This window comes from Scyliorhinus torazame, chromosome 2 (genome assembly GCF_047496885.1).
Source record: "Scyliorhinus torazame isolate Kashiwa2021f chromosome 2, sScyTor2.1, whole genome shotgun sequence".
Classification (NCBI taxonomy): domain Eukaryota; kingdom Metazoa; phylum Chordata; class Chondrichthyes; order Carcharhiniformes; family Scyliorhinidae; genus Scyliorhinus; species Scyliorhinus torazame.
Window position 1 is genome coordinate 382358421 of NC_092708.1, and position 53963 is coordinate 382412383.

Sequence of the window (53963 nt, forward strand, 5' to 3'; positions counted from 1 at the left end):
TTCATCTGTTACTTTCTAAGCTCCTCATCCTCAAAAACCTTCCCTTTTAAAATGACTTATAGAATCAGCTTCCAGCACCTTTTCAGATAGTGTCCCGGATCGCAACAATGAGAAAGGAGTGAAGACCGTTCTCATCATCTACACCCCCCTCCCCTTCCCCCAGGTCATCTATCAATGCCTTGGGGCTGGTTTAGCACAGTGGGCTAAATAGCTAGTTTGTAATGCAGAGCAAATGCCAGTAGCGCAGGTTCAATTCCCGTACCGGTCTCCTCGAACATGCGCCGGAATGTGGCGACTAGGGGCTTTTCACAGTAACTTCATTGAAGCCTACTTGTGACAATAAGCGATTATTATTATTAAATCGATGATTTCTCACAGGCTAACCTCAGCTTCCTGCCTTGTTATGACACCCCTCACCAATTTCTCCTTCTGATATTTGTGCTGTCTCCTTCATTCATTAGTGACAGACATAGAGCTACAGAGAACATGTCAGTTAACCCAGCCAGCCCATCTCAAATTTCATGCTTCATTCAAACTCTTCCGATCGAACTCAATCAGTATGTTCAGTGCGCTGATTTCCCCCCACAGTCCAAAGATGTGCCCGTTATGTGGATTGCCCCTTAATGTCCAGAAGCATAGGTTGGGTTATGGGGATAGGGTAGAGACGTGGGCCTAGATAGGGTGCTCTTTGAGAGGGACAATACAGACTCAATGGGCCGAATGGCCTCCTTCTGCACTGTAATGATTCTATGAACCTCAATTCCCTTATTTACTTTACTTGCCTTCCCTTAAATCCATCTATTGTTTTCTCTTCAACCACTTCCTGTGGTAACGAGTTCCACATTCTCACTAGTCTCTCTCGGTAAAGAGATTTCTTCTGAATTTTCTGTTGGATTTCTTGGCGTCTGTCTTACTTTGACGGCCTTTGGTTTTGCTGTTGTCCACATTGGAAACATTCTGTAATTCAATCTATCGGAACTTTTCAGAATTTTAAAGACCTCTGTTAGGCCATCTCTCTCAGCCTTTTCTGTTCCATTGAACGGAGACACAGACGATTCATCCTTTCCTGAGTTTTATGACCTTGTCATTGTGGCATCAACTGTGCAAATTTCCTCAGTTCTATTCCTTTAGAAATAAACTCCAATGCATGGTTTACTTTTATTGTGGCTTTATTCATCTGCAATGCGGTTTTTAGCGATTCTTGTAATTGAACTATTAGATTCATTTGCTCCACTACCTCATTTGGGCCAGGAATTTCCACCCCACTCCCCCACGGCATGTTTTCCAGCATTGGAGGTGGCTTGCCATTGGCCACCGGAGGGATCTTCCGGTTTCGCCGAAGTCTATGCCATTTTGTATGGCTCACGCGCCCCATCACCGAGAAATCCGCCATGGGGAGGAGGGGTCGTCTTCTGCTGGACTGGAAGATCCGGCTTGTTGGACCAGCTGGAAAAATCACACCAATTATATTCTTAAAATGAGACCCCTTATTTTTTCTTACCAAAATGTAATATTTCACACTTAACTAAGTTGTAATTCATTTGCCAATCATGTACCCAATCTACATGTTTGTTAATGCTGTCTCCATTTGAGTTGCTATTTTTTCAAATGCCATGAAAAATGCCTCTCGATCATTTTCCTCAAATTTGGTTCTGGTGTCCTGGGGGGTGGGGGTGGGGGGGGAGGTGCAGCATGGGTCAAGTCGGGTCAGATCACCCCCATACTTGGGGGAAGGGGGGGCCACCCAAGCAATCTGGGGAGGGGGAGCTGCTTTCCAGCCAGGGTCTCTGCGGTGGTGCCAAGGCTTGTCTAAAGTGGTTACAACAATGCCTATGTGTAGGAGAAATGTTTTCAGGAAAGGGCAGATCAGGAGTAACATTGACTGGTTTGGCACCTACTCCCTTTTCATTTCTTGTAGTCCGTAGCATGGTGTACCACAATTTCCCAGGATGTTTCACGGAACGATGCAGCAAGATCAGTGATTCTTCACTTCCCTACCCACTGTTGAGGGTCGCTGCCTTTGATGTCACAGTCAGCACCAAGTTTGCCATTGAGATGGGGAAAAGACCCAGGTCTCCCACTCTCTCCCCAGGTCACCAAGGCTGATGATAGTGCCTCGATGACTGAAGTCACTATCGTAGCACGGAATCGGGGATTGAATTTGGGATTCTTCTGGTCTGCTCGGCTCTATTCATTAGTGCATTCGCTACATGAACCATCAGGTCATCAGGGCTTCAAAGCTCGTTTCAGTTCCCTGGTATCTTACCTGGCTCAGTGGGTAGCAACCCCACCTTATAATCGGAAAGTTGTGGGTTCCGGGCAGCATGGCGGCGCAGCGGTTAGCACTGCTGCCTCACGGGGCCGAGGTCCCAGGTTCGATCCCGGCTCTGGGTCACTGTCCGTGTGGAGTTTGCACATTCTCCCCGTGTTTGTGTGGGTTTCGCCCCCACAACCCAAAGATGTGCAGGGTAGGTGGATTGGCCACGCTAAATTGCCCCTTAATTGGGAAAAAAATGAATTGGGTACTCTACATTTAAAAAAAACAGAAAGTTGTGGGTTTAAGTTTCACTCCCGAGACTTAACCACAAAACCAAGGCCACTACTCCAATGACGAACAGAGGGGGAGCTGTACTTTTAAAAAAAAAGTCATGGGATGTGGGATTCGCTGGCGAGGCCCAGCATTCATTGCCCATCCCTCATTGTCCTTGTGAGGGTGGCGGTGAGCTGCCATCTTGAACCGCTGCAGTCCCTGTGTTGGAGGTGCACCCACGGTGCTGTCAGAAATGCTGTTGTTTGGTTGAGGTAATAAACCAACACCCTCAGGTTGAGGTGAGCAGGGAAACCCTCCTGCTGGCGTGGCCAAAATTTATCCGTCGATGGACATCACTTGAAGAGGGCGTCAGGTTATTACCTCGCTGCTGTTTGTCGAACCTTGCTCATTTTTTTTTTGAAAATTGATGCCTCCATTGGAACAGCGAGGAACAGCCCAAGAGAAATCCAGCGACGTTGTGGGAGGCACTACGGGAATGCAAGTCTTTTCTTTATTAAACTAGAATTGTAAATCTCCCACTCAATTTCCTGAAGTGCTTCACCTGCAAAGATAGATAGCGCAAAGCTACGGTCTAGCTGGTTGCTGGCTGACCTTCTTTCAAAAAATATATTTTGACCTTCACTCTTTTGTACCAGAAATAGTAAATCTGTTGCCGGATGATTAAAAGGCGATTTAGATGCAGCCCTGCATTCCGAGACTGATTGACTGAAGTACAGGGTAAAATAGGAGAAAAGGTCAAATCACTGTGACACCCGGGCAGACGGCAGCATTTTCTTGTCAGTCCTTTGCTCCCGTTAACCTGACGTGCGTACAGCTCCCAAGGGTTTGCAGGAATCATATCTGTGCACATGCCGTTGATAGTTAGCATAATTGAACACAACGCCGCCAGTCTCTCAAAGAGGAATTTCTAAATCCCAGTACAGTCTGCTCGGGAAATTGGAACGGTTAAAAAATATATTTTTTCCCCCCCTCTATCCTCTCATCCCTGGGATGTGGCTGTCGCTGGGCTGGACCAGCATTTGTTGCCCATCCCCCATTGCCCTTGAACTGAGTGCCGTGCTCGGTCATTTCAGAGGGGGCAGCTAAGAGCCAACTACGTTCCTGTGGGTCTGGAGTCCACACGTAGACCAGACCAGGTGAGAGCGGCAGATTTCCTTCCCTAAAGGACACCGGTGAACCAGGTGGGTTTTTGCGACAACTGATGATAGTTTCATGGTCTGAGGCTAGCTTTCAAATCCGGATTTATTATTTTTTTTAATAAACATTTTATTGAGGTATTTGTGGTATGGTGACAACAAAAAAAGAAACAATATGCATGAAACCATAAACATAGTGCCAAAGCCTGTCGCACAGGTCCCACCCACCCTTATTAACCCCCTACTCCCCAGCCCCCCCCCCCCCCCCCCCCCCCGCGCCCCCCGCAGACGATTAATTTTCCGCAAAGAAGTCGACGAACGGTTGCCACCTTAGGACGAATCCTAACAGTGACCCTCTCAAGGCGAACTTGATTTTCTCCAAACAGAGAAAGCTAGCCATGCCCGATAGCCAGGGCTCCGACTTCAGGGGCTTTGAGTCCCTCCATGCTAATAGTATCCGTCTCCGGGCTACCAGGGAAGCAAAGGCCAGAACACCTGCCTCGTTCTCCTCCTGGATTCTTGGGTCTTTTGACACCCCGAAAATCGCCACCCCTGGACTCAGCGCCACACTTGTTTTTAACACCGTGGATATAACATCTGCAAACCCCTGCCAAAATCCCCTAAGCTTCGGACATGCCCAGAACATGTGGACATGATTCGCCGGTCCTCCTGCACATTTTGTGCACCTGTCCTCCAGCCCCTCTGCTCATCCGGGCCACTGTCATGTGAGCCCGGTGAATGACCTTGAATTGTATCAGGCTGAGCCTGGCACATGTTGCAGATGCGTTGACTCTACTCAGTGTGTCTGCCCATAGATCATCCTCTATCTCACCTCCCAGCTCCTCCTCCCACTTTTGCTTCAGCTCCTCGGTCTGCGTCTCCTCCGACCCCATAAGCTCCTTATAAATGTCCGAGACGCTCCCTTCTCCTACCCACCCTCTGGAAACTACCCTGTCCTGAATCCCCCTTAGCGGTAGGAGCGGGAAGGTTGACACCTGTTTACGAAGGAAGTCCCGCACCTGCAGATACCTGAATTTGTTTCCCCTCGCCAACCCAAACTTTTCCTCCAACGCCCTCATACTCAGAAAGCTCCCCTCTATGAACATATCCCCCATCCTCTCAATCACCGCTCTCCGCCATAACCGGAACCCCCTGTCCATACTCCCCGGGGCAAACCGGTGATTAGCACAGATTGGGGCCCAAACCGATGCTCCCACTGCTCCCACATGCCGCCTCCACTGGCCCCAAACTCTCAGGGCCGCCACCACCACTGGACTGGTGGAGTACCGTGCTGGCGGGAACGGCAGAGGCGCAGTTACCAACGCCCCCAGACTGGTGCCCTTATATGAAGCCGCCTCCAGACGCACCCCTCCTCCACCACCCACTTCCTGATCATGGCTATATTCGCCGCCCAGTAATAGTTACTATAATTTGGCAGCACCAGCCCGCCCTCTACCCGGCTCCGCTCAAGCATTACCTTCATTACCCGCGGGGTCTTGCCTGCCCAGACGAAGCCCGTGATCACTCTGTTGACCCGCTTAAAAAAGGACCGCGGAATAAAGATGGGGAGGCACTGAAATATAAATAGGAATCTCGGGGGGACCGTCATCTTCACTGTTTGCACCCTCCCAGCCAGAGACAACGAAAGCGTATTCCATCTCCGAAATCGTCCTTCATTTGGTCCACCAGCCGGGCCAGATTCAATTTATGGAGCCAGTCGCATTCCCACGCCATTTGGATGCCTAGGTACCTAAAGCTTCCCTTTACTAATCTAAACGGCAGCTCTCCCAGTCGCCTCTCCTATCCCCTCGCCTGAACCACAAACATCTCAATCTTTCCCATATTAAGCTTATACCCTGAAAACCGGCCAAATTCTCCGAGAGAGCTCATGATTTCTTCCATTCCCTCTATTGGGTCCGAAACGTACAGAAGCAGGTCACCCGCATAGAGCGAAACCCTGTGCCCCCGCCCCCCCCACCCAAAATTCCACCCAAGCAATCTCCACATTTTTGACTGGGGGTAAGATGTTGGTGAGATGGTGAGTGATAGTAATCTAGCTGCTATGTTGAGAGCAGTCATTAAGCCCAGGCGGGCGAAGACACTGATTTGATGTCAGTGGACCGGTTCATCCAGCCAGGCTCCTTGAATCATCATGTGATTTCAAATGTGTTAGTCAACGCAGCTTTGTAAAAGGAGAGTGCGGGCCTCAAAGCTGTTCGGAGACCATGGGCGGGATTCTCCAATAATGGGGCTATGTCCTCATGTCGGCGTGAAAAGCGGCGCCAACCACTCCGGCGTCAACGGTCCCCGATAATGGGGAATGCTCCCCTTCCTAGGGGGCCAGGTCGGCTGCGGAGTGGTCCCCGCAGCTCCAGCCGGCGCAGAACGGCCCGCGTGATTTCGCTCATGCACGTAACGGTCGTCGTATTTCCGCGCCTACGCGCTACGGCCGGCATATTTCCACGCATGCGCGGGGGGGCTCCCTTCTCGGCGCCCGTCCCCGGGCAATATGGCGAACCCTACAGGGGCCTGCCGCAGAGTAAAATAGGCCCCCACGGAACCAGCCCACATGGCGATCGGTAGGCCCCGATTGCGGGCCAGGCCACCATGGCACCCCCCCGAGGTCGGATCCTCCCACTCCCCCCTCCAGGACGGCCTCCGCAGTCTCACCTTCCAGGTCCCGTGTGGGACCTGAGTAACCCACGCCGGTGGACTCGGCCAAACTCGTCGGCCACTCGGCCCATCGGGGCCCAGAGAATCACCGGGGGGGGCACCGCTGTCAATGGCCCCCCGACCGGCACAGCGGGAACCCCGCGGGCGCCCGAGAATCGGAGAATGGGAAGCCGGCGTGGGGAAGCGATTCTCGCGTCCCCCCCGGGGATTCTCCGACCCGGCCCTTGTTGGATTGAGGGAATTGATCTGCGAGGTTCATTTTCTTTGATCCACTAGTTTAAGGTTAGGTTACAGGTACAACTCTCATTTTCGTTTTTAACTATGGCCCAATAGTAACATCAGGGTACAAATAATTCTGGACCTGTTTCTGTTTTCTTATGTTGTTCATGGGATGTGGGTGTTACTGACGAGGCCAGCATTAATTGCCCATCCCCGATTGTCCTTGAGAAGGTGCTGGTGAGTTGCCTTCCTGAACCACCGCAGGCTGTGTGGTGTAGGCACATCAGAAACCTGGGGCGAAATTCTCCCCCAACGGCGGGATGTCTGCCGACTGGCACCAAAGTCAGCGCCAATCAGATGGGCATCGCGCCGGCCCAAAGGTGCGGAATGCTCCCCATCTTTGGCGGCCTAGCCCCAACATTGAGGGGCTAGGCTGACGCCGGAGGGATTTCCGCCCCGCCAGCTGGCGCGGAAATGCGGCGCATGCGCGGGAGCGTCAGCGGCCGCTGTCAGTTCCCCGCGCATGTGCAGTGGGGAGAGTCTCTTCCGCCTCCGCCATGGTGGAGGCTGTGGCGGAGGCGGAAGGGAAGAGTGACCCACGGCACAGGCCCGCCCGTGGATCGGTGGGCCCCGATCGCGGGCCAGGCCACCGTGGGGGCACCCCCCGGGGTCAGATCGCCCCGCGCCCCCCCCCCAGTACCCCGGAGCCCGCCCACGCCGCCTGGTCCCGTCGGTAAATACCAGGTTTGATTTACGCCGGTGGGCAGGCAATTTCTGGGCGGGACTTCGGGCCCATCCGGGCCGGAGAATCCAGCGGGGGGTCCCGCCAACCGGCGCGGCCCGATTCCCGCCCCCGCCCAATCTCCGGTACCGGAGACTTCGGCGGGGGCGGGGGCGGGATTCACGGCGGCCAACGGCCATTCTCCGACCCGGCGGGGGGTCGGAGAATGACGCCCCTTTTCAGTACGCGATGTTGCCGGAGAGCGGATTCCAGGATTTTGATCCAGCAGCAATGAAGGAAAGGTGATATATTTCCAAGTCGGGATGGTGAGTGGCTTGGTGGGGAATCTGCAGTTGGTGGTGTTCCCAAACACCCCCTGCCACTTGTCCTTGTAGGTGGTCGAGGATGTGTATTTGAAAGGTGCTGTCGAAGGAACCTTGCTGAGTTGCTGCAGTGTAACTTGTATGTGGTACGCATGGCTGCCGCGGCACGCCTGGGGTGGAGAGAGTGAGCGTTGAAGGTGGTGGACGGGCCGCCAATCAAGCAGACCGCTTTATCCTGGATTTTGGTTTTGTCTGGCTTTTTGAGTGTTGTTTGAGCAGATATATATTAATGAGCTAAACTGTGGCCTTAAGAACATTTCAGAACTTGCAGACGAAATGAAGAATGGAAATGCCAACTGTGGCGAGGATAGTTTTGAACTTCAAAAGGACGTAGACATGTTAGTGGATTGGGCAGACAAGTGACAGATGAAGTTCAATGCAGAGAAGTGTGAGGTGATTCATTTTTGCAGGAAGACTATAGAGAGACAGGATAAAATAAAGGAAGAAATTCTAAAGGGGGTACAGGAACAGAGAGATCTCTGTGTATATTACATAAGTAATTGAAGATGGCAGGGCATGTTACTAAAAAATATAGTATCTTAGGCGTGATTAATAAGCGTATTGAGTACAAGAGGAAAGTGTTCATATTGAGGTTTTGTAAGACGATAGTTCACCCTCATCTGGAGCACTGCGTCCATCGATCACAGTTCATAGGATTTACAGTGCAGAAGGAGACCATTCTGCCCATCGAGTCTGCACCGGCCCTCTGAAGGAGCACCCCACCCAGGCCCATGTCCTATCCCCACAACCCCACCTAACCTTTTTTGGACACTAAGGGGCAATTTAGCATGGCCAATCCACCTAACCTGCACACCTTTGGACTGTGGAGGAAACCGGAGCACCCGGAGGAAACCCACGCACACACGGGGAGAACGTGCAGACTCCGCGCAGACAGTGACCCAAGCCGGGAAATGAACCTGGGACCATGGAGCTGTGAATGAACTGTGCTAACCACTGTGCTACCGTGCCGCCCTGGCATTGGAGAGAGTACAGAGGAGATTCACAAAAAATGATTCGAGGGACAAAGAACTGTAGCCATGAGGATGGATTGGAGAGATTGGGGCCGTTCCCCTTGGAGCAGAGAAGACCGGGAAGACATGCTGGAGCTTTTCAAGATCCTGAGGGGATATAGAGAGCATCAAGAACTGGAGGGCACAGGGATTCAAAGTAATGGGCGAAAGGAGTCAGAGTGACATAAGAAAAAGGTTTTTCACCCACAAGGTGGTTGGAGTCTGGGAAGAGCTTCCCGAGAGGGTGGTGTGGCATGAGTGTTATTTGCTACACACCAGCTCAAACCAGATCGTGGCCCACATGTGAACACCTTCTGCATCAGTGTCTGAAAAGCTGCGCATGCCGATGGCAAAAGAATCTGGGACGAATTGGAGAGTTCTTTCAAAAAGCCAGCAGCTGTGCGATGGCCCGACTGGCTTCTTCCTGTTCTGTACCATTCCATGATTCGAGATATTCAAAAGGGTATTGGATTTCTGTCCGAAAGGTAAGTGTCATGATATCCAGATCAGCATATCATGGTGCAATCACACGCTCACTGATGGACAGGCATTTGGACCAACCAGCACACACACAACATCACAGCCAATCACTAGTAAGAGCACACGCACTATAAAAGGGGGAACACGAGAGTCCCCGCTCATTCTGGTAGGAGACAGCTCGGGACACAGAGCTTGCACCGTGACACTCAGACATAGACCGTGTGCTGAGTGCCTCACCAACATTAGTGATAGGGCCAGAGGTTAGCTGGTAGCGAACGTATCCAAGTCTATAGTTAGTTGCATCTGTTAGTTAACATAATAAAATCAAGTTGTACCATCTACAGCCGTGTTGGCTCATTTGTGTATCAGGACCCCCAACACGACAGTAAGAACGTGCAAGGTTGTGGCGTATAAGGCAAGGGAGTGGGACTCGGTACGGTGCTCATTCAGGGGCCTGGTGCAGATTCGTTGGGCCGAATGGCCCTCCTTCCGCACTGTAAAGATCCCGCAATTCTGTGTATTGTCAGCGCTGCGATTTAGAAAACGCGTCTGCCAATTTGCACAGCAGGGTAGCAATTTGATTGCAACCAGATTCTTTTATTTCCTCAGTGGCATTGGGGAAAACTAGCGACGCAATCTGGCCAAGTGGATTCAAAAATCCTGCATGGCTCGCGGAGCACCTGTTGCAAAGATGGCAGGATTCATAATCACTCAAGATGTCTTACTGCGCCGGAAGAGATCGGCTGGGCGGCACGTTGCAGGTCACTCGTTGTGCGGATCCCACCGTGTTAAGTGGCAATCAGCGTCTCCTCTGGTCTCGGATCCTGATTCCACTGCTCCAGCATAATTAAGAGGCACTGTAAAGGCTACAAGACTGACAGATGCAAACTGTGGGGAGTCTCATCGGCTGAGGTTTTAGACAGGCTGCTCTGTCAGCGAAGAAAAGCTGAATTTCTGCTCTTTGCAGGGAAGAAATGATAAAATAACCTTTGTCATGTGATGTGTGCAGGGAAAATGCTTGAGATGTTTTCATTAACGGGAAACCCATCGAGAGATCAAAGTCCGCACCGAAGTTGGAAAAAGCAGGAATATTGGGTGAATCAAGGAACAGTGGGGGATGGAGACTTGCATTTTAACACCTTGCCTTTCATGACCTAACAACAACCCAAAGCACTTTAAACCCCATTGAAGTACTTTTTTGAAATGTCATTGAAAATATAGCAGCCAATCACACAGCAAGAAGATAATCATTGGATAATTGGGCTTCAGGTGACATTTAAGGGCTAGATAGACCAGTAGCACAGTGGTTAGCACTGTTGCTTCACAGCTCCTGGGTCCCAGGTTCGATTCCTGGCTTGGGTCACTGTCTGTGTTCCCCGTGTCTGCGTGTGTTTCCTCCGGGCGCTCCAGTTTCCTCCCACAAGTCCAGAAAGACGTGCTAGTGAGGTGAATTGGACATTCTGAATTCTCCCTCTGTGTACCCGAACAGGGGCTGGAGTGTGGCGACTAGGGGCTTTTCACAGTCACTTCATTGCAGTGTTAGTGTAAGCCTACGTGTGACACTAATAAAGATTATTATGATCACTGACCAGGGAACCGTGGAGAATTCCGTGGCCATCTTGGAATACACGGCAGGGTTCTCCGTCTATTCATGGTAACGGGATTCCCCAGGCCCGTTGCAGTGAATGGGAGATTTGGCTGAGCGCGAAGTTCGCCATCCTCCCTTGTAGTGGTAGTGGGGCGGACTCGTAATGAAGAACCCCGGCCTGATTCTTCAGCTCAATCTGAAAGGGGGTGGGGGTGGGGGGGGGGGTGGGGTGGGGGGGGGGGGGGGGGGGGGACTCGTTTCATCTGAAAGATTGTGCTGGGTAGAAAAGACTGGTGGGGGTAAGAAGTTTCACTGTCCTGACATTTTGGAAAAGGATGCATTAGAATAAGTGAATTACGGAGACTGTTTTTGACTTCAGCGATGTAGAGGAAGGGCTTGCACGCTTGAATCTTTGGAGAAAACAATGAGAAAGGTTGAAGTGAGAGTTGTTGTCAGTGGTGGGAGGGTGTGTCACCAGAGGACACAGATTTAAGATGATCGGCCAAAGAACCAGAGGCGGCGGCATGAGGCAAAGGGTTTCTGCGCAGTGAGTGGTTCTGATCTTGAATGCACTGCCTGAAAGAGTGATGGAATTTTATTCAACAATAGACCTCTGAAGGAAATCCGACAAATACCTGAAAGAGAAAATATTTCAGGGGGTTTTTCTTCATTCATGATAGTATGGTTGGAAAAGTAGCACCTGCTCCTCATCTCTCGACTCACTGCGAACTAGGTGCATTTTTGGGAAGGAGTGTTTTGACCCCTTTTCGTGCCGTGACATGAAAGAACACGCGCAAACAGGCTTTTTTGTAATTTTATGATAAAAAGGAAGGGTAAACATTTACTGTCAAAACACCTGAAATGTAAACAGAACAAATACCCCATCCCCAAGCAAACAAACAAAAGAAGAGATGACTTCCAGAGATGTAGTGGGCGATTCTCCAAAATGGAGACTAAGTGTTCGCGCCATCGCGAACGCCGTCGCGTTTCACGACGGCGCAAAACGGGCGCAGGGACGACCCACAGATGGCCAGCACGGCGCTGGAGCGGTTTGCGCCGCTCCAGCCTCCCTCCCCGGTGCCAAATGGGTGCCGCGCCAACCCGCGCATGCGCGGGGGACTTCTTCAACGCTCTGGCCCCGACGCCAGGGGGCGGCCTGTGGGGCGGGGAGTAGTTCTCCTTCACCGGAGGCCGGCCTACTGATCGGCGAGCCCCGATAGCGGGCCAGACCCTATCGGAGCCCCCCCCCCCCCCCCCCCCCCCCGGTGAAGGAGAACTACTCCCCGCTCCACAGGCTGCCCCCAGCCCTTCGCGCAGAGTTCCCGCCGGCAGCGACCAGGGGTGAACGCCGCCGCCGGGACTCTGCCGTTTCCGCGCTGCCGCTCGGCCCATCCGGGCTGGAGAATCGCGCCCGTAACATGCACTCAGATTATTCACGGTGTGACAAGAAACAACTCACTATTTATAACCAGTACTTTAAGTTGGAGGTTGAAAAGCGTTGTGGACCTGAATAATTATATCTCGGCTCCTTGCAGACAAGTGGAAGTTGGAGGTTTCTGGCGGTTCCAGGCAAACCTGTTGTCAATCTCCTGCTGTAAAAATAATAATGTTGCAGGTAAAATTAATCTTTCAGGTAAAATTAATTAGCCCCCTTTTTCGTTGCCTGAGATGACGATACCTGTATCTTAGAGTCAGGGGGCTGGATTGTCCGTTCCTCAGGTTAAGTGTTGACGACGTGGCAGATTTTGTGGACTTACCCGACAGTAAAACTGGCGTCGAACCTGGACTGATACAGCGACTGTGGAAGGGCTGGCACCAGTGCCACGTGGGACACAATTGATTCCAATGAAAAATGGTGCGGGATCCGCCGGGTTCGTGATTGACACTCGGGAGGCTGACAGCCACACATACACATTACACTCCCACACACACTCATCCCAGCCAACAAGATGGCACTGGTTGTGCTGGAGCGCGCCCATACAGCTGATGGGTTGGTTGGAGCCAGCGGGCAACTGGGGGGGGGTCACCTGGGGGGGACACCTATACGATCCGTGGCCCTAAGTTCACAGTGGGCTGTTAGCGGTGTGCGCAGCTGCACGGCTGCCTTTCCGGCTGCGGCAATGGTGTTCCATGCCCGTCCACCCCGACCCCACAGCCCATCTCCTGGCCATCCCCTGCTACTTCCCTCTGGCCCTGGCAGATGCCCCCCCGGTCAGCAGCACAATCATTACCAAACTATGGCGATGTTGGACACCTTCTGTAACCCCTCTCTCTCCCTCAGCAGCCATGAATCCAGCTTCAGAATTTTTAAAAGCACAAGTGAACCGCGCCGTGGGGAACTCGGCCCGGTGGAGGCGGAGCATCGCGGCGGCCTGGAGAATACCGGGTCGGGCTCGCTAATGACGTGCAAACGGTGTTTACTGTATGTGCGTACTGGACCGCATTGGCGCTGCTGTCGAGGTGACGGAGAATTGCGAGTTGGCATCAAATCGGCGCCCGGTGCAATTCTGGCGTTGGAATCTATTCTCCGCCCAATCGCGTTTCACGATTTCGGTCAGCGAACGGAGAATCCTGCCCCAGGTTCTTCTCTTCTTTGCTGGCTGTTATCCCTCCGTGCTGCTGGTCCCACATTGCTTCGTTAAGTTTCCACGCCTCCAGTTAGTTTGATACCTCAGTATTGAGGTGTCCCATAACTCTTAGAATTGGTTGGAACTGGTGTGATTAGAACACAAAGTGGGGTTACTGATATCCTATTAACATTCCAGTTTAACTATCCTCATTGAGCAGCTTCATGGGGCTGACATGTCTATTTGACATTGTCCTTAAATCTCTTCTATTTTAATGGTGAAGAGACGCCAATTAGCACCTGAGAAACCAATTTCCATTTTTAAAGTAACTTCCCAGAAATATTTTGTCTCTGTTGTCCAGAACCCATGGGCTGAATTCGCGTTCGGCGATGGGGCGGAGAATCCAGTTTCACGCATAAAACCGGGACCATCGCCGGTTCCGTGATTCTCGGCCCCCCGAAAAGCCGCTGGAAGCCTCCGCCGTGCGCATGCGCGACCTCTGACCCGGAAGTGCGGGGGGCCCGTATCTGCAGCTCGAGCTGCAAGCTTCACGACGGAGCCCTGCTAGCCCCCTGCAGGGCTGACAATCTGTGGCCTTTTGATGCCAGTTTCTCTGGCGTAAAGGACCACAGTTTTCACGATGGAGTGGGGACATAGTCCCACAAATCCCGGAATTTCCAGAATCAGGGGCTAGATTCTCCGTTTCAGGCACTATGTCCCCACCCTGTCGTGAAAACTGTGGCCTTTCAACTGGTGTCAAAAGGCCACAGATTCACAGCCCTGCAGGGGGCTAGCAGGGCTCCGTCGTGAAGCTCACAGCTCCAGCTGCAGATACGTGCCCCCGCACTTCCGGGTCAGAGGTCGCGCATGCGCACGGCAGACTAAGACCGCGGAGCTGGACCGCGTAAATAGTGTCTCCGATTGGCCGCACGCCCGACCCGGAACGCCCGCTAAAAAATACCCTGGTCCTGTTTGAGGCCCCCTTGCCCTCCGATCGGCCCACCTCTGCAATAAGCGGGCTGCTCCTTTGAAAAACTGCGGCAGCACTGCCCAGCGCGTGTTGGCTGGGACCATATTAGATCCACGCCATCAGGAATTCGGTGGCCAGGGGCGGAGAATAGCGGGGCAGGCCTCTGGCAGTGGCCGCAGGGGGGGGATAGGTGGCGCGGCGTACTTCCCGGGGACGCTACTTTTCGGGGGCCGGAGAATTGGGGAACTGGCGTCGGTCCCGATTCCATGCATGGAAATGGATTCTCCGCCCCAGCGCCGGATGCGATTTTGGCGTTGTGGTGCGAAGAATCCAGCCCCAGTTTTGCACAGTGCCCGTTTTTCCACATTGCTCTCTTTTTAAAATTAAAGTATCCACTGCCCAGTTACCTTTACAGGCGAGATGTGGTCAAGTACCATGAGACCATAAGACATAGGAGCAGAATTAGGCCTCTTGGCCCATCGAGTCTGCTCCGCTGGACTGGATGGATGTGGCTTTCGCTGGCTATGTCAGCATTTATTGGTCATCACGAACTAGCATGGAGAAGGTGGTGTTGAGCAACCTTATCGAACCGCTGCAGTCCACGAGGTGTAGGTACACCCACTGTGCTGTTAGGAAGGGGGTTCCAAGACTTTGACCCAGTGACAGTGAAGGACCAGCGATATGGTTCCAAACCAGGTGGTGTGTGGCTTGGAGGTAAACCTTCGGGTGGTGGGGTTACCATGCACCTGCTGCCCGTATTTTTCTAGGTGGCAGGGGTCGTGGGTTTGGAAGGCAGTTTTGAAGGAGCCTTGGGAAATTGCTGCAGTGCATATTGTGTGCGTTACACCCAGCTGCCATTGTGTATCTCTGGCGAAGAAGTGAGTGGATGTTGAGTGTGATGGACGGGGCGCCAATCAAGCGAGTTGCTTTGTTCTGGATGATGTTGAGTTTCTTCAGTCTCGTTGGAGCTCCAGGCAAGTGGAGAGTGTTCCATCACAATCCCGACTTGTACTTTGTAGGACACGCCTTGCAGAGTCCGGGGGTGAGTTACTTTCCATGGAATTCCCAGCCTCTGACCTATTCTTGTAGCCACAATATTTGTATGGCGGGTCCAGTTCAGTATCTGGTCAATAATAACCCCCATCTGGAAGTGGGACTAATTGGAGAATTCTTCCAAAAAACCAGCCACAGTGGGAAGGCCCAAATGGCTTCTTTCTGTGCTGTACCATTCCATGATTCGCGGAGCATTGACTGCGGCGGTATTAAATCTGCTACATTTATCCTATTTATTATTACATTCCATAATTCAATGCCTTTTTAATCAAATTGCTAATGATCATGTGCCCTCTGGGAATAAAGAGTGACTGTCATCAGTCGCAATGTATATATTAAAAGTAGCAAATTTATCTTTCCAGCACTTTGAAGCTGCAGTAAGGGTGATTCTAATAAATGAGCCGCTGCTGCTGATAATGATTCCCGTTGCTCGATGCTGCTGAAGCATGGCTGCCATTGGTTAATGGATATGAAAGGGCGATCTCCCTGTTTTGTTCTCATGGACCCCTAGTGCCCATTTACGTTGCATATTGACGGGACTTCGGACACACAATGCTTGCCGACCTCCAGAGATACTGGGTGGACCGTTCCCATCCTGCCCAGCCGCAGGCAAAAAGTCGTAAACCCGCTGAAGTAGACGTTGGGCTGGATTCTCCGGTCCCCCAGCCGCGTGTGTCCCGGCGGAGGGTCGTTCACCGGCGGCGGGATTCTCTATTCCCGCCGGGAAACCCGTGGGTGTGCTGCTGGCAGGAACGCGGTATCCCAATGTGGAAAACCACTGTTACACCTTTATTAGGTGATGTAAGGTAGGACCTGTACTACAGGTTCGCCGGTAGTCCCTGCCTGCTGGCTCCGCCCAGTAGGCGGAGTATAAATATGCGTGTCCTCCATTCAGCAGCCATTTTGCCAGCTGCTGTGGGAGGCCACACATCTTAGAGCAATAAAGCCTCAGTTGTATCCAACTCTAGTCTTTGTTCAATTGATCGTGCATCACTCAACAGCCGGCCGTGGGCCTGCGATTCTGCCGACGGCGGGTTAACGGTGGGTCAGCTATCCCGCTGCCGAGTGACGCGAAAGCCATTGGCATTCATCGCCATCTCATGAATTCTCAATGAAACAGCTTCTGGCCAGAATCTCATGATGCCTTCCAATCATGTATCAATCCCACCAGCGGGAAAATATGCCAGCCTAAAAACCCATTCGAAAATGTGTGGTGTGCACACACCGGACCTCAGCTCACTTGTGGACTTTGAGGTGAGTGATGTACGCGTAGACCAGCCGGCACAGCTCTGAGCCAGTCTTATTGCGATGGCGACCACAATGATGGGTCTGTAGGGTTGGTCTACTTCCGCTCTTTGTCGATGTTGGCCAGAAGGACACCACTGTTCTGCGGTAGTCATGGAGGCCTCCACATTCAGACCCTGACCAGCACTGTGGCTGGGGTCGAGGAGTGCAGGCCGTTGTGTATTTATTACATTTCCAGTGATTCCTTACCAGCAGATCCCTTTAACAGAACGTTTATGCCACGTCAAGGCTTGCACCTTAAAGAAAACACAGAAGAGAACAAATTTCATGAAAATAATCGCCGCGCAAAGAATTGCCAACGAGGGAGTCGAACAACGTTCGCAATCACCCAGAGGAAAGAACAATCACAAACTCAGAATAAACTCGCTGGCCATGAGTAACAATTACTCTGCTGCAACAAATCTAGAGCTGGGGCTGTTTTCAAACATGGAAAACAGGCTGAAGTTCGGGAGGTACCTTGTTTAAAGAGAGCAAAAGTAAGGTAGTGCTAAGAATTAGTGGCACACTGTGCACATGCAAGCACTTCCATAGAGAGAAAATGGTGGGGGTTTTGGCACCATTTGATGAGATGACAAAGCAATGTTGCGTCATAGAACATAGAACAGTACAGCACAGTACAGACCCTTAAGCCCACGATGTTGTGCCGACCATTTATCCTAATCTAAGATCAACCTAACCTACACCCCTTCAATTTACTGCTGTCCATGTGCCTGTCTAAGAGTCGCTTAAATGTCCCTAATGACTCTGACTCCACCACCTCTGCTGGCAGTGCACTCCACACACCCACCACTCACTGTGTAAAGAACCTACCTCTGACATCTCTCCTATACCCTCCTCCAATCACCTTAAAATTATGTCCCCTCGTGACAGCCATTTCCACCCTGGGGAAAATCTGCCTTCTTCGCTCCAGTGAGAAAAGCCCTAGCTCCCTCAACCTTTCTTCATAAGACACGCCCTCCAGTCCAGGCAGGCATCCTGGTAAATCTCCTCTGCACCCTCTCCAAAGCATCCACATCCTTCCTATAATGAGGCGACCAGAACTGGACACAATATTCCAAGCGTGGTCTAATATAGAATTTTATAAAGCTGCAGCAAAACCTCGCAGCTCTTAAACTCAATCCCCCTGTTAATGAAAGCCAACACACCATACGCCTTCTTAACAACCCTATCAACCTGGGTGGCAATTTTGAGGGATCTATGTACGTGGACCCCATGATCCCTCTGTTCCAACACACTTCCAAGAATCCTGCCTTTAACCCTGTATTCAGCATTCAAATTCGACCTTCCAAAATGAATCACTTCACATTTATCAATGCGTGCCCCCTCAGCACAGACCAGGAGGCCAGCGGGGCAGACAGATTACTCCTGACATCAGCGCGCTGACCCAGGAGCTGAGTTTTTTTAAAAATCGCTGGAATCTTCCAGCCTGGAGCGACGGCAGAGGGCAGGTCACACGCCCTGTACACTGACGTCACGTGTTCGTGGCGCGAGAGAGATTCCTCCATTTTGCAGCTGCCAGCAGTGCTGGTGTGAACTCCAGAGCCTCTGGGGAACAACCCAGGAAGAAGAAGCTGTAAACAGGAACCAAGCAGCATACAGATAAATACTTGAGGTCTGGGTTTATTAATTGTGCCACTGAAAATCAGGATTCAGTTAATCTGCGTTGTATGCAGGGAAGCACTGGCAAATGAAACTTTAAAACCCTCAAAACGTCAAAGATATTTGAAGGCTAAGCATGGCGAATTCGAGGACAAACCTCTTGATTTTTTCAAGGGATGCAATGAGGTCTTTATTCATCAGCTGAAGTCGTTATCAGAAATGTGACATCGGATAACAAAACGAGTGAGATCGTGAGGACCAAGCAGGCTCACCTGTCACATTAAAGGTAAGTGAAAATGGTGGGTCATGAAGTTCGTGAGGCATGGGTTGCGAAGGTTGGCTGGCATGGGTTGAAAAGGTCGGCTGGCATGGGTCGTGAAGATCGTCTGGAGTGGGTTGTGAAGATCAGCTGGTGTGGGTCATGTAGATCGGCCGGCAGGGGCCGCAAAGGTCCGCCAGCGTATGTCCTGAAGGGTGGCGGCTCGATAAAAATGGGTCCCAGGCAAAATAGTTTGAAAAGCGTTGGCTTGTGGGGATGGGCCTAGGTAGGGTGCTCTTTCAGAGGGTTGGTGCAGACCTGATGGGCCAAATGGCCTCTTTTTGCACTGTAGGAATTCTATGGTTCTAACAGTAAAGTTAAGTGAGGGCACATGGTCACATCTCCTCTAGCCTTCAATACCATCCTCTTTCATCTCAGAGGGTGGCTAACCACTCGCAGCAATGACGAGTCCTGCAGTCAGACTTGCACATTCTGGCCTCCTGAAAGGCCAGGCCTTGACCTCAGCTTCGGTCCACAGTGCCCTGTGAATGGCTCACTCTGGGAGCAGAGAATCCTGAGGAACAAGAGCAATGTGAGAGACGACTTGAAGCTTTCACCGCCAGACAATGATGGAAACGCTGTGGCCACTGAGATGAGGACAGGGGAGGGATCTCCTCCTCCCATGCGTACAAACTTACAAAATAGGAGCAGGAGTAGGCCATTGGGCCCACCGAGCCTGCTCACCATTGAGTAAGATCTTGCTGTCACTGCCTCCGACTGCTATGGGGACGTGCCAATGAGGGGTTCTCCAGTTAGTGACCCTAAGCCTACTCTTTGCCCCATTGAGGTGTGTGTCTCTGTACGGATAGAGGGTGCAGGTGAGTGCAGTGGTCGTTTCTTCCAGCGCTTCCTCTTTGGACGTGGTCTGGGGGCTCGGACATATGGTGGTCTGCCCCGTGGGCCTCGATCTGCTGCTGCCTGGAAGATGGCCAATTCTATCTGTTTATTCCCTTCGGTTGATGAGCATGAGTAATATAATTCTGGATATGACTCACTGTGATTGTCAGGATGTGGTGAAGTAATGGAGTTGTGATCCATTCGAGGTTGGTGGAAGAGGCCATCCTGACCCTTCCCCGTCCCCTCAGGAGTTGATCCCTGTCCTCCGCAGCTAGCTCAGCAATCGCCCCCTCGAACTCAGAGGGGGCAATGATGTCAGCCACCCCTGCCCCGATCTGTTCTCTTTCCCACCTGTTGCAGCCCCGTTTGCCCTGAATGAAGATGAAGGCAAGGCATGAGATGGGAGAAGGGATGGAGCAGAGGTTGGGTGAGGGGCATGTCCCCTGTGTGTGGTGACCCCCCCCCCCGGCCAGATGGTGATCTCTGGGCGACACGAGTGTTGATCTGTGTGCCCTGATGGTTGTTTGAGATCCCTGGAGAGAGTAACCATTTGAGTACATGATGCCACCATGAGAGTGTGACATGTGGCGGGAATTGAAGGATGACTTACTCTGGCGGAGAAGATGAGATCATTCATCCTCTCCCTGCACTGGATGGCGCTCCGCATGGTTATCAGTCTGGCTGACCTGGTCTGCCGCGGCCTCCCAGGTTGGATACATGAGGTTGGTGTGCTTCCGGGAGCCATCCCTGGGATACAGAACATGCCGGTGCCCCTCTGATAAAGGCTTCCTCTTGAGGTTTACAGCCTTATTCTTGTGGGTGGAAGACATCGATGATGATCTATTGGAATCAGGTGGAGAGAGTGAGGTGTATCAGTGTGACTGGTTTAAATATGGTGTCTGGACCTTTGACCCTGTCAACTCCCGATCTGCTGGATGATTTGGTCCAATACGCACCTGTGCGTAATTAATAAGCTTCCATGCATGGAATAGGGCACAAGTTCCCATCTTTCCGAACAGTGGGGTAGGCACTGCTGACCACTGCACATGGCCACATAAATGGACAGTTCCGCCCACCATCTTTAAACAAAAGCGGATGCTGAATATCTGAAATAAAAACAGAAAGGGCTGGAAAATGTCAACATCTCCCGCAGAATCTGCAGAGAAAGGAACAGCATTAATGTTCTGAGACTATATGAATCTTCTTCAGAACTTCTTGTTCAGAGGAGCTCTATCTTTCAAGACTTTTGACATTGATTTCAATCGGAGCTGATGAAATAATTTAAAACTCCTGAAATATACCTGAACCGTTCTCTCAAAGCGTCTCCTGCCTCCACGCACCCCAATACCTTGTCGAATTTGATTTTGTTTCTCACAAATTCTGCGTACCATTCAGTTCCACCACAGCTTTCTGCCTTCGCTTTCTGCTCCCACTCCCCAGACTTTTAGCTTTCTTTCACTTTTGTCACACCCAGTGAGTTGAGAGATGTAACACTCTGTGTTGTGAACGGAGGGGGTGAGCTCAGTGGCTATCTTGTCATGTGGAATGTTCCAGCAACGTCTCTTCAGAAGTACAGTCAGTCCCTGTTCTTCAGAAACATTACATTCGCTCGTAAGGAGCTCAACGTGCCATTTTTATTTTCATCGTGTTTCGGCCACGGCCCGGTCGGCAGCACACTTGCCTTTGAATCACGAGGTTGTGGGTTCCGCTCCTGCTCCGAAGGGCTTGAGCACAAAGATCAGGCGTTGTGCATTGCAGTGAGTGACACACTCAACTGCGGACAGCCACTATTGAACCACTTTATTTACACTACCTCCGGACAGAGAGGGCAGCATAACAAAATGCTTGGCATATGGCAACATGCTACACATTGCTGGCACTCCAGTGCAACACTGAAGAGGTGCTGCATTGGCAGAGGGGCGGTCTTTCAGATGAGATGTTGAACCAAGGTTTCTGTGTTGCACGTGGTGTCTAATGCCTACATATCTCAATGCATCTCTCAGTCCCATTTCTCTTTATTAAAATATGTGGAATTTGCAAGATTGGCAGGCCATTCAACTCAGTACTTTCTGTCAGCAATCACCTCCATGAGAGCGTATCATAATAATCACATCAGCAGACTGGGTTTTCCACAATTCAGAATGACCCCGAAGGCCGTTAAAGGTGGTGGACGGATGCCGGTTGCCGGAATTTCTGATCCAGATCACGGGCTGTCTGATTTTCAGGAACTCCTTTAAAGGGTGCAGGCTGATTCCTGTCATGAGCTCGCACCCAGTACTCTCGACCTGGGCGGCTCTTTTGCGGAGACAGGCATGTCCTACTCCCCCCCACATTTCATGGAGTCAGGCCAGATTTTTAAAGAGTCGCGGTTCAAGGCTCCTCATGCACCTCAGAGTCTACGTGAAGGGACCTTTTACAATGAGGCTTGCCTGAGAGCTGAGACCCATTACTCTTATTGAAACAGTTGCACCGCAGAGAAAACATTGTTTGTTGGACTGCTCAGTCTCTCTGGTATCTGTTCTCAATTTCACAATATTTATTTACTCACGTTTAAGCGGTTTCAAGGGCTTGTGGTTACTGTTCTTAATACTTCAGAGGATCTGGATATTTGACACTTTTATTATCTTCTAGTGAAATCACTTTTTTCAACATAGTAGAAAGTTTTGAATGAACTACTTTTTTTAAAGCTTTTTTTTTAACACATCCTTTTATCACTCTAGTTTCATTGGACCGAAGGGCCTGTACTGCGCTGTAATGTTCTATGTTCTATAGTGTAGATGGGCTTTAGAGTGGTTTCACAGGTCGGCGCAACATCGAGGGCCGAAGGGCCTGTACTGCGCTGTAATGTTCTATGTTCTATTGGTTCTATCTGGTGTATAATGGATCAGTGGGCATGGATGTGCCATATTTGGGTGTGGAAGTATGGGGGTTGCGGGGAGGGACATGGGGTGGACTGGATGGGACATGGGTAGTTTGTGGGTGGTGAGGGGGTTTGAGTGATGAAGGCCTTTTTGCATTTGCGACGAAGTCCCATCGCACTGAGACGGGCCTTTGGGCAGCCTGCCTCGTCACCCTACAGCCCCTGTGGTTGCTTCTGACTTAATTCCTGGTCGGTTGGCCTGACTCCAGCCAACACCCACACCTGCGCCCGCCTGTGTAACATTGAAGACCCACCTTTGCAGGCACTTTTTCCCGAGGCCCGTGCGCCAAATCAGGAGTTTTCTCAACTCTCGCTATCTGCCTGAAGGATGAAAATGCAGGCCCACTTACATCTATTTATTTCCTTTATCTTTAATTCTCTAATCCACTCAGGTTCTGAACATTGACGTAGGGCGGCATGCCCACGTGGCATGCTTCGTGGCGTCGGATGTGCCGTTATTGACTAGCGGCGAAATCTTCTGATCCCGCTGCGGTCAACAGGGTTACCCGTTCCACGCCCCCACCCCCACCACCCCCACCCCCCACCCCCGCTGCCGGGAAACTCACAGCAGAGGTTCATCATCAGTGGGACTTGAAGATCCCGCCGGGGAGAACGTCTGGGAAATACCGGCCATTGTTTCTGTCTCAGGCATTTCCCCTGGAAATGAATTCCACAACCTCACCTCCCTCTGTTTGGAAAAGTTTTCTCCTGATCTCTGCTCGAAATACTCTTACATTTAAATCTGTGCCTCCTACTTCGAGACTTCTCCTCAACGGCTCTTACCCACTCTTTCACAATTTTAAACACCGACACCTTGAAATCTGCATTGCTCTCGCAAGGTCAGATCCAATTTTTCAAGGTTTGCTTTGTATTATCTTTTCCGAATACCAGGCTGCATCCCAATGAAATAACAAACAACTGAGCGTGCTGAAAAAAACTCCACAGGTCTGGCAGCATCCGTGGTGAGAGAAACAGAGTGACTGGCCCGCAACTTGCTGTAGGATTCGAGACTTAAGTCGCTGGTGCGCGCACATGTGTGCATGACGACACATGGGTGCGGGCGTAATGGCATGCTCGCTGGGCGCGCGCGACATTTAAACTCTTGGACGGATTTTTTTTCCCCCTCCCTGAAGCCCTGCGATGCGCTGGAGCTGCTGAATCGAAAATGCGCCAACTTGCTCGGATTTTCGGTAAGTTTTTACAAACTTTTATTTTTCGATCTAGCAGAGGCAGGAGACAACGGTGGACTATTTTTGGTAGGTTAACGTTTCATATAATTAGTGGTTACCATTTAGAAATATGTTTAACATGCAAATAAAATAAAATAAAGACTTTTTTAAAACTTTGGTTTGTCATGAGGCTGCTATTTCCATTAAAATAGTACTTTAGTGTATAAAGTAAGTTTGGAGTCATAAAAAGTGAAATAATTACTTATCTTTAACATAGTTTGGCATGAGGATGTTAATTCCATTAAAGGGACTATAATGAATAGAATGTGGTGATCACTCGGTATGATTGTCTACCTAAGATTCTCCACGTTACTGGCCACGGGTTCTGTGGGTCCTTGCGTCGCTGATGAACCCGATCCTAGTGCCGAATCTTCTATCACTCAATCGGCAGGAGTTTCCTCAAGGTGGAATCGGTCCTTGAACTCTAGGTCATGGGTATTCCTTTCTCAGCCTCCTTTTCCGGATGTCCTCTTGCAGTCGGGTGTTCGCGAAGAATTGTGTCCCTTCAATCAGGAGGCTTCTCCAAGTAGGTCTCTTCTGAGCAAAGGCCTCCCAGGCATTGATGTCTATGTTCCATTTCTTGAGGTAAGCCTTTGAAGAACTTTCTTTGTCCTCCTCTTGTTCGGGATCCTTCCTTGAGATGGGTGAAGAAGAATTGCTATGGCAGTCAGGACTCTGACATCCTGAGCATTTGGGCGGTGTAGCGCACAAAGACTTATGAGAGACGAATAGAGATGAAGTCGATGAGGCTTTATTAAGCGTGACTTGTTCCCCGCAGTTCAGCAACAGACTGGAGCTGCGGGGGGAACTCCTAGTTCTTATACTCCGCCTTCAGGGCGGAGCTAGAGATCAACAGCCAACCAGGACCCGGGATCTGTCAGCCAATGACATCACGGCTTCACAGTCCCACATGACCCCTAATGCATACTACCACATTCACCCCTTGTTAAAAATGAACCCAGCGGGGTGGTGCTTCGCATGGTGGTAGGGGTTTACAAGGCTGGTCCTGGGAGGGAAAAAAATTTTTTTTTTTTTTTTTTGCATGTCATTACAGTGCCCTACACTGGGCTATGTACAGGGTTTGTGAACTATTTACAATATTCGTAAGAGGAACAGAACATTCTCGTTATAGTCCCACATCATTCTTGTGTTATACCGATGCCACGAGTCGAGCGGGCGGTCTGGTCTTCCTTGTCGATCGCCTCAGCCCCGGTGGTGGTGCAGGTGCTTGTTCCAGCGTTGTCGTCTCCGGGAGCTTTTCGAGTCTGCTTCTCTTTCACTCCTGGTCGGTCATGGGAGGAGGACCGATCCTCCCGGGAAGGGGGCGGTCGCGGGGTGCGCCGGTGGCAGGGAGGGGGTGATCGGTGTCGGGGGGGTGTGCGTGTTGCCGGCGGGCACCAGGTCTCGCAGGGAGACCGTGTCCTGTCGGCCGTCGGGGTACGCCACGTAGGCTTCCTGCGGGTTCGCGTGGAGGAGGTGAACCCTCTCGACCAACGGGTCCGACTTGTGCGCCCGCACATGTTTCCGGAGCAAGATGGGTCCTGGGGCCGCCAGCCAGGTCGGCAGCGACGTTCCGGAGGAGGACTTCCTGGGGAAGACAAGGAGGCGCTCATGAGGCGTTTGGTTAGTGGTGGTACACAGCAGCGACCGGATGGAGTGGAGAGCGTCCGGGAGGACCTCCTGCCACCGTGAAACTGGGAGATCCCTGGACCGTAGGGCCAGTAGGACGGTCTTCCAGACCGTGCCGTTCTCCCTCTCTACTTGCCCGTTCCCCCGGGGGTTGTAGCTGGTCGTCCTGCTCGAGGCTATACCCTTGCTGAGCAGGAACTGGCGCAGCTCGTCACTCATGAAGGAGGACCCCCTGTCGCTATGGATCTATGCGGGGCAACCGAACAGTGTGAATATGGTGCTAAGGGCTTTAATAACTGTGGCCGCTGTCATGTCGGGGCAGGGGATGGCGAAGGGGAAACGGGAGTACTCGTCCACCACGTTCAGGAAGTATGTGTTGCGGTCGGTGGAGGGGAGGGGCCCTTTGAAATCCAGACTGAGGCGTTCAAAGGGGCGGGAAGCCTTGATCAGGTGCGCTCTATCCGGCCTGAAAAAGTGCGGTTTGCACTCTGCGCAGATGTGGCAGTTCCTGGTGACTGTACGGACCTCCTCCACGGAGTAAGGGAGGTTGCGGGACTTTATAAAATGGTAGAACTGAGTGACCCCCGGGTGGCAGAGGTCCTCATGGAGGGTTTGGAGATGGTCTATTTGTGCGTTGGCACATGTGCCGCGGGATAGGGCATCGGACGGCTCGTTCAGCTTTCCGGGACGGTACAAGATCTCGTAGTTGAAGGTGGAGAGCTCGATCCTCCACCTTAAGATCTTGTCATTTTTAATTTTGCCCCGCTGTGCATTATCGAACATGAAAGCTACCAACCGTTGGTCAGTGAGGAGAGTGAATCTCCTGCCGGCCACGTAATGCCTCCAATGTCGCACAGCTTCCACTATGGCTTGGGCTTCCTTTTCGACTGAGGAGTGGCGGATTTCTGAGGCGTGGAGGGTTCGGGAGAAAAAGGCCACGGGTCTGCCCGCTTGGTTAAGGGTGGCCGCCAGAGCTACGTCGGAGGCGTCGCTCTCGATTTGGAAGGGGAGGGACTCGTCGATGGCGCGCATCGTGGCCTTTGCGATATCCGCTTTGATGCGGCTGAAGGCCTGGCGAGCCTCTGTCGACAGGGGGAAGGTAGTGGTCTGTATTAGGGGGCGGGCCTTGTCTGCGTACTGGGGGACCCACTGGGCGTAATATGAAAAGAACCCCAGGCAGCGTTTCAGGGCTTTGGAGCAGTGGGGAAGGGGAAATTCCATGAGGGGCACATGCGTTCGGGGTCGGGGCCTATTATCCCATTGCGCACTACATATCCCAAGATGGCTAGCCGGTCTGTGCTAAACACGCACTTGTCCTCGTTGTATGTGAGGTTCAAGGCGTTAGCGGTCTGGAGGAATTTTTGGAGGTTGGCGTCGTGGTCCTGCTGATCGTGGCCGCAGATGGTTACGTTGTCGAGATACGGGAACGTGGCCTGCAACCCGTGTTGATCAACCATTCGGTCCATCTCCCGTTGGAAGACCGAGACCCCGTTTGTGATGCCAAATGGGACCCTTAGGAAGTGGTATAGTCGCCCGTCTGCCTTGAAGGCTGTGTACTTGCGGTCACTTGGGCGGATGGGGAGCTGGTGGTAGGCGGACTTGAGGTCCACGGTGGAGAAGACCTTATATTGGGCAATCCGATTGACCATGTCGGATATGCGGGGGAGAGGGTACGCATCTAGCTGTGTGTACCTGTTGATGGTCTGGCTATAGTCTATGACCATCCTTTGCTTCTCCCCTGTCTTTACTACTACCACCTGTGCTCTCCAGGGACTATTGCTGGCCTGGATGATGCCTTCCTTCAGCAACCGCTGGACTTCGGACCGAATAAATGTCCGGTCCTGGGCGCTGTACTGTCTGCTCCTAGTGGCGACGGGTTTGCAATCCGGGGTGAGGTTTGCAAACAAGGATGGGGGTTCAACTTTGAGGGTTGCGAGGCTGCAGATAGTGAGCGGGGATATTGGGCCGCCGAATTGGAATGTTAAGCTCTGCAGGTTGCACTGGAAGTCTAATCCCAGTAATGTGGGTGCGCAGAGTTGGGGAAGGACGTAGAGCCTGTAGTTTTTAAACTCCCTCCCTTGCACCATTAGGGTCACTACGCAGAACCCTTTGATCTGTACGGAGTGGGATCCTGCAGCTAGGGAAATCTTTTGCATGCTTGGGCGGATGGTCAAGAAACAGCGTCTTACCGTGTTGGGGTGGATGAAACTTTCGGTGCTCCTGGAGTCGATCAGGCATGGTGTCTCGTGTCCGTTGATCAGCACCGTTGTTGTCGTCGTCTGGAGCGTCTGGGGCCGTGCTTGGTCCAGCGTCACCGAGGCCAGATGTGGTCGCAGTGTCTCAGCGTCTTCTTCGAACCCCGTGGAGCCGTCGATGCTGGGGTCCTTTGTTGTCATCCAAGATGGCGGTGGGGGTGGACAAAATGGCCACCCCCATGCATCGCACATGGCTGGCGGGTCCCAAGATGGTGGCGGGGGTGGAGAAAATGGCCGCCCCCATGCATCGCACATGGCTGGGGGGGTCACAAGATGGCGGCGCCCCTCCTCCCCTCGTGGTGGCCGGGACCCAAAATGGCGGCGCCTGCGGGTTGCACATGGGGCGCTGGGGGGGGGTTGGGGAGCGTTTGGGATACGCTGGACTCTTTCTTCTCCGGGGACAGCGGCGGCCCCCCGGGACCGGCACACAGCCGCGAAATGGCCCTTTTCCCCGCAGCTCTTGCAAGTTGCTGCGCGGGCCGGGCAGCGCTGCCGGGGGTGTTTCGCCTGGCCGCAGAAATAGCAGCGGGCCCCCCCGGGATGACCTGGTGTCTGAACCGCGCAAGCCTGTGGGGGGGGGGGTTTGTCGCGACGGGGGTCCACGGAGCCCAAGGGGCTGCCACGCGGTCGGGGCCGTACGCGCGGGCGTTTTGCGCGGCCACATCTAGGGAAGCTGCAAGGACCCGTGCCTCTGAGAGTCCTAGCGACTCTTTTTCTAATAGTCTTTGGCGGATTTGGGGAGAGTTCATACCTGCCACAAACGCATAGCGAATTAACATGTCCGTGTGTTCAGCCGTGTTTACCGGCGGGCAGCTGCAGGCCCTTCCCAAAATTAGCAGCGCGGCGTAGAATTCGTCTAGCGATTCTCCGGGACTTTGCCGTCTCGTTGCGAGTTGGTAGCGTGCGTAGACCTGGTTCACTGGGCGAACGTAGACGCTCTTTAGTGCTGCGAACGCCGTCTGGAAATCCTCTGCGTCTTCTATGAGAGGGTAAATTTCCGGGCTTACCCTCGAATGCAGGACCTGCAGTTTCTGGTCTTCTGTGATCCGGCCGGGGGCCGTTCGGAGGTAGCCTTCGAAACAAGCTTGCCAGTGTTTAAAAACTGCAGCTGAGTTCACTGCGTGGGGGCTGATCCTCAGGCATTCCGGGGCGATCCTGAGCTCCATAGTCCTTTAAGCACGCTTAATAAATTGTAGCGCACAAAGACTTACGAGAGACGAATAGAGAAGAAGTCGATGAGGCTTTATTAAGCGTGACTTGTTCCCTGCAGTTCAGCCACAGACTGGAGCTGCGGGGAGAACTCCTGGTTCTTATACTCCGCCTTCAGGGCGGAGCTAGAGATCAACAGCCAACCAGGACCCGGGATCTGTCAGCCAATTACATCACGGCTTCACAGTCCTACATGACCCCTAATGCATACTACCACAGGCGGCCCAGCGGTGTTGGTTTCGGATGATCATGGCCTCGATACTGGTGTGATTAACTCCTTCAAGGACACTAATGTTAGCACCCCTGTCCTCCCAGCTGATCCAGAGCTAAAGAACATTTGTATTTTGCAATATATTTTAAGCTGCGTTGTTTAAGAGTCTCCCCTGACACCATGTTCATCCTTCCAAGCCTCAGTGATGACATCAAATGCTTTAACAAAGTTTAATGCCTTAGCTAACATCTGCAAGTCTCCTATAAGCTAATATGAACTATCTCTCTGACAGGTATTGCAACAAGTCAATCACCCGCCTCTTAGAGTACTGCTGAAGGATATCCCAAAATGATGTCAAAGGAGATGTGTGACAGGACACGGTGCTTCAGCGGTTGAGATTGTCACATCAACAATTAATATGTCAAAACCCTCCCCTCTTCCCTCCCCTTCTTTGCAAATGGAACCGTTGTGTTTATGTGGAAAAATATATTTTATTGACCGTTGTGTTTAAGGGAGAAAACATATTTTATTGCAAGAAATTTGTAAAAGTTGAGGTAGTTTTTATGTCATGATTCAGCTGATGAAGTTCAACTTTAAGTTAAATGTTAACTGGTTTCAAAGTTTCATACGTCTAAAATTATTTTTGTTAATAAACGTTTTACACTAAGCGTTACAAGCTTCTAAAGATGTCTAAATGAAACATCAAAACACATTTAATTATGAGATAATTATAAATGAATAAGATAATTGAAGTAAACAAGGCGGAAGCATAACAACATGGATAAAAAGGTGGCACACTGGTTAACAGTGCTGCCTCACAACACCAGGGACAATTTGGGCCTTGGGTGACTGTGTGGTGTTTGCACATTCTCGCCAGGCCTGCATGGGTTTCCTAGAACAACGGAAGCAAACCATAGAATTCCTACAGTACAGAAGGTGGTCATTCAGCTCATCAAGTCTGCACTGACCCTCTGAAAGAGCACCCTATCTCGGTCAACTCCCCTGCCCTATCATCAGAACCTAACCTCTACATCCCTGCACACTAAGGGGTAACTTAGCATGGCCAATCCACCTAACTTGCACATCTTTGGACTGTGGGAGGAAACCAGAGCACCCGGAGGAAGCCCACGCAGACAAAGGCAGAACATACAAAGCCCACACATACAGTCACCCAAGGCCAGAATGGGACCCGGGTCCCTGACACTGAGAGGCAGCAGTGCTAACCACTGTGCACCAAATCTATGTTCACTTATAAATATCACCTTGAACCATAACTAAAAATTACTTTATAATAATATAATCTTTATTATTGTCACAAGTAGGCTTACATTAACACTGCAATGAAGCTACTGTGAAAAGCCCCTAGTCGCCACACTCCGACGCCGATTCAGGTACACAGATGGAGAATTCAGAATGTCCAATTCACCTTTCGGGACTTGTGGGAGGAAACCGGAGCACCCGGAGGAAATCCACGCAGACAAGGGGAGAACGTGCAGACTCCGCACAGCCAGTGACCCAAGCCGGGAATCGAACCCGGGACCCTGGCGATGTGAAGCAACAGGGCTAACCACTGTACTACCATGCCGCCGATAAGAATCAATCACAACAGTAATCCCTGATTAAAAGAAAGAGAAAAAAAAATTACAAAAACTTCTACATATCTTTCAAACACTTGTTAAAATAGTTGCCTGTTGTCTTCTATCTAAATCCATTGTTTCAATGCCTGCCCCCAATGGGCGTTCTCAAGCTGGCCGCATCCTAAGGGGGCGGGGCTGCACTCCACCTGCGCCGTGTTGGAGTCTGCGCAGATTCGGGGACTGGAGGCCCGAGGCTGCCACAGGGAAGATAAGGTTGGACGCATCATCCGAGCGCAGCAAAGTGCAGTTTTCTCAGTAAAATCGGTGGCCCGTGGCGTCCCGCCGGTAGCCGAAAGTGACGGGCCAATGTTTCGAGTCCAAAGAAGAGTCACATTGGACTCAAAACATTAACTCTGAGTGGAATTTTCCGACCCCATGGGGTGTGTTTTCCTGCCACTCGCCATTGGCCGCCGGTGAGATCTTCCGTTCCCGCCAACGTCTACGACACTCTGCGTGGCCCGCTCGTCCTGGTGCCGGGGAACCCTCCGCGGTGGTGGTGGGGCGGGATTCACCCTCAGCGGGATGGGGAAAATCCCACCCTTTAACTCTGCTTTGCTCTTCACAGCCGCTTCCAGACCCGCTGGGGTTTTCCAGCACTCTCTGTTTTTATTTCAGCTTGCCAGCGTCCACAACATTTAGCTTTTATGTTTGTGCATCCTCGCGAATCTCTTGAATCGCTCCGATGTTCCAGCATCCTTATTGTAGCGTGGAGTCCAATAAAGGGCTCCAAACTCTCGCTGAGGTCTTATTAAGGTCTGATGTACAGGCTTTTAATTATTAGGCTCCCACTTTTTATATCCTGTATCTCCTGTGATCAAATTCCATTAGCTTTGTTTAATCACTTTATCAACCTGAGTTGCTGCCTTAAATGTCCTGTAAACCTTTACCTCTTCCACATTATTGTTCAGAGTATAATTGCTTCAATGACTATAGTTAGGTCTTTTGAACCACAATGTACCACCTGTCACTTACCGACATTGAATTTCAGTTTTTACTCTCATTCCCCATCTTATTAACCCACTGTACAGCTTCTCAAGATTTAATTATATTTCCTATTTTGGTATCAGCTGCAAATTTCATTACCACTCGCTTTAGACAATATCCAACCATTGATGGACACAGTGGACGGAGATAGATCCTGGGGGATACCATTAACCACTCCTCACCATTCTAGGAATCTGTCTCAAATGCTTCCTCTCTTTTTTTCTCGTCCTAACCATTTTGCGATCCCATTTGTTATCTTTCCCATGGAGGGATGGGGGAGACGTTAGCAAAGTGGAAACGTCACTGGCCCAATAATCCAGTGAGCCAGGCTAATGATCTGGGGATTACCGGTTCAAATGGAATTGAAAAGTGATCATGGGACCTTTCTCTTTTGTTTGCAAAAGCCCATCTGGTCCATTGGCGCCCTTTAGGGAAGGAACCCCTTACACGGCCTGGTCTACACCAGGCATTGTCAAACTAGGGTCGCGGGCGGGTGTCGGGAGGCTCGCAGAGCCGTCCGTTGCGGCGCTCCCGATCGCATAAATCCGCGCGCAACAACCGCAGCAGCCGGTTTTTAATAACGGTGGTTGCAAGCGGCCTACAAAACGGCCACAAACATATCAAAAAAATTCAGCCGCACTGCGCATGCGTGCCAGATCATCGGTGCGCATGTGCAAAACTATTCGCATGTGCACCGATGATTGGGCACACATGCGCAGTGCGGCCGCATTTTGTTTATACGGTCGCAGCCTTTTTTTTACAAGTTCGGGGGGCCAAAGGGAACAAAGGGACAAAGGAGCAGGGGCAGCACGGTAGCATTGTGGATAGCACAATTGCTTCACAGCTCCAGGGTCCCAGGTTCAATTCCGGCTTGGGTCACTGTCTGTGCGGAGTCTGCACATCCTCCCCGTGTGTGCGTGGGTTTCCTCCGGGTGCTCCGGTTTCCTCCCACAGTCCAAAGATGTGCAGGTTAGGTGGATTGGCCATGATAAATTGCCCTTAGTGTCCAAAATTGCCCATAGTGTTGGGTGGGGTTACTGGGTTATGGGGATAGGGTGGAGGTGTTGACCTTGGGTAGGGTGCTCTTTCCAAGAGCCGGTGCAGACTCGATGGGCTGAATGGCCTCCTTCTGCACTGTAAATTCTATGATAATCTATGAACCATTGGGGCCAAAGAGACCCAAATCCATTTCCTCCATTTTTGTCAGCAACAAACAAGGTGGATCGCGCAGGTCAGCCAGCGTGGGCCGCGAAGATCGGCCGGCATGGGCCGCAAAAGTCAGCCGGCGTGGGCCTCGAAGGTCGGCCGGTGTGGGCCGCAAAGGTCGGCCGGCGTGGGTCGTGAAGGTCGGCCGGCGTGGGTCGCGAAGGTCAGCCGGGTTGGGTCCCGAAGGTTGCCCGGTTGGTAAAAATGGGTCCCTGGAAAAAAGTTTGAAAAACACTGGTCTACACGACAATGGGGTTGATTCATAACTGCCCTCTAAAATGGTGTGGCAAACCACTCAGTTCAAGGGCAACGAGGGGTGGGCAGCAAATGTTGGCCTTGCCAATGATGCTCACATCCCATGAAATTATTTCATCAATACTTCTTACCCACTAATCTCCCAAAGGCTTTCCTAAAGTCCATATACACTGCATCCACTCTACAATGCTTTGGAATATGTGGTCCGTGCAGATCTATTCAGTTGGACACGGGCCTTCCTGTAGCCTAAGAAAACTAACTAAAAGTCTTATTTTATCCATTGGAATGTGACTCACCTCATGTTGATCATCTCGGGGTTCACCTCCCCTCTGGTATCCTTCTCCTTTGAAGGTGTCAGCTGTTCTGTAAAGGCCAACAGCCTTGACTCCGAGTTGGAAAGCTGTGGATTGAAATCCCATTCTAAAAACTTGAGCACAAAATCAACCTCGGTAAATACTCCCAGAGCAGTACTGAGGAAGGGCTGCGCTGCCGGAGGTGCAGTCTTTTAGGCCGAGACCCAGTCAAGTGGATGGAGTAGATCCTGCAGCACTATTTTGGAGGTGAGCAGGGAATTCCCCTCAGTGCCCTGGCCAATATTCATTGTTCGACTACGATTGCTGAGCGAGAGCTAATCCAGCCGCCATCGGCTCGCCATTTGTGGGATCTTGCTGTGCGCAATTTGCCTGCCCCGTTTCCTACATTACAACAGTCACCACACTTCAAACGAAAGAGAAAATGCTGGAAAATGTCAGCAGGTCTGGCAGCATCTGTAGGGAGAGAAAAGAGCTAACGTTTCGAGTCTGATGGCTCTTTGTCAAAGCTAACAGACAGAGAAAGTGGGAAATATTTGTACTGCGGAGTGAGAATGAGAGATGAGTCATAGCCACAGAAACCCAGGGAAACCGGGTGCTAATGGCCACAGAAACCAAGGGGAAAGAGTGCTAATGGCAGTCCCCAGAGGGAACAAAAGACGTGAGAGGCCAAACAGCAGAGAAACTTACATCAGAGGGTGAACTGTAGATGTAGGGGGAGGGGAAGGGGGAAGCAAAGAGTTCTTGTTAAGGCGTCGAATGATGCGAAGGATGAAATGAAACTGAGGACAGGGACAGCTTTGAGAGAGAGTAAGACGGGGCTGCTGGAGAGAGATGTCGAGTGTCTTCATGTGGCGGCGTATGGCACTGAGAGTGTCTTTCAGGATGCGGCGAGAGCAGCAGTTCGAAGCATGCTGTATATCCTGGAGGTACCTGTAATCCTGGAGGTTACATGCAGGGTGGAATTTAAGGTGAAATCCCCGTGGGGTAAGTCGGAAACGAAGACAGTCACTGAGGTAGGAAATATGGTTGTGGAAGCGACTCTTGGTAAATACCTTGTCCAACATTAAGAGAGAAATGGAAAGCAGTGAAGGTGGAGAGTCGGGGAGGGACATACGGAAATCCTGTCGGAGAGAAGAGCAGTACTTCTTCATGGTAGGCATTCCCGGAAGAGAGGTGGCAGTGAGTTAAACACTGGATAAAAGCAAATTACTGTAATTTGCTATTACTACACTTCAAAAGTACTTCATTGACTGCAAAGTCCTTCAGGATGACCTGAAAGGTGCTACGCGAATGCAAGTCTTTCCTTTCTCTACTGTCCACTGAAAGATTGACGCAAAGTACTTAATAAATAGCTCTGCCACTTTTTAATCATTATCTACAAAATGACAATTCTCCTATCTCAGGGGTCTCATCCCATTTTAATAAGCCTCTTTTGACTAATACTCTTGTAAAATACCTTTGCCGATTTAAACGCATTATTTTCTTTTACGAGGAGATTGATGTTGGTATACATGCTGACCAGAGAATTCTTACCCCCGACACGAGATGCTAATTCGAAAGCATTGGAGCAGCCTGCTGTGGCATTATTTACATGACTTCAGTGAGAAAAATCAGCAGCCGAAACAAATCAGCAAACTCGACATAAATTGAAATTCGGGAGCAGTCATAGTGATGACTGTAATTCTTAGTTGCTCCAGCGATGTCACTACACCATACCTCCATCTGGGCAGGGGCAGGGGCCCCATTTCTCAGACTGACTGTTAGTCCGACAATGAGACGTTCAGTAGCGCCTCTCCCCACTGAGATTTACTTGCAGCTGCCAGTTCACACAAGCTACCTTCTAACCATTAGCCTCAAGGGTCTGCCTATTTAGATCAGCTTCCCCACTTTGAGTATTTGAGCCATTTAAAAAATAACATTCCTTCTGGGGGAAGAGGGTGATAAGGTTGACATTTATTGCCGACCCCTACTGGCCCTTGAGAAGGTGGGGGTGAGCCGCATTCATGAACTGTGATGATACGGGGGGGGGGGGGGGGATCTTACAGAAACATAAAATTATGAAGGGAATAGATAGGATGGATGCGGGGAGGTTGTTTCCACTGGCGGGTGAAAGCAGAACTAGGGGGCATAGCCTCAAAATAAGGGGAAGTAGATTTAGGACTGAGCTCAGGAGGAACTTCTTCACCCAAGTGGTTGTGAATCTACGTAATTCCCTGCCCATTGAAGCAGTTGAGGCTCCTTCATTGAATGATTTCAAGATGAAGTTAGATAGCTTTTTGAAGAATAAAGGAATAAAGGGTTATGGTGTTCGGGCAGGAAAGTGGAGCTGAGTCCACAAAACATCAGCCATGATCTCAATGAATGGCGGAGCAGACTTGAAGGGCCAGATCGCCTACTCCTGATCCTAGTTCTTATGTTCTTATGATACGGGACTGCATGCGTTACATTGTACAGGTGCTCAGCAGACAAAGTGTTAACCTGAGGCTGGAGAGTGCCACAGTGTGATCTATGTAATCACATAGAATCATAGAATTTACGGTGCAGAAGGAGGCCATTCAGCCCATCGAGTCTGCACCGGCTCTTGAAAAGAGCCACCTACTTAAGCCCATGCTTCCACCCTATCCCCGTAACCCAGTAACCCCACCTCACCTTTTTGGACACTAAGAGCAATTTATCATGGCCAATCCACCTAACCTGCACATCTTTGGACTGTGGGAGGAAACCGGAGCACCCAGAGGAAACCCACGCTGACACGGGGAGAACGTGCAGACTCCGCACAAGACAGTGACCCAAGCCGGGAATCGAATCTGGGTCGATGGAGCTGTGAAGCAACTATGCTAACCACTGTGCTACCGTGCTCCGAGAGCAGGCTGGAAGCTACACTCTGTAAGCAGCTAGCCTGCATGGCGGGAGCAACCATCCATAGTTAAAGCCGACCGGTAGAGGTGTTTATGTTTCAACACACAAGCCTCACGATCCAATGAGTGGGACACAACCACAGCGTCATAACAAACCCACATTACGACATGAAGCACTGCAGTCCGTGTGAGAAATGTACCCCTACAGTGCTGCTGGGGAGGGACCTTGACCCAGTGATGGTGAATTAGGCCGGTGTGGGTCCATGTCAGATGGGAAGTTTTTTAAATTTATTCTTTCGTGGGATTTGGGTGTAGCTGACCAGGCCAACATTTGTTGCCTATCTCTAATTGCCCTTGAGAAGCTGGTGGTGAGTTGTCTTCTTGAACTGCTGAAGTCCACGTGGTGTAGGTACATCTACAGTGCTGTCAAGAAGGGAGTTCCAGGATTTTGATCTTGCCTGTGACTTGGAGGGTAACTTGGACGAGATGTTTTTCCAATGGGCCTACTGCCTGTGGTGATAGGCATCACTGTAGACACAAAGGGTTAATATAGATACACTAGGACTGAGTAAACACTAGAGGGAGCACCAGAGACATATGACATGCAGACAGACAGCTAATGAACACATAGAATAGGACACAACCAATGGGCAGTCAAGACACCCAGAGGTGACACTACCACAAGGGGGCAACCCATATAAAAGGACAGGGCACACATGTTCTTTCTCTTTTCCACAGGCGACACTCAGAGAGACAGGGGCAGATCAGGAAGCATCACACCCACCGCATGGATTAGAGCAGACTGGTTAGTTAGACTGAGTTACTATAGCAAGATTAGCAGGAGAGCCGAACTCAAGTAGGAGAATTGTTAACTGTTCAATAAATGTGTTAAACCTATCTCAAAGTCTGAACCTTCCTTTGTCAGAGTATACATCAAGGAAGCAGCTTATGCTACATGAAGAAGCATAACGCAACACTGCCCTTGTCCTTACATTGTCCTGCTGCGCGTATCCTTTGAATTGCAAGCCTTAAAGGGACAGGCCAAGTTAAGCATAACTCCATTTTATCAGCTGAATGTTAAAGGGTTGCATCAGAATATCGATATCTGAGGGCAGGACAGGTCTGTCAGACCAGATATACTGCTGCGCAGCAAACCCATTGAACAGCGTGTACCTTGCATTCATGTGTAACTTCCATTGCCCTCTCATTTTAAATGGTCCCTCCTTGACAAATGGAAGAAATATTGTCGATCCACAACCTCCTGCACAGTATCCTTTCTGCTGCGTGTGACCAGAATCCTGATAAATGTCACATCTTGAACCTTGCACCGTCTATGTTTCATGCTTCTTGTCTCCTATCCTGGACAAATTAATCAAAGTCTGAGTATGTACTCTGTTAAATTAAATATGAATATCAGTGCATGGAGTAATCTACCCAGAGGATGTTTCTTTGCTCCTGTGGGGTGGAATAGCCCTGAAGACCTGTAATTGTCTGAAGAAGTCGTTGGAAGTACACCAAGTGGGCAGAAGGCAACGTTTGAAGAGACCAATTATACCATGAGTAATGTCAATAGTCATTAGAACTCCTATTTTGCTCTGCCTGATCAAAACAAAACCACGTGCCAGGTTTAAAAAATAACAATTTATGGGGTGTGGGTGTAGCTGGCTAGGCCAGTGTTTGCTGCCCATCACTAATTTCCCTTGAGAAGGTAATGGTGAGCTGCCTTCTTGAACCGCTGCAGGTACACCCACAGCATCGTTAAGGCATGGGGGGCGCGATTCTCCGACCCCCCACCGGGTCGGAGAATCACGGGGGCTGGCGTGAATCCCGCCCCCGCCGTGTCCTGAATACTCCGCCACCAGAGATTCGGCAGGTGCCGCGCGGGTCGGCGGGTATCGCGCCGGTCGGCGGGCCCACCCCTAGCGATTCTCTGGCCCGCGATGGGCCGAAGTCCCGCCGCTGTCAACCCTCGCCCTCCGGCGTGGATTAAACCACCTTTTGAACGGGGGGACACGGCGGCGCGGGAAGGCTCCGGGGTCCTGGGGGGGGGGGGGGGGCGCGGGGCGATCTGGCCCCGGGGGGTGCCCCACGGTGGCCTGGCCCATGATCGGGGCCCACCGATCCGCGGGTGGGCCTGTGCCGTGGGGGCACTCTTTTTCTTCCGCCTTCGCCATGGTCTTCACTATGGCAGAGGCGGAAGAGACCCCCTCCCCTGCGCATGCGCGGGGATGCCGTGAGCAGCCGCTCATGCTCCCGCGCATGCGTCGCCCGGCGAAGACCTTTCGGCGCCGGCTGGCGTGGTGCCAAAGGCCTACCCTGCCAGCCGGCGGAGCGGAAACCACTCCATCGTGGGCCTAGCCCCTCAAGGTGAGGGCCTGGCCCCTAAAGGTGCGGAGAATTCCTCACCTTTGGGGCGGCGCGACGCCGGAGTGGTTCCCGCCACTCCATTACGCTGGAACCCCCCGCCCCGTCAGGTAAGGGAGAATCCCGCCCCAGATTCCGGAATGCTTTACCCATGTTCAAAAGTATAAAATGAAGCAAAACCTTACTCATAGTCGTGGCCGAGTGGTTAAGGCGATGGACTAGAAATTCACTGGGGTTTTTGTCACGCAGGTTCGAATCCTGTGGACTATGTGCCTTCCTTTTTTTCGGGGCAGCACGGTAGCACAGTGGTTACCAATGTTGCTTCAAAGCGCCACGGTCCCAGGTTCGATTCCCGGCTTGGGTCACTGTCTGTGCCGAGCCTGCACGTTCTCCCCGGGTCTGCGTGGGTTTCCTCCGGGTGCTCCGGTTTCCAACCACAGTCCAAAGATGCGCAGGTTAGGTGGATTGGCCATGATAAATTGCCCATAATGTCCAAAATGGTTAGATGGGGGTTACTGGGTTAAAGGGATAGGGTGGAGGTGTGGACTTGGTAAGGGTACTCTTTCCAAGGGCCGGTGCATACTCGATGGGCCGAATGGTCTCCTTCTGCACTGTAACTTCAATGTAATAAAGACCGTCCTTAAAAAATGACAGTTGAAACGATGCGGCACGTTAAAATCAACTTGGAATCGCATGTTGTGAGCTCGACGGGCGGCCGCGGTTTCACAAGCTCCGGCTCTGCTCATCTTTCGGGCTTTGTTTTTATCCTTGGGCACATCTCTTTCTTTGTCTTTTCGTGGTTTGCCCAGTTCATGCTATGTATCGAGAGTTGTTTCACAACCCCAATGAGGTTAGGTAAAAGGCTTTAGTCCTCATTGAGGCTTGGCAGCTGGAGGGAGGCGGGGTGGGGCCCTGTCTTTGGTGACACAGGTGCTTTTGAGGGGATTGCCGCCCTCACGGTATGGTATTCGCCGTCGGATGGTGGAGCCAGCGATGAAGTTAATCCATCCGATTATCTTGCAATGCGGGACTTCAAAGCAGACAGTGGCCCAGCAGGGAATCGAACCTGGGACCCTGGCGCTGTGAAGCCACAGTGCTATCCACTTGTGCTGCAGTGCTGCCCTTACTAACCCAGTGATGAAACCACTGCACTGCCACCACCTTCCCGAGAATAGCTGACACGGCTAACAGTAGAGCTCTCCCTCGTAACCTCAATGGAACATGCACCGAGATTTTATGCTCAAGTCTTTCAAGTGAAACTTGAACACTTCTGATTCAGACGCAAAAGTAATAATAATAATAATTGCTTATTGTCACAAGTAGGCTTCAATGAAGTTACTGTGAAAAGCCCCTAGTTGCCACATTCCGGCACCGGTTCGGGGAGGCCGGAACGGTAATTGAACGCGCGCTGCAGGCATTGTTCTGTGTTACAAGCCAGCTGTTTAGCCCACTGTGCTATACCAGCCCCTAAGTACTACCTGTTGTGCCACAGTTGACAACTCAAAGCCCTTATGAAGTGAGCATGTGTTAAAACTAACTTACAGCTCTTGAAGGTAGTCTGTCCCTCTTAAAGGGAAACTGCACTGAATCAAAGGAGGCTATTACTGAATGAGAGTGCTGCAACTGGAGGCTGGTCACCATGACCACTGGAGCAGACCTCCAGCTGTTCAACTGCTCCCACCAATTGCAAAATATAATAATAATAATCTTTATTGTCGCAAGTAGGCTTACATTAACACTGCAATGAAGTCACTGTAAAAATCCCCTAGTCGCCACATTCCGGCGCCTATTTGGGTCCATGGAGGGAGAATTCAGAATGTCCAATTCACCTAATTGAGGGATTCTCCTTTCGCGGGCCTAAGTACCCACGCCGGCGGGAAAATCGACACGAACCACTCCGGCGTCAACAGCCCACGAAAGTGCGGAATTCTCCACACTTCCGGGGGCTAGGTGGACGGCGAAAGATTGGCGCCGCGCCAGCCAGCGCCGAAGTGACTGGGCGAGTCCACGCATGCGCCAAAGGGCTGGCGTGATCCCGCGCATGCGCGGAACCACCGGCATGGTTCCGCGCCTGCGCAGACCAGCCGGCGTATTCTGCCGCATGCGCAGGGGATCGTCTTCTCCGCGCCGGCCATGGCGGAGCCCTACAGGGGCCGGCGCGGAAGGAAGAAGTTCCCCCACGGCACAGGCGAGACCGCAGATCAGTGGGCCCCGATCGCGGGCCAGGCCACCATGGCCCCCGCCACCCCCCCCCCCCCGCTGGGTCGGATCCACCCGCGCCCTCCCAAGGACCGCCCCAGCTGACTTACCTGCCAGGTCCCTCCGTGTGGGATCATGTCTAACCCACGCCGGCGGGACTGGCCAAAAACAGACGGCCGCTCGGCCCATCAGGGCCTGCAGCATTGCCGGGGGGGGGGACCCTGCCAACAGCCCCCGACCGGCGTGACGTGAACCCCGCCTCTGCCTGAAAACTGGCGCCGGAGAATACGGCAGCCAGCGTCGGGACAGCGGGGAGGAATTTGCGCCCCCCCCCCCCCCCCGGTGATTCTCTGGCCCGGCGGGGGAGGGGAGGGAGGTCAGAGAATCCCGCTGACCATCTCTGAGAGCGCAGCACTCCCCCAGCCCTGTACTGGTGCGTCAGCCTAGATTTTGTTTTGTGTTCGCCATCTCATGAGTCCAGAAGTAAGACTGCTCGCGGCTGAGTCCCATCTGACATGTGTTGGAATTTGACCACATGGGAGGCCCATATCAGAATATGTCTGATGTTAGAGGGGAAACCTGGAGGTGAATGAGTCCCTATGTGTCTGCCCTTATCCTTCTAGGCAGTGATGGTCACTGCTTTGTTAGGAGGAGGGCTGATGTGGATGGGAATGTTTCGCGAATGCGGGAACATAATTTTTTTAATTAGCTTGCTATCTGCTGAAGTGCAGGACGATTTCCTTCCCTTCTGTGTGCTCGAAATGGGAAATGATAATTCTGCTCGGCAGAGAACAGCCGTCTTGATAGAAAAACCACCAGAAGGAGCCTGCGAGGTAGTTCAGACCCAAATAAAGATTCCCTGCTGCCGTTCTCACCAGTGCATCGATCAGTCAATTGGCGCAGACAGCTTTACCTCATGTTTTCATTAAATACATAAATAAATAAAGGTCTGGCAACACAAGGATTACTCTGTTACTGTACTCCCCGAGTGCAATCAATCTTCTGTCGTTCAAGCAGGGATTCCCCCACTGCCACGAAAGATAAATAGACAGTGAGATTGGTAGATGGATCGACAGCCTTGGAGACAGAAAGAGCGAGTAAACATAAAGAAAAAGACGGACAAGGCGAAGTAGCTGGATTGATGGATAGACAGGAAGATTAGGAAGTAAACAGGCGGGGAGACAATTATGTAAATCTAAAATAGCACAGACAGAACTAATAAACAGATACCGAAACGTACTGTGAGGTAGATTAGCATTGAAAACCAGAGATTGCGTTAAAAAAAACATGGACCCTAACTGAGAGAAAGATTCAAGAGAGGGGGACCTGGATCCACTAGGTGGCTGCCACTTAAACAACGATATATTGTACTTATATAGTGCCTTTTAAAGTTGTAAAATATCCCAAGGTGCTTCGGGGATGTGGTGGCGCTGTGGTATTGTCACTAGACTAGTAACATGGCGACATAATGCTCTGGGGACCCGGTTCGAATCCCACCATGGCAAAAGGTGAAATTTGTATTTCATCAAAAGGCTGATGATGACCATTATTGATTGCCGTAAAAATCCATCTGGTCCAGTGAAGGTCCTTTCAGGAAGGCCTTTTGGGAAGGGCCGTCCTTACCTGATCTGACCTAATGTGACTCCAGGTGCAGAGCAATGTGGTTGCCCTATGAAATAGCCTATTGACCCACTCACTCAGTGCAAGGGCAATTAAGAATGGGTAAGTAATGCTGGCCCGGTCAGCCTGCCCACATCTAATGAATCCAACTCAAATAATCAAACAGAAATTATCTGACACCGAGCCACCCAAGGGGATATGAGGGCAGGTGATCAAAAGCTTGGCTGGGCTGATGGGTTTTAAGGAGCAGCTTAAAGAGGGGAGGTGGAGAGTCAGCGAGACTTATGGAGGGGATTCCAGAGCTTAGGGTCAGGGCAGCTGAAGGCACAACAATGAACAATGGAAAACAGGGACGCACAAGGGGCTGGCAGGAAAGGAGTGCCGATACCTCAGAGGGTTTTCGGCTGGAGGAGATTACAGAGAAGGGGGCAAGAGCATGAAGGTTTTAGAAAACATTGCTGAGAATTTTAACATCACGGCTTTGCTTAACTTGGAGCTGGTGAAGGTCAATGACCGTGGGGGTGACGTGTGAACTGGACTTGGATGCTTTTGGCTGAGCTTCAGCTTGCATAGGGTGGAGGTGCCCATCCTGATAATAATAATCTTTATTGTCACAAGTAGGCTTATATCACCACTGCAATGAAGCTACTGTGAAAAGGCCCTAGTCACCACACTCCGGCACCTGTTCAGGTACACAGAGGGAGAATTCAGAATGTTCACTCCACCTAACAGCACATCAAAGAACAAAGAACATAGAAAAGTACAGCACAGGAACAGGCCCTTCGGCCCTCCAAGCCTGCGCTGACCATTGTTGCCTTTCTTTTCCTATACTCTTTTCTGTGGCTCCGTTCCAATTATGGCAATCAGTGAATTTGCCTTTCTTTCTATGTTATCTATGTCCTAATGCTTAGAGTCGGCAGGTATCAAATGATACCACCACAAGTTTCAACCGGCTGTCGATCAAAGAGTTAGTTAGTTCAAGGTCAAGGGTACTTTATTTACACACAATTACCATGCAACATAAACACTACTAGTTAACTACACCTATCAGCTAAGACAACCTGTACTTAACTTCGGGCACCCGGCTTAGGTCAGAGAAACAGTGGCCGCTGTTCAATTCTGGATCTATCGGGTTCGAAGGAGCAACTGCTGCTCAGCTGGGCTCATCTGTCTGGTTGCAAGCGTTGAACTTGGACTTGCTACTGGTGTTGCTGCAATTGGTGATGGCCGTGACCGGGGTACCAGGACCAAGAGAGGACGAACATATGGCGAACTCTTCTTCTTATACTTACGGGTTTTCGTGTTCTTTTGGGCGGCCCTTTGATTTGGGCCGTACTAATTGGGTGATCCCTGATCATTCCGTTCGATTCCTTAGCCAATAAGTGGGCGGGGATCTGGATGGCTGGGCCTGTCCCAAGCGGTCACTGACCCCGTTGTTTGCGTTTCCCTTGAACAGGGAGTGGCGCCGAAATGTCTGGGACTGTCCCGGTTGCTCGAGTACCAGTCCTTTGTTTTGGAGGAGGGGGGCCATCAAATTCTAATCGGCCCCATTAAGATGCTAATTGGACAGAGTTTCGATACCGTCTGGACTTCTTGCTTACGAATATGCATTGCAGGCACTGAGCCTGCCTGAGTCTTGGCTTGTCCATTTTACCCGCCAGGCTTTGCGTGTTTCTCCGTACCTAGTTGGAAGTGGCCGTCCCAGATGGCTACACCATGCTGCCCGTCTAAACTAAAATCTTAAACTAAAGGTTGGGGTTTTCCATCCCTTCCTGCCGGTGGGATCTTCCGGTCCCGCCGTAGGTGACCTCCCCCATCAGCCGGTTCCCCGGCAGCCAGACGGGTGAGCCATACGGTGTACAGATCTGCGGGACTGGAGGATCCCACCCACAGCTTAAGGGGATCCAACTCCGACGCCGGAAAGAACGCCGCGGGGCTTGCGAGGGGGGGGGTTGTGGAAATTCCGGCCCAAAGCCCCCATTCCTGTCCTCATTGGTCAGAGACACGTCTTAGATCAAAGTGCAGGCATTTAGGCTTTTTCAGTCTCTGCTTGATCCTGGCTGCGAGGACACATTTTGCTCAAATGTTGTCGCACTTGAATTAACCTAAGTAATGTCTTTGTCTGTAATACGAGCAGAGATCTGTTCACCGCACGGGTGAACATTTGCTCGACTTGTATTTTAGTGGGATAATGCTCGGAATAGTCTCCCGAAATCTTTATTCACCTTCCTTCTACGTTCAGTACATTGTGTTCTCAGTTCAGGTATTGCTCATATTGTACAGTGAGCAACAAAGAACAAAGAACAAAGAACAAAGAAAAGTACAGCACAGGAACAGACCCTTCGGCCCTCTAAGCCTGTGCCGACCATGCTGCCCGTCTAAACTAAAATCTTCTACACTTCCTGGGTCCGTATCCCTCTATTCCCACCCTATTCACGTATTTGTTAAGATGCCCCTTAAACGTCACTAACGTCCCTGCTTCCACCACCTCCTCCGGCAGCGAGTTCCAGGCACCCACTACCCTCTGTGTAAAAAACTTGCCTCGTACATCTCCTCTAAACCTTGCCCCTCGCACCTTAAACCTATGCCCCCTAGAAATTGACCCCTCTACTCTGGGGAAAAGCCTCTGCCTAGCCACTCTGTCTATGCCCTTATGATTTTATAGACTTCTATCAGGTCGCCCCTCAACCTCTGTCGTTCCAGTGAGGACAATCTGAGTTTATTCAACCTCTCCTCATAGCTAATGCCCTCCATACCAGGCAACGTCCTGGCAAATCTCTTCAACACCCTCTCTAAAGCCTCCACATCCTTCTGGTAGTGTGGCGACCAGAATTGAATACAATACTCCAAGTGTGGCCTAACTAAGGTTCTATACAGCTGCAACATGATTTGCCAATTCTTATACTCAATGCCCCGGCCAATGAAGGCAAGCATGCCGTATGCCTTCTTGACTACCTTCTCCACCTGTGTTGACCCTTTCCGTGCCCTGTGGACCTGTACACCAAGATCTCTCTGACTGTCAATTCTCTTGAGGGGTCTACCTATCACTGTATATTCCCTACCTGTATTAGACCTTCCAAAATGCATTACCTCACATTTTTCAGGATTAAACTCCATCTGCCATCTTTTGGGACTTGTGGGAGAAAACCGGAGCACCCGGAGGAAACCCACGCATCACAGGGAGAACGTGCAGACTCTGCACAGACAGTGACCCAAGCTGGGAATCGAATCCGGGACACGGGAGCTGAGAAGCAACAGTTCTAACCACTGTGCTACTGTGCCGATGAAAGGTGAGGGTCAGGCAGTTGCCTCTGTGTCCCCATTGCAACATGGCAGCCGTTTGGGGGATATTCCAGGAAAAGCATCCTAAAGGGCTTGAATCGAGGGAGAAGGAATGGGTTGGGTCTCATTTCCATAGAATCCGTAGAATTCCTACAGTGCAGAAGAAGCCATTCAACCTATCGAATCTGCACTGACCCTCTGAAAGACCACCCTACCTAGGCCCACTCCCCCTGACCCATTCCAGTCACCCCACCTACCCTGCAAATCTTTGGACAGCAAGGGGCCATTTTATCATGGTCAGTCTATCTAACCTCCACATCTTTGGACTGTGGGAGGAAACCGGAGCACCCGGAGGAAACCCAGGCAGACACGGGGAGAACGTGCAGACTCCGCACAGACGGTCACCCAAGGCCGGAATTGAATCCGGATCCCTGGTGCTGTGAGGCTGCAGTGCTAAATCACTGTGCCGCTTTCATTTGTTCTGGTAAGAATTGGAAGTGGGGCCCAAATGGGGGAAAGGAATCAGCAATTCATCCCCGTTACCTCAGATGCCACCTGGAACTGCAGCGGAGATCACAAAACTTTTGGAGCATTTACCATTGGCCCGAGCTAGGCCTCTATCTCCACCGATGGACTGGGAATGTGCCACATGCGTGAGGCCCAGGCGTTAAAATAAGCCTGATTGGTCCTGATTGCTGCAGCAAGGGACGGGTTTGCAAATTACATCAGGACCCAGCTACTAACCCTGAACCTGCCGGAATTAAAGGGCCCACACTCCACATCCTTGGAGAGAATGAGAGCGTATGTGGTCATTAAAGAAATTAATAGAAAATCTACCACATGGTCAGTTGAGAGCTTAACAGCAGCCATCAGCTCATTCGGGACCATCTGTTATTCTCCACAGTTCGCCAGCTGGCGAAGATTTCCCCTGTTGACCATTGATGGTGGAGCGTTTAACCTGTTCCTGATGTTCATAATGACAACTTCAACTAGCAAATAGATGAAGCTTTCCACTCATTGCCTCCAGAAGCTTATACAAACCTAAGTGAGCAAAAGTGAAAGAGAATCCTGGGCGCCTCACGACTGATGAGGGATTTTTTTTTTTCGCTGATAAATTAATTTAGACTGGCTTTTGAAAAGCCCTTTTAGCTCATGGGTTGGAAATATCTGAAAACCATCATTCCAGAGGTGGTCTGTGCGAGATGCCAGGAAAACTCATAAGGAGAGTGACGAATTCCTGCGAGGATTTAAAGTTTGTGTTTGGCGGCCATGGGAATGCCTAGTCCTCACAGCTTGCTGCCTTCCTTCGTCAAGAGAAATTTCTTCACCCGAAGGGTGGAATTCACTCCCACAGGAAGCAGTTGAGGCCAAAAGACTGTGGCCGAGATTCTCCGTCCGCCGACACCGGAATCGGGAATCGCGACTGGGCGGAGAATCGCGCATGAGGCGAAAATGGTGGATGGTGCCGGGTGCCTGACAGAATGCCGTGCTCCGGTGCCTCTACGGCAGGGTCATTGCGTTCCACTCCGCCCGTACGGTAAACAGCGTTCACATATCATTAGCGGCCCTGACCTGGTGTTCTCCGGGGCTCTCGTTCTGCCTCTGCCAGGAGGAATTACCGACGGCGAGTTTCACTTGTGGTTTTAAGAATTGGGAAACAGGCGCCTTGGCTGCTGAGGGGGCGGGACGGGGTACGAAAAGTGTCCGAAAATTGCCGACTATAGTGTGCTGACAGTTGTGCCGCTGGCCGGGGGTGGGGGGGAGTCTGCAAGGGCCGGAGGGGAGTAGCGGGGGACGGCCAGGAGGTGGGCCGTGGAGCCGGGGTGGATGGTCACAGAACATCATCGCCGCGGCCTGCAAGGCAGCCATGTGGCTGCACATGCTGCTGACTGCCCACTGTGAAATTGGTGCCATGGGTCATGTGGGTGTCCCCTAAGGCCACCCCCAGGTATCCCCTGACCCCGGCTGACCCAACCAATGGGATGGGCGCACTTCAGCACAACCAGTGCCATCTTGCTGGCTGGAATGAACTGCAGCCTGTCAGACTCCCGAGTGGCACCATTTTCTTTATTGGAATCGCCCGTGCTCTGCATGGTGTCGGGGCTAGCCCATTAATGGTTCCTGAATCACTCCAGGAGCGGTGCCAATTTTGTGCCGGTTCTGTGGCGGCATCTGAACCGTAGAAACCCGCCCTGTATGTTTTCAAGAAGAAGTTAGATATAGCACTTGGGGCGAAGGAGTGAAAGGATATGGAGGGGGCAGGGGAGGCGGAGTCAGGCTACCGAGCTGGATGATAGGCCACGATCATAATGAATGGCGGAGCAGACTCGACAGGCCGAATGGCCTCCTCCTGCTCCTATTATCTACGTTTCTGTGTCATTCATTCCCTGTTTGTCTACGATAGCCATATCAGCCTGGACCCACCCGTGCTTTCTACTCTCGACTTCAAAGCAGGAGCTTTGCATTTGCTGCCAGCCCTTGGTTATGAGATTTGGTTCTTCCTCATGAAGTAACTGTCATAATATACACCAGTATATCATGGTGCAGAGACACACACACACACACACACTGATGGACATGCAGTGGGACCAATCAGCATATAAAACACCGCAGCCAATCACCAGTGAGAGCACACGCACTATAAAGACAGGGGACAGGAGAGTTCCCGCTCATTCTAGTAGCAGCCAGCAGTGAGCACAGAGCTCACAGCCTGCGACACAGACATTCACCATGTGCTGAGTGCATCACCTGGTTAGGACTAGGCAAGGGTCAACAGTTAAAGCTGGTATTGCATTTACCCACTGTTCAAGTATGTTAATATAGTTAACCTTATAATAAAATAGATTTGCACCACTTCCAGTGTTGGTGACCTGTTTGTGATCCAGAACACCCAACACATCAGTAACAGCAGATTGCCCAGCCAGGTACAGGCAATCAAATGCAGCCAATCACAGTTGAATGGCAGCAGCTACTTCTTGGTGACTGCCTTTTCGAGCTGCTCTGGGCTACGCAGATAACAAACTCCAACCAGCCAGAGGCCTGTAGGAGCGTGCGATCCAACCTCTGGTTGAAAACGCAGTTCAGCTCGGAGACACAGTTTTTTTTTAACCTGGAGAAAATTAAAGTGAATTATATTCGGGGTGAATTAAAATTTTAGCGAAGGTAAAAAAGAAGGGAAAGTGATAAATGCACGGGAATTGCTTTCCAGGTTTTAGACGTTTTGAATTCTTCTGTCTAATTCAGCTGTGAGCTTGAACAATTTTAAAGTCCAGTCCTAAAGGAATCATCGAATGTTCAAATAAAAGCAAAATGCCGCGGATGCTGCAAATCCGAAATAAAAACTGAAAATGCTGGAGAAACTCAGCAGGTCTGGCATCGACTGTGGAGAGAGAAGCAAGGTTGACATTTCAACTCCCTGTGACTCTTCTTTGGAGTTGAAAAATAATAGAAATGTGCTGAACTATATAGTTGGAGAAGAGGGTGGAACAGGATGGAACGTCAGTGACAGGTCGGGGTTAAGGAGAGATTGACAAAGGCGTCATGGACATGAGACAAAGGGGCTGTTAATGGTGCCTTTAGGGACTGAAGAATAGTGACAATGGTATGATAGCTGTGTTAATAGGTGTGTTAATAGGAGAGCAGAGGTCAGTCGGTGCTGAGTGGGGTAATGATTCAGGATCGAGGTTCCGTTTAACTACAGACGCTACACACCTCGATTCCATCATCATCTCCACCGGAGAACAGTAGAACTTACACAGAAAAGAGTTACAGAGAACAAGAGTCACCCACAGTTGATCTCACCCGCACCCACAACAGCCTATATTCATGTAGCGCCTTTAATGTAATGAAACATCCCTAGGCACGGTAGCACAGCGGTCAGCGCTGTTGCTTCACAGCTCCAGGGTCCCAGGTTTGATTCCCGGCTTGGGTCACTGTCTGTGCGGAGTTTGCACATTCTCCCCGTGTCTCCCCGGGTTTCCTCCAGGTGCTGCGGTTTCCTCCCACAGTCCAAATATGTATAGGTTAGGTGGATTGGCCATGCTAAATTGCCTTTTGTGTTCAAAAAAGGTTGGGTGGGGTGACTGGGTGACGGGGATAGGGTGGAGGTGTGGGCTTAAGTGGGGTGCTCCTTCCAGTGGCCAGTGCAGACTCGATGGGCCGACTGGCCACCTCCTGCACTGTAAATTCTATGATTCTACATCAAAGAAAGTTGGATACTGAGCCACATAAGGAGATATTAGGCCAGTTTGGTCAAAGGGATAGATTTTAACAGCATCGCTACGGAGGAAAATTTGGTAGGGAGGGAACTCCGGAGCTTGGGGCCGATGCAGCAGATAGCACGGCCAGCAATGGTGGAGCAATTGCAACTTAGAATGCAGGAGGCCAGAATTAGAGGAGAGCAGGTATCTCAGGGTGTGGGGCCCATCGACATCACTGCTCATTTTAGATCTCCCATCCTAAAGGAATTATCAAAGGTGCAGGATGGAATTTGCCTTTAAATTCAAACATTCCAAATCTAAATTCCATCATCAACCCTCTAAGGGCATGGCAGAATTCCCACAGACAAGAGAGTCATCCACAATTGGGCTCACAATAACCCACAACAACAACTTGAATTTATAAAGCGCCTTTGATGTAATGAAGCATCCCAAGGCTCACAAAAGAAAGGTTGGGGTTTTCCATCCCTGCCTGCCGGCCGGATCTTCCGGTCCCGCTGTTGGAGACCTCCCCCATCAGCTAGTTCCCCGGCAGCCAGACAGGTGAGCCATACGACGTACACGGCTGCGGGAAAGAACTCCGGAAAGAACGCCGCGGGGCTTGCGAGGGGGGGGGTGTGTGGAAATTCCGGCCCAAAGCCCCCATTCCTGTCCTCATTGGTCAGAGGCACGTCTTAGATCAAAGTGCAGGCATTTAGGCTTTTTCAGTCTCTGCTTGATCCTGGCTGCGAGGACACATTTTGCTCAAATGTTGTCGCACTTGAATTAACCTAAGTAATGTCTTTGTCTGTAATACAAGCAGAGATCTGTTCACCGCATGGGTGAACATTTGCTCAACTTGTATTTTAGTGGGATAATGCTCGGAATAGTCTCCCAAAATCTTTATTCACCTTCCTTCTACGTTCAGTACATTGTGTTCTCAGTTCAGGTATTGCTCATATTGTACAGTGAGCAACAAAGAACAAAGAAAAGTACAGCACAGGAACAGACCCTTCGGCCCTCTAAGCCTGTGCCGACCATGCTGCCCGTCTAAACTAAAATCTTCTACACTTCCGGGGTCCGTATCCCTCTATTCCCATCCTATTCATGTATTTGTCAAGGTGCCCCTTAAACGTCACTAATGTCCCTGCTTCCACCACCTCCTCCGGCAGCGAGTTCCAGGCACCCACTACCCTCTGCGTAAAAAACTTGCCTCCTGCATCTCCTCTAAACCTTGCCCCTCGCACCTTAAACCTATGCCCCCTAGTAATTGACCCCTCTACCCTGGGAAAAAGTCTCTGACTATCCACTCTGTCTATGCCCCTCATAATTTTGTAGATTTCTATCAGGTCGTCCCTCAACCTCTGTCGTTCCTGTTTGAACAAACCAAGTTTATTCAACCGCTCCTCATAGCTAATGCCCTCCATACCAGGCAACATCCTGGTAAATCTCTTCTGCACCCTCTCTAAAGTCTCCACATCCTTCTGGTAGTGTGGCGACCAGAATTGAACACTATACTCCAAGTGTGGCCTAACTAAGGTTCTATACAGCTGCAACATGATTTGCCAATTTTTATTCTCAATGCCCCGGCCAATGAAGGCAAGCATGCCGTATGCCTTCTTAACTACCTTCTCCACCTGTGTTGCCCCCTTCAGGGACCTGTGGACCTGTACATCTAGATCTCTCTGACTGTCAATAATCTTGAGGGTTCTACCATTCACTGTATATTCCCTACCTGCATTAGACCTTCCAAAATGCATTACCTCACATTTGTCCGGATTAAACTCCATCTGCCATCTCTCCGCCCAAGTCTCCAAACGATCTAAATCCTGCTGTAGCCGCTGACAGTCCTCATCGCTATCTGCAATTCCACCAACCTTTGTGTTTTCTGCAAACTTACTAATCAGACCAGTTACATTTTCCTCCAAATCATGTTTATGTACTACAAACAGCAAAGGTCCCAGCACTGATCCCTGCGGAACACCACTGGTCACAGCCCTCCAATCAGAAAAGCATCCTTCCATTGCTACTCTCTGCCTTCTATGACCTAGCCAGTTCTGTATCCACCTTGCCAGCTCACCCCTGATCCTGTGTGACTTCACCTTTTGTACCAGTCTGCCATGAGGGACCTTGTCAAAGGCCTTACTGAAGTCCATATAGACAACATCCACTGCCCAACTGCATCAATCATCTTTGTGACCTCCTCGAAAAACTCTATCAAGTTAGTGAGACACGACCTCCCCTTCACCAAACCATGCTGCCTCTCGCTAATACGTCCATTTGCATCCAAATGAAAGTAGATCCTGTCTCGAAGAATTCTCTCCAGTAATTTCCCTACCACTGACATAAGGCTCACCGGCCTGTAGTTCCCTGGATTATCCTTGCTACCCTTCTTAAACAAAGGAACAACATCAGCTATTCTCCAGTCCTCCGGGACATCACCTGAAGACAGTGAGGATCCAAAGATTTCTGTGAAGGCCTCAGCAATTTCCTATCTAGCCTCCTTCAGTATTCTGGGGTCGATCCCATCAGGCCCTGGGGACTTATCTACCTTAATATTTTTCAAGACGCCCAAAACCTTGTCTTTTTGGATCTCAATCTAGGTTCTTCAGTTCCTGCCTAATATTGTTATAATTAACCTTCCCTCAATTTAGCACATTCACCCTAGGACCACTCTTATCCTTGTCCACCAGCACTTTAAAACTGACTGAATTTGATTCGCAACTTCTAAAGGGCTTCGCTGCTCTTTGTTTTATTGTATCCATATTATTTAGCGCGTCTGCTCCTGCTTCATTCCCCTTGAAGACATAGGATTGTTGGACAACCTCTGATAGGACAACTTTATCGGGGGTGGAGGAACAATAGCAACGCAGGGATACAAAACTGCAGCGGTGAGGCGGTTCAGGGTGCTGGTGGTATCTTATACCGATGACTTTAGAATCATAGAATCTCTACAGTGCAGGAGGAGGCCATTTGGCCCATCGGGTCTGCACCGACCCTTTTGCACCTACATATTCAATGTATCTATAGGCTATGGGGAGAAAGCGGGATTAGGCTATTGAGTTGGATGATCAGCCATGATCATGATGAATGGCGGAGCAGGCTCGAAGGGCCAAAAGGCCTCCTCCTGCTCCTATCTTCTTCTATGTATCTCTGTATCTATGGCCCTTGGAAATAGCACCCTACCTCGGTCCATTAGCACACCCTATCCCTGTAATCCAGTAAACCCAGCTAACCTTTTGGAAACAAAGGGACAATTTAGCATGGCCAATCCACCTAACCTGCACATCTTTGGACTGTGGGAGGAAACCGGAGCACCCGGAGGAAACCCACGCAGACACGGGGAGAACATGCAGACTCTGCACAGACAGTCACCCAAGGCTGGAATTGAACCCAGATCCCTGGCGCTGTGAGGCAGCAGTGCGAACCACTGTGCCGCCCTGCCGCCCGACTTTACTGGAAAAGAAAATAGTACAGGGTCTCGGTTGGTCTGCCTGTTCATTTTGTGTGAATCGACCCGAGACCCGTTTTGCTTTGGCATCCTCCATGAATTGGGGCAGCAGAGTAGCACAAGTGGCTAGCACTGTGGCTTCACAGCGCCAGGGTCCCAGGTTCGATTTCCCGCTGGGTCACTGTCTGTGTGGAGTTTGCACGTTCTCCCCGTGTCTGCGTGGGTTTCCTCCGGGTGCTCCGGATTCCTCCCACAGTCCAAAGGTGTGCGGGTTAGGTGGATTGGCCATGCTAAATTGCCCTTAGTGTCCAAAAACGGTTAGGAAGGGTTATTGGGTTACGGGGCTAGGGTGGAAGTGAGGGTTTAAGTGGGTTAGTGCAGACCCGATGGGCCGAATGGCCTCCTTCTGCACTGTATGTTCCATGTTCTATGGAAAAAAAAGAGTGATGCACAATAGATAACTGAAGTGCAGCTCTGATGGAAATTACTATGACTTTTCAAAATTTAATTACCAAATTAATATTGGAGAATTAATAGCAATAATAATAACAGTGGCCATTATCACTAACAAGCAGAGGAGGCAATGCACTTTTATTGTGACCTGGAGTTCATTAATAAAGGTGTACTCAGTCTCTTATATATTAGGTGATAAAATCATTTTCAGCATCCACCAGCAATTTGTTGGATACCAATCACGACCAGTCTCAGAGACAAATGTACCTTCATCACGTCC

At 50.9% G+C, this 53963-nt stretch overlaps 1 long non-coding RNA gene across 1 annotated transcript; it reads left to right on the forward strand.

Moving 5' to 3' along the window:
* Positions 1 to 3342: 3342 nt before the first annotated feature.
* LOC140407928 (uncharacterized) lies at positions 3343 to 29540 on the forward strand. The gene is made up of 2 exons (XR_011939899.1): positions 3343 to 3732; positions 29157 to 29540. It is a non-coding gene; the product is annotated as an uncharacterized lncRNA (long non-coding RNA).
* Positions 29541 to 53963: the final 24423 nt, after the last annotated feature.